Genomic DNA, 59,415 nt, shown 5'->3' with positions numbered 1-59,415 from the left:
ACAGACTAAAATTGGGAAATCAAACAGTCAGGGTTGGATGAAAACTGAAAGTCGAGAAACGTACTCTCGACTAAATTTACCTTGGGACTGTAACCTAGATAGAAGCGGGCTGACATGTGGAATTCTCAACGTTGGAACAGTGTCTGTTCTAATGCCTGTACTTCAGGCATTTTTGTTTTCTGAGGCAGCTCTCCAAATACTGTCCCGATTTCAGGTTTACTGATGACTGCAATAATTATGGAAATTTTAATATACCCACAATCTCTCGTACGGAGTGTTTTAGTGGGGAGGTTGTGCAAACACACATTTTCAAAAAAATTTTTCCCACCTGGCAGAAAAACAGCTGTTAGAATAATTGCCAATAACTATCAACAGAGAGAGCTCGTGCAGACCAGTATTCAAAAATCTTCAAAAACTGAGTTGACCGCTTCCCTGCCTTCTATACTTCTGGGAACAACACTCTTTTTTTCATATCTTACAAAATTTGCGAAGGGTTGATAAGACAAGGTACTGAAGTACACTCTTATGACACTAGAGGCAGGAATAACTACCGGTACTGGATGAACACTGGGACGGTGGCTTATTATGAAACGATTGCCTTTCGGCAGGCAGGAGTTCAGTTCGTACTCAACAAATTACCATAATTTTTCGATAAAAAATGCCACTATGCCTTAAGGCATTTATAAAACTCGTCTGAAAACCGCCGCTAATCCCTCTTAAAGCTTAATATAGTACAGAACGAGTTTATGGCAAACGATTGGGGGACCACCTAATATGGCTAGCCATTGTGTATTAGAGTGGGAAAATTGTGTTTAATGAATGAGAATTTGGTGTGAAGTGTAAAATCTGTAATGTCTGAATGTGAAGCCAGTCTGTAGTGATGAAGTGCAAAAAATTTTAGCTATTAAAATGATTATGACGTTTGCGGATGCAATTTTGTATTGTTTTGATGCATATAAAAACATTGTATTGAAATTTGGAATGATACTTATCTATAATGAATACAATGAACTGATCTAATTGAAAATGATTAGTTTTTTAAATTAACTGTTACATCTAGGTAACATTTACTGTACGTTCTCCACATTATTAACTCCGAATAAGTTTGAAGTCATTAACAAATGGGTCAGTGTCACTAAGTTACAATAAACCAAACCTTATAAGTCTCTTAACCAGTTCAGTTTGTTATTACGGTCAGCACTTGGTTTAAAACTCGGCAGAAGAAATACTGAACTTCGTTTCAGTTAAAGAGCTCCCACGGGTAATTAAGCTGAACCAGTATTGCCTCAGTTATGTAAAGATTTATCGGTTGTATTTATCAGGCCAAAAAGAAGGTCCCTGGTGGATCGTCGATAAACCATAACTGTTTTCAGTTTTATGATCGGTTGTCTTTTTTTATAGGGGGAGGCCTAAAACGCAGCAGATTGTTCCTCTTACCGCCATCTCGTTAGCGTTGGGTTTCAATCGTAGGATCTTGAATATACTATTGATGTTTGAAATTATTCATAAAACATCACTCCTGGAATTTTTCCCGGTCTTGAAGCACAAATAAACAGTTGTTTTTTTTTGTTGGCGGACCCATCAAATTTGGGCGCGTGTATCTGGACCACTGTTAAGGCGACCAGACTGATATGGAAGATTCGATCATCAAATTTTGGAAAATCAAAACAGATAAAGTGTGGCCCGGCCCTATCACCATCACATTATCAGGAGTATTAATCGGACAAAACCGGATCAGGGGTTGTTAATTTGCCTTTTCTGTCTGTCTTTGTCACAGGGGATATCTCAAGAACGAAGTAAGATATAAACTTGATATTTTACATGACCCTTCATTTCTAAATTGGCGATGATTTGAGTTGCAAATGGCGTTTTGGCAATTTCGCTAAAACGATAGTGAAGGCTTGTATCTCTCAGAGGTGGTATCTCTTAGAACGAATTGAGTTGTAGTCTTGAGACTTTACTCTGAAACCTTGTATCGACTGAAACCCTGTATTTTTCTACGGGACATGTGTACCTCATCGTACACATAAGTACGTAGTCCGTGAAACCTTTCTATACCCTGTTTACTCATTAAGGTTTTTCGCGTCCGTATTAGTTACAATAACTTATAGTTTGTTATTACTAGAAAGGTATTAAGTGGCCATATGCAGTGTAGTATTAAAACCCATTTTCCATTTATAGGTGTAGGACTTTACCTTAAAAAAATTTGTTATATTTAATAAATTGCATAGTGTGCAGAGGGCGGATTGGGCTAGTTGCTTGTGTATTGGATTTGGGAATTATAAAAGCAGGTCAATTTTCGATAATTTAATATAGTCATAAAAATGATTATGCTGTCGAGGTTTAATTTTTAATGAAGAAGGTTACTGGTTTTGAACTCTTTGCTGTTAAAATATTACAAAAGTAAGTATATGCCAAATGCATTGTGTGGCGTAAACAGAATTTCCTCCACAAGGTAACATACCATCATATCGACCTCGTCACTTAAACAGGTGTTGTAACAAAATGGTGTGGACTGGATATCCATGTTTCACATTCTATGTGGCTGAGTTGTAAACTGAGAAGTGAAGAATACATATTTTTATCTAATTTTCGGCCTTCGTTTTTTAACACAGCTGATAGGCAGTTTTTTTAATAAGAAAACTATTTTTGTATCTATACAATTTTTACAACACTTGGTAAAACGGGTGTTTGTATGTCAGTGAATTTATTTATATCATAAGAAAATTATTTTAAAATATATTATAAATATTTTCAAAATGGCGCCAATTTAAATTTTTTTGTTTTTATTAAATATCCGTACCTAATAATCAACTATTTTAATCTAAAAACTTTTATAAGACATAAAAAGTGTTTAATAATTTTTTGATTGTATTCCAAAACACCTCATTTATAATGTCGTCGATAGTCGAAGCCAATAAAAACATGACTCCGTCTGTTGATAACTTAGTTCTTCAAGTTATCCTGCGGACAAAAAATGTAAGAAGGGACATTTGCGAGCCTGAGCTCCGTCCTGCTCCTCTCGCTAGCTTCCCCCCCAAAGTGAATTCCGCTGATGTCTCAGCATTTAAGGATTAAACTTCAGCCCAAGGATGATTCAGACGTTTACCAAAATAAAACCTGCCTCGATAAAAAACAATGATTGGATCAGGGAAAATCTTCACAAAATTACTTTCTCGGTCGTGTCGACATTCATTAGGTAATTAAACTACACAGAGACATGTTAAAAAACTGCTCAGGTTTAACGCCTAGACCTAGTTTAAAATAGTCCGGTAAGCTGCCTACCGTATAAAACTCGGGTATCACGAGTTCGTTTTTTTTAACTGAAATAGTTCGGTCTAAAGTATAAGCTCGACCTAAAGATAGAAAACTCGGCCTAAAAAAAGAGGGTTTTTTAAATTTGGTTTCCGAGCCAACAGTCTACATAGAAACTCGAAGATAAATTCTGTGTGGCTTATTTTAGGACTATGGTTCTAGGAACGTGCCTGGAGACTACCCCAAAGGACGAGTTTATTAAAATGAAACTAGAAGAAGACTTTTTTGGGTTAGGCCCATATGGAAGTTATAAATTTATTTATTTATTTCTGATAGACTAATTATCATATTTTTATTTTAAGTCATCCTTAACTTACACATTGACATTGTAAACGTTTTTTTTTAATACATAACAGTATATTAAAGTGGAAAAATAGATATTTTAATTACTAAGTCAATTCCTAAACTGGGGTTGATCTCAGAAACGCATATTTTAGACGCGATTGATCTAAGATAGAGCAAGGCTAAACATAAGGTTTTTGTATAGTTAAATCTACCACCTCCATGGACTAGTCAACGTAAGTTATTTTCACCTAACATAAATTTTATAAAACATTTATCCAGATAATAAAGTCTTTGCAAGTTGTTATCAATAATTGCATCAAATTAAAATGGTTGGTACTCTTTCGTCCCTTTTTCCTTCTTCCATACTTTAATAAATAACCTTTAATCGTCTGGAGCCCAATAAGAAACGCTTGATTTTTTTATAACGCATTTGACGTAATTGTAATGACACTATTGCTGGGGACTAACCGGATTACTTACTTACCCTATTAAGGAAAAAAAATTGTTTTAATTTACCTATTCCTGATTCACTTGCTCTATTGACATCGAGAAAAATCCTCAATTAAATTCCAGCGCGCCCCTTTAGAACCACAAATGCTTGGCTCCACGAATTTGGCTACGAGATATTGCTGTCCACGCCTACGAATTTATATGAGCATCTAAAATATTCTTCTTACCTTACCACAAACTCCGTCTAAAAAGAACCTCAAAAGAAAGACGTCATCTTTAATAAAAATATTCTTCACAAGAAAGGTTAAACACTACTCCAACTGGCATATTTCTGGTTTAAAAAAACGTCAAGAAGGGTATGAACTATATAACTAATTTTATCATTTACTCATGTATTTATATTTTTAAGAAATTCTTGGCTTCATAAACTGTTAGGACTTTTCGGTTCTTAGTGCTGAAGAACGACAAAACTAAACGGATATCAACCATATCTAGGATGACAGCCGAAATGGTGGGACGTTTTAACTCAGTGTGATGTAAAATAATCGGGATAGTTTTCCAGAGTTATGATCCACTGTTATCAATTAATAAGCCTCTCTCTATTATGGATATTATTATAATTCGGTACCATTATTAAGACCTGTATTTTTACATTCAAAGGTTTTTTATATTTGGATAGGTTATAACTCATTTTCGTAGAATGAAGCCAAAAATTTTAAATATTTGGTTACCCACATTCACGACTTGTCAAGGTCAACCCTAGCTTGATGTGTCTTTTGTTTTCTGTTTCCTCATTTTTTCAAAAACGAATAATTTCTCAAAATATATTAATATATTTTGAGTTTTGAATTTTTCCTAATAACATTTGAGAAAAAACATATTACAATTTCAAGATCGTGTATTTAATTCTTACACCTCTACTGCCGTCCATTACACTAATCAAAAAAGGTTTTTAGTGGTTTAGATTAATATCATTCTAAGACTTTAAATATTCGGTATGTTAAATCTCGAAAACTTTGAAATTACATCGGATTACATGATCAAATTACCCCAGTATTAAATTTCAAGGATTTCACAATTTAAAAGCTGTCCTATAAACTCATGTCAAAGGTGGGTCAGCCTTTCACAGAATATAAATATTCATCATATTATCTTGGATGTGCGTAATTCAAGTCTGCTGGAAATCCAGAATAAGTTTACTTAATATTTGGATATTCACATTTCATGAGTTACATGGTTTATTTGTGGAAGAGTAAAAATTAGTTTGAAAATAACAAAAAATCTAAAAAAAAAAAATTATACTCTCATGGATTCTTACGGAAGTATGCGAATTAACTTCATAGAATATTTATAAGTGTATTATTTTAATTATTTATGCACAGGCCAATAGGACTGCGGCTTCAAGATCAGTGTTGTTTATTCTCAATTTGTAATAATTGAATGTAAAAATTAACAATTATTAGTCCCCCCCTAAAAAAAGCCAATAAAACAACATTAATCGGCCAGTACCCTGATAACGTTCATTGCTATTTTATTATTACGTAACAAAAGAGAGAGAAACGCCAAAACGAGTGTTGTGATTAAAACTACCTTAAAATATTAATCGAGAATACCGATCTTTTATTGAGTTTCGCTATATAAATTAAGTGATAATTGGATTGAATACTGAAAGTTTATTGAATGTAAAAACAAAGAAGTTTATTATAAGCAAAGAAAATTTCAATGATTCAAGTGCACAGAAAATAGCAATCTTCTCCTTTCGTACTTTTTATGTTGGGGTTCAATTTGGAATGTGTAGGATACCGTTAAGAAGCTTATATCTCTGTATTAATAAACTATTACATTAAAAATTTCCCCGAGGGTATTAAAATTACATCAATCGGAAGACTTGTATAATATTTTTAAATTTTTACCAATCTTTAAAATCCTTTAGTAAATGAAATATTTCCAATCAATTTCGTGTGGAGTGGGGATGTTAAATCAAGGTGAGGTGCCCTACGATATATATTTTTATCAAAAATTTGTCCTGAAAGAAAGAGTTTTTATTCGTGTACTATAAATAAGCCACTGACCTTGGAATGGATAAACCATAGTAATTAAAATGAAAAAACCTAACATATTACGACCATGTATGTACTTTAATATTCAATTCATCTTGAAACTTTAATGGTTATAAGTACAGAAATAGCGGTTTATATCTGAGTATTAATTACGTAAAAAATTTATAATCTCATGTTATTTCTTGTGGAAATTGATCACGATGAGCGAAAAGAATAGCTGGGCACACAGAAAACAATCAACAAATGGTCACCTTGGAAGAAGGGGGTGGAAGGCGCTCATCAATTCAGCTTTTTCCATTACTCCATCTTGGCCACAGGCTAGCACAACAGCCTATAATAATAATTATTTTTTTTGTCTTTTTAGGACAATATAAAGCTGATATATGTTGCATTTTAATCTTAAATTTCCCCCCCTTTCCCCCCCCCCCCATAGGGCCCCCCCCCCCCCCTGCATGCGAGAAGTGTCAAGGTTGGTGGTAGGAGGCCCGCCTACCTGTCAAGGATGCATGAGAAGGAAACAATTTTGGCCGTTAAACCTCAGTTCGTGCCATCTTCAAAAGCCAGCTCTGTCGACCAGCCCTCTCCAGTCAAATCTGGCTGGGGTAGTGGCACGCTCTTATCATTCATTGGAGTGATTACAATACGTCCAACAGTAATTCCTTCACAGGTAGACTAGATTCTAATCCTATCATGCCCTTCCACTCAAAATGAAAATTAAGTGGACAAATCTGTTTTTATGAATGTACCCATTGTAGGTTCATATCTAGAATGTATAAAAAAAAATACAAAAAATAAAATATCACCTAGATTGTAATACATTCTAATGGATAAATATAAGTTAGCGGATAAATATATATATATTATTATATATATATATAGTATATATATATATTATATATATAGTTTATAGATTACCAGCTCAGCATTTTTCACATAGCATCTGTTCATTGGCCGTTTTAGAACACTAAAAATAGTAACTCATTTTAAAGTATTCAGTAGGATAGTATCAAATGATAGAATGGAAGCACTCTAGACCACGATGCAGATAACAAAACAAGAAAGAAAAGGGGAAAAAAACACTTTTTTTTTTTTAGATCTGCAATTCTGATATATTTGCAGATGGATGGGACTATCACTTTTTATCTATTAGTATTGATTTACGCTTTGAGAAAAAGGTATGACCAAACCTATTTACAGGTTACCGAAAACTTATAAAGACTCTATTTTTTTTACCGGCATGAAGTGTCAAGTGTTCATAAATAGTATTAGTAAAACCTAGCAAACCCACCATTGGACAAACATTTTACGAAAATTAAACCAAAGTTTTTTTTTAAAAAATATTGGAACACAAAACCATAATTTCGCATAACGTTCACATTACTAAATTGAACGTGTATTTATGTGTCCTTTTAGTTTCGTTGTGTAATTGGAAATATTATAAAAAAATAACAAAAACTTGAAATCGGGAGTTATGGGGTTGTAACTCTATTCTGAGACCCAAATCTTCACCAATAACAATTAATGATGGTAAAATCTTTAGGGTTACGCGTTAATGGGAAGCTCAATTCATTACACTCTGTATCAAGTGCACAGTCAAATTTAGAAATTAAGTAAACTAGTCGAACTATGGTTTTAACGAAAATGAGGCAGAGGTTAATCTCTGAAAACATGAATACATCTTAAATAATTTAATTCAACACGAAATAATTGATTACTTAACCAGAGATCCAATTCATGCTTGAAATATATCTGCAGTTCCTTTTTGTTCTTATCTGTACCAAAAAATATGTTAATTTTCCACTACTGATCAGTAAACATTCAATTGACAAGCGGGACTTATTCTTTGAATGCTTCATTTTTAAATTGTGTTGATTAAACGCTTTTACATACAATTCTACCCTCATTCATTCGCAAAATCATGATAGAATTCCTGACAAAACAGTTTGAATATTCAACCATCCATGATCGATAATATTTGATTAATCATATTAGTACGCTGGATTATAGACTTTTTACAAACTGACAGACAAATATACGTTGCATTTAAATAATAAAGTGAATCTGTCTACGACAAACACTTGTACTTTTCCAACTGAAACCAAACTTAATTGATTACTACCAGATCCATTCATGCTGGAAATATATCTGCATTCTTTTTGTCTTTTTGTAACCATAAATAGGTAATTATCCACTACTGATCAGTATACATCAATGACCAGCGACTATTCATGAATCCTTCATTTTTTAATTTTTTTTTTTTTGATGTTAAATCGCTTTTTACATATAATTCTACCCATTCATTCACAATCATGATAGAATTTCCTGACAAACAGTTTTGACTTATTCACCATCCATGATTCAATAATCATTGATTAATCATAATAGTACGCTGGATTTATATTTTTTACAAACTGACAGACAAATACTTGCATTTAAATATAAAGTGAAATCTGTCCTACGATAACAACTTGTACACTTTCCAACTGAAACCAAACTTGTAAATAGTACTTATGCAAGCCTTGGGTGACTTTAATAAACAAACCTTATTGAATAGAAGTTTCAATAGATGACAGCCACCACATTTTTTTTTAAATAATTATTCTGTCTCAGCTTATGCACAAACCAAATTTTAAACTTGGAACCAGTTTCAGTTATTGAAAGCAAGTTTTATATTTAGAGATAGTGGCCACTCAAAGTTTGTAAAAGCACTACTGCTTCGTTTTTAAGAGTTAGGCTCCATAGAGCTTAAACGCATATAAATTTTATAAGTCTCGTGTAACTTACAGCTTTAGGCTACCATACATGTTTCTTTATCTCTTAGCATAAAACTTTAGCAATACTGAAAGTTTAAGCATATTTAAAAGTTAATTGTCTTATAGATTTTGATATCAACTAGAAACTGTTATATTGGAACGAAGGGGAAATTTCAGATTATTTATTACAAACTTAGTTTTCCATATGCTTTTATAAGTTTCAATACAATGGTTACAATAAAATGACGATAACGTGTGTGTGTGTGTGTGTGTCTCTGTGTGTGTGTGTGTGTGTGTGTGTGTGTGCGTGCGTGCGTGCGTGCGTGCGTTGGTTGTGTGTGTGTGTGTGTGTGTGTGTGTGTGTGTGTGTGTGGTGTTGTGTGTGTGTGGTGTGTGTGTGTGTGTGGGGTTTGTGTGTGTGTGTGTGTGTGTGTTGTGTGTGTGTTGTGTGTGTGTGTGTGTGTGTGTGATGTGTGGGGTGTGTGTGCTGTGTGTGTGTGTGTGTGTGTGTGTGGGTGTGTGTGTGTGTGTGTGTGTGTGTGTGGTGTGAAGAGAGAGAGAGAGAGAGAGAACTAACCAAGTTTTTTAAATTATATTTATTTGATTTAGTATTTTGATTAATTACTTATTGCCAGTTGCATTTATGGAACGTAACACCACGCAAGTCTTTACCAACAACACCCACAATTGTTTCTTACATTCACTGAACATGTAAATGTTACTCAATATAATGGATCAAGTATTGCAGCAACTTCATTGATTCAGTTTTTTTCTATCGCACATGATATGATGTTTTGTGACAACAGCTTTTGGTTACTCGAGTATTCACACGCCCTAAAATATTACTCAGTTAGCATACTCAAGGAGAGTCCACTTCTGCCTGTTTAACATCGGCACTGGAACCTTATTATGAGTACATAAAAAATCAGTTTTCTACTTACAATCTGGAAAAAACAACATCACAAACAGCAAATTTGAGATAATGGAGAATAGAAGAGGCTAGTCGATACATTTTAGTTTACTGTATAGGTTGATTGTTTAGACTTTGTAGTCTATCTTTAATGTTAAACTTATTTAAGCCTCAACACGAGGGAGTATGGCTTCCTCTGCACGCTTTGACTGGAAAAGGCTGGAACATTGCTAGCCTCCCCTTCTTCCGAGTGACATGACTGGGATAATCCTCCCTAATAGGATATCGTTAGGAGACGGGCCACTGCCCCCAAACTTTATCCATCCGGAATATTCTATCACTCCCGGAAACAGCAGTTCCTTTTAGTACAATTCAGGATTTCCAACTCTTTTCCCACATTTTCTTGTCTTTTAGTAAACAAAATCTGTTAGAGCGAAAGATAAGGCAGGTCAAATCTGTCATAATTCTTTGTTTTGGTATTGTAACATAAATCGTGAATTATTATCCCGCGTAGCAGGAAACGGTCATTAATTTATAAAAAACCTTCATTAATAAAAACTCGATCTATCAACTGCTCAATGTTTTACTAAACTTACATCAGCAGTGCTATTCATTACAAAAAATCTACAGGTCAGTACAAAGTAACAGTTGAGAAAACATCTGTTTAAAGAATATTCGTTTATATGGTTTAAATATTCGTAGGATCAGATTAGACTTTTTTGTGTACATTAAAATTATCCAATATTCACGTAATTTGCTTCATATTTTGTTCCAGACCAGTGTAAGGACATTAATTTCTCTCCAAAAATTGTGTATATTATTGCTTACATAGTTTTATCGTTCGTTCTTTGGACACAGTTTGTTGCTACTTAATGTATAAATTGCTAATCTAAAAAGAAACGAAAACTTAACTGTAGTATGCTTCTTTTTGATCTTCGAACATCTCGTGCTAACGAATTTTTCATATGAACATTGTTTATTATATTAAAATTGTTTATTAATACTTCACGGTTATTTTATTACGATTAATTGTACCAGATAGTAAACGGTTGCTTCATATCTATCCTAATAATGAGATTTAAACATTATTGGCGTTGTCAAAGGTTATCATGCCACCAAATTTTGCTCTTTTTATGTGTAATGTCAAGATTACTGCGCTGATACTAACGACATACTCTATTACATCTACTATTCGATCAACGTGTAGAAAACAACTAAGCACTTCAATCAGCTAATTAATTCATTAAATCTACTGTGGGTGGAGTAAATGTTCGTCCAATCTGTCAATTCACTATGGTTTTTTTTCAGTAAAAACTATGACCTTCATCCAAAAAACAAATGTTTCCTTTTCTTTTTTGTATTGAATTAAAGCAGTTTTAGCAATTCAACCCTTAACATGTTCCTCTAGAAGGAAATTGGTGTTAAAATGTGAATCAATTCGATTTCCTAATCTCAAAGATTCCTGTGCAAACTTTTGCAAGACCTTTCCTCCGAAGCCATTTTTTGTATTCTGATGCAAACTTTGACCAAAATAAAACCGGAATAACACGAATTTAGCTATTAGGACTGAGTGGGGTAAAACCTTTGCCTGGATGGTTTGAAAATTTGCTGAATTTTGATTAGATTGGAATTGTGAAATAAGTCTGGTTTTTTTCATCTCGCCTTGCTATATAAGGCTTATTTTTTCACATGCTCGCAACGTGGGAAATAAAATTAATTCCAATACGAGGCGTTTTTTTTTTTTAATTAAGTATCTGCCGGCAGCATCTCAAATACCACCATCAATTGAGAATCCCGCCGACTGGGAATTACGTGCTGCCATTTATTTTCTTGGTGCTGAAGGCCTGAAAACACTTGAAATTTCACCGTCAGAATGTGTGTGGTGTAAGGGCTAAACATTATGAGTGATGGAATGTCATTCAAATCAATTACAGATTTAAAAGATGAGCATGATGAAAAAATGAGTAGGTGACCATCAATTTTCACAATTCAAAAGACGTTTCTTCAAGTTTCAAGAAGTGTTCCTCTGTGACATTTTAAATGAGAAACATGTTTTGGCTGTTTGGGCAATGTCCGTCCACATGAGGTGAAACAAGTTCAAGATCTAATCACAGGAGTTTGCTAGGAACAGCTGGATAATCCCCTAAACAGCCCTAACTTAGTTGCCAAAGAAAACCGTTGGTTTTTTTTTCATCAGAAGAAGCATCTTTAAAGATAACGAGGAAACGACCGTAGTGTGTTGCAGTCTTTGTAATTCAAGTGGCAATATTCTATGAAGGCAGTTATAAACTACTAAATGTTTTCTTTATATATAATATACACCTTAATATATAAGGCAATTATGTTGAAAAGAAGATAAAAGTGTGAACTTCCAATACTTACAATTTATTGTTATAAAAAGTAGACAAATGTTTTATGTGTAAAAACGGTAAACTTACAACTTATAAAGCATGCTTCGATTTTTTTACTATACTTTCGTATTGGTGAATTTTTACTATACTTATTTGTTTGTGACTTTGAACGGTAGGGATTAGATGTATGTGTACAAGCATTACATTTCTTACAAAATTTTAGTACTCTTTAAATTATAGCAATCCACCTTGTTAAGTTTTTGCGACAAGTAAAAATTACGAGCTATGATTGATTCACACTCGCCATGTTCTAAGACGCCCATTTCAAAACTTGATTCTTCGACATTTCTAATGGCATTACCTTATATTCAAAGGGAGGATCGGAAAGAAGTGGAAAAACAATATAATTAAATTTCGTTACGAAAATATTGAACGTCTTATAATCATTAAACAAGGACATGCGGATATTCTGTGAGATAGTAAACGGGTTTTAGCTTCATTCAAGAGTAGTACAAGCACTTCAAGCGGGCAAATAAATGGGTTAATTATTCACATTAAACTGTTTATTTAAATTAAGGCCTGCTTTAATGAATAGAATGAGGGCTTTTTAATGCACACTTCCCTTTTGAACGTAGAATATATGTTCTTTATTTTTTGAGAAATATGAATATCGGGAGGCATTAGTATTTTGCTCATCCATTAATTTTGTGCTTTTGTAACAGCACTGAAATATAACACCCTTCCTGTTTCTTAAATGTAGTAGGTTCAGAGTAGGTTAACTATTCTAAAAACAGTGCTATGCTCAGAACTGAGCGGCACGATAGTACCGTTCCAGCTGACCTGGACGTTTTTAGTTATTGTGCTGCTTTCAATCCAGACTGTTACAAAACCTATGAAATAGGTATATAGTAACTTCTCTGTTATTATTATTGTTGTGGAATTACTTAATTTTATATTTTTATGTTATTGACATCATCGTTGTATTAGTTTTGTTATTATATTAACTTAAGTTTAAGGTTTATATATTATGTTTATTTATTTAGTATTAAGTTTATATTTATTGTATTTATGAATTTTGCGCACCTATCTGTAAAATCATCTATATTTACAAATTTGTATGTTACTCATTTATATAATGGCATTATTGTTTAAAAATTTTTTTAGTGCTTAGTTGATCAGGAGTGGTAATTAATAACAACTAATTAATTTAATAATGAAAAAGTTTTTTGTGTATGACTAATGAACGATCCTCTTTACATTATTTAAACCCTGTTATATACTTTTGCGATTTAAAGAAAACTACTTTATGGTATGCTTTTCAATAACGACCCATAACAATAGTAATTTTCACAAAGGTTTCATTATGAACGGATGAATTTAAATATTTTAATTTCAACGTTAAAGTTTTATTTTGTTTTCATTTTCATTCGTAAGTTTAATTTTTACCTTATTCCAATCCTTTTTTGTCCTGTGTTCATATTTAACTATTTATTTAATATTTGTTTGTAAGTTAATTATCTATACTTGAATACGATAACCTAGTGGCTACAATTGGACGTTATCGAAAATCCGCAAGGGCGTTTTAGTAGAGATAATATTGTAACCAATTAATTGGCCCGATTTCTTTATCTGTAAAACTAAAGTCTTGGAGACCGGCCTTCAAAACATCATCCTTAATGATGCTTTAATACAACAACAACATATGATCGCTCAGCCTTACGTTTATATCTATATAATAAACCCTCTATCCATCCTTTCTCCTTTCTCACTTCAATTAACTTGGACTGGTGATCATCCAGGACTCTGAGTAGGTCGAAAAACGTTTGCCATAACTTTACCAAAACGTTATCAGAACCTATTCTGTGAATCAGATAATTATATTTAGCTTACAATATTTTACCTGGCAGTTCAATTGTAAAATGTTTCAGTAAACCAATACTTACAAAATGTAGAAACTACCGTATTGCAGCTTCCTTATTATGAGATACACGCTACAAAAAACCGTCTCTAAACCCTAGCTGTACAATATCAGTAAAATCCTGTTTTGGAGTGAATAAGTAGCTCCAATTTGCATCTTAATCTCATCAACACACTCAATTATATTGCCAGGGGACAAAAAATACATTCACACCTGTTCCAAGAATGAAGGCCTCGCATAAACCAGTGTCACCTGTTGGTTGGTCTCAAGCCCAGTCATTCGGCATTCGACTGAATGGATCATATGTTATGTAACTTCATATTTACACTCCTCTCAGTCCACATCACCAAATACTAATGATAACCCTGTTCAAGTTCACATATATTAAACTTCATGGTCACAGTTACAAACAGTTTTGTTTGTGAATCACTTCACTCCAAATTTTAATATAAAACTTTAGGAAAAAGTAAAACTGTATTATAAGTACACTTTGTAACTTGCATGAAAATAAATATAATATAATATATATAAACTAATCTATATAAACATTTTTTTCTTAGACTATGTTATCAGTGTTACAAAACTTAAAACTGTACAATTTTTCCTTCAGAATATAGAATCAAAATTTTGCTTTTTCATGAATTTTTTCATCTCCCCTGAAGGACCTTAAATATACAGGGTGTTCACAAAATACTGTCACAAAGTTCTTCGGATGATATTACCCATCGTTTCAAACAAATCATTTCATATAAACATATGTCGAGAAATGTCTCGTTTAGCCGCTGGCCGCCATTTTGCTTTTATTAAAAATATTACCTCAAGAAATATTTAAACTAACGAAGCCAAATTGTTCAGATAGATTTGAATAGATAATTCGAAAATTTAAAAAAATAATTGTGTTAGTTTCTGTAAATATTAACAAAAATGGCGTCGGTTGAAATTGTTTTAAATAAAAAAACAAAACAGCATTATAGTTTAAACAACTTTTAGACGCCAACTATTTGAAAGATATCATTATAACTCCAACGGTACTTCCTCCAACAAAACCCGTCATGAAAATAAGCAAGCTAGACTACTTGCCTATCAAAAGCCAAAAATTTTTTATGCTCCAGGCTTGTGGCAAGCGTATCTTTAAAATGGTAGTGGTTGCTTATCCATGGTTAGAACTCGTTCAAAAAGGTACCGTTGGAATTACAATAACATTCTTCATATATTTGGCTTTTGATAAATCTCATGTCACTACAATGGTTTTTTGTTATTTGAGTTAAAAAATTTTCATTTTGTAAAACCTAAAGGAAATAGCATAATTGTTTCTTCTTATCTATTCAAACCTATAAAGCATATTTGGTTTCTTTAGCTTAAGCAGTTTCTTAATATTAATGTTTTTTACATAACAATATAAAAATGTGTGGGTAGTATTAAACAAGTTATTTATCGACCTAAGTTTATATAACATTTATAGTTAAAATTATGAGTACACTATGTGTATTGGCTATTTAAGGTATATATAATATATATATATATATATATATATATTATATATATATATATATATATATATTTGCCAGCAGATAAGGGTAACACAATAGTACTTCTAGATCTCGATGATTATATTTTTGAAATTAAGAAACAAATAAATGATACAAAATTTTACAAGCAAATCGATTTATGACCCAACTGAACGTTTAACAATGATATTAAGCAATTTCTCGCAGTTGAGGGACCAAAAGAAGATATCAGTCAAGAAACTTTAGCTCTCCTAACTCCTGATGTACCAAGAACACCCGTTTTATATATTTTACCTAAAATTGATAAGGAAACGAGGCCACCACCGGGGAGACCGATAGTTTCGGGTTTATGGTTCTCCAACAGAAATAATCTCCAGCTTTATCGACGACATTTTGCAGTCAATGGTGAAACATTTGAAGTCACACATCAAGAACACCGATCACTTCATCGCAAGACTGAATGAAATGAAGCAACCCATTCCCAGCGATGCAATTATGGTTAACATTGATGTCCAGTCTCTATACACAAACATTCCTCACAGTTTGGGCGAAGAAGCAATTCATAGTTTTTTAACCACTAGACCTAAGCAAGTCAGTCCCAGCACAAAATTTATAATGACATTACTTAATTTTATTTTAACTATGAACAACTTTAAATTTCAAGATAAAAATTACCTCCAAATGAATTGAACAGCTATGCGCACCAGGATGGCACCTGCGTATGCTAATCTATTTATGGCAAAATTAGAAGAAGATTTTTTGAATTCTCAATCCTACAAACCTCTTGTATGGTTGAGATTCATTGACGATATTTTTATGATTTGGAATAATAGCTTTAAAAATTTAAAAAGAATTTTTGGAAAATCTGAACAAATTCTCGATTTTGAAATTTACCAAGAAATTTTCTAAAGAAATCATAACATTCTTGGATGTATATGTTTTTATTAAATCTGGATTTCTCAAAACAAAAATTAATATTAAAGACAGTAACACAATGGATTATCTACATTTCAACAGCTGCCATCCTGTACATGTCAAAAATACCAAAGGGTTTGTCAGTTAGGACCAAATAATTATGTACTGATAGTGCAGATTTTCAAAATTATCTATAAAAACTTGGAAATGCATTTGTGAAAAGAAAATATCCTTCAAAATTTTATAAATAATCAAATTAAAACACTCTAATGTTCATAAAATCCAAAAGAATGATGATGTAAAATTTACAACAAAATATTTTCCTGGTTTATATAAAACAAACAATATTCTAAGATCCGTACACAAAATTCTTGAATCTGCACCAATTACTAAAAACTTATTTTCAAAACCACCCAGGCTAGTGTTTCGTAGAAATATTAACCAGAAAAAATCTTCTGGTACGGACCAAATTGCCACCTACTGACATTCAAAATTCAGAAAAGAAGAAAAGTTTAAAGTGTAAACTCTGTTTAAACTCTGTAAAGACAAACGATGCAATACTTGCAAAATTATAAAATCGTCAAATTTTTTACCATTAGTAAAACAAAGAAACCTTACCCTATTAGAGGAGAAATTAATTGTAAAAGTAAAAATTTAATTCATCAATTAACATGTAAAAATTGTGCAATGGATTATGTTGGATTGACAACAAATCCATTGCACATAAGAATGAATAATCATCGTTGTTCGTCTAAAAAACTGGATGAAAAATTGGTTTCACAAACACGCACTAGGCCACCAACAAAATTTTGAACAATGTTATTCACTGAAAAAGTATTTGCAAAGTACCCGAAGTTGGAAACAAAATTTACTTAGAAAATTTAGAACAGGCACATCAGTTAATATTAAAATCAAAAGTACCCTTTGGTCTGAATAAAAGATTAAATGATAAATTGTTTTTATTATGTATCATTATTTTTCTAAATTCTTTCTCTGTTGATGATATTATTTATTTCTCTTTGGTGTTAATCACATGTTCAAAAATTCCTGTTTATTTATTTATGTAAATTTTTATATATTTATTTTTGTAAATTTTGTTTCTGTGTTGCTATTTTTATTATACCTTTTTGAAAACGGCAAAGCCGAAATATTTAAGGAAATTTATATCAAGAAGTCTAATAATTGTTATAATAGAGCAATTCTACTTTTATACACCCGAAGTGAATGTATATATTCTCGTGTATTTAGGCATTCAAGCAAATTATTTTAAAGTTGCTGATGAAATAAAAAGCATGTGCAAAAAACCCAAAATTAATTTTATTGTTGAACCCATTAAACAAATATGGCTGTTTCATTATTTATTATATTGTTAAAAATCATCTAACATTTATTTCTAATAGATAACAGCTGAAAGCTTAGTTTCACATTTTACATAATTAAATCTTTATTTCATATTTTTTCGTTGTGTGCTAGTACATGAATCTGCGTTTTTAAGTATCCCATGTGTAATTAATTTATAGTTATTTTATCACCGATTTCTTTATTTCGTTTTTTGTATAGACGTATACAATCATAAATTATACAATTTATCACATAATTAACTACGATAAAATAGAGATAACTATAAGATTAAGGTCATATATTCGTATTTATTTTTTTGTAGAATTTCAAAACGTAGATCATTTCTTGCAGCACGATTACGCGAATTTATAATGGGCTTGGCATAATCTTATTGTATTTGAGGAACAATCTCGTATGGTCAACGTGATACTGTTTGGCTGAACTATAACACCAGAGGCTGAAGGATATCTACAGATGTTATTGAACTAGTCTAATTAATTATTTCATCAACTATACCCCTCCGATTTAACTAGACATTGAGGCAAATCAAATAGATGTACGAAAGTGTCGTGTACTCGTAGATCTACCGGTAGGCCCTCCTAAGGGTCCCGCTAATTTATCGGAAAGGCGTGTGACGATGTTCACACGTCATTACCTTGCGGTGCCGCCAAGACGGTCAAAGCTATCAGGTCAGTATGGTAGCACGAGAACCCTGTGGGTGCCGCGCTGGGCAGAGCGCTAGCGACCTGTAAGCTGAGCCCTGGCTCTGGAGTCTAGCAGTAATTGCAGGGCGGGGGGAATCATTGCAGTTACGTAACGTTACATAACGCGTGAAGATCGACTGCGGTGTGGGGTCAGTGTAAGAGACTATCCTACAGTATAGTGGTGGTGTAGCCATGGCCGTGAACAGGTAGGGAACTCAGTTATGTGATATAGTGTATAAACTGCAGGGTATTGAGTTTATTAGAGTGTAAGAGATATTTTTAGCTAGAAGTGTACTCTAGATAAATTATTTTAGTGTTTTAAAGAGTTATAAGAAATTTCAAAAAAATACAGACCTATGCCCGATTATGATAAAATAGAAATAGCCCTGCTCAAACTTCTTTAGGAGCTTATAACCTAACATAACCTGAAAATCAGCACCAATCATATAGTGTACATAAAAGGCTGGGCCTTTAACATTCCCTGTCTTTATAATATTGAAATTTTATGATCTTTTTTAAATATAATAATATATTAATAATATTGTGTATGATTTACAATTATCTAAATGTATATTAGAGAAAAAGCAAGTCATACTAATAATTCATGTCGTGTTTAATAAGTAACATAATCTATTTTTTTCCTACTTAATATCTAAAAAGTATGTTTTGCATTTACCACTAATGGCGGTTAACTATGCAAATAATTTCATATAAATGTCATTTCTCCAAAATATCCAAACGTAGTAATTCCCTGCATATCAAACATACTTACGTGGCATACCGATGGTACATTATTTGGCATCTCTTAAAAAGATAAGTATGTTTAAATTAATTTTTTAGTATATCGTTTCACATTGTTTATTAACTTCCAGCGTATATTACCAAATTATAATACAGTAAAGTATTAGTAGATCGAAGTAATAGTTAAGGATTATGTAACAGCTCAGCATGCACGTGTTTCGTAGTGTGATAGTTTAATTATTAAATCGTTTCTTTAAAAATTGGTCATTTGTTGTTATAACACTTTTGTAACCCTTCTACTTGAATAAAGAAAGAAATTTTCATTGTCGTGTGTCTGGCTGGTTATTGTGTTATATCATAGTTTTGAATGTCAAACATTCATAAGTAGATAAATATACAAATAGAATCACATGTGTGGTAACATTTTCCGTCTGATTGCTATGAAATTCTGTGAAATTTATTAATATAGAGAGATAATGAGGGAACTGGGCGCTTTCCTACAGTCCAGTAAGCAACTGATTCGTATTAATTTTTATTAATTTTATGTATTACATTATTTACAAAGTCTGGAAATAACGTGCTCATTACACTCACAGACTCTTCTTTTATTTTAATTATATTTTATTACACATTTTATATATATTCTAGTGCATAATTCTACTGCATGTTTTGGAGTAAATGCTTTGACACAGATATAATTTTATGTATCTTAGTTCAAAAACAAATAGATTTTATATGAAAAATCAAGATTATTTTTGTATATTTATAATATTGATTCTGGCTCTGTATAGAAACCGACTAAGTCATACAGATACAACACAGACTATACAGCGGGCTTAAATTTTAATATTAAGAGAGTATACGAGTAATCAATATATGCAGAGTGACGAAAAATCCCAAATGTAATTTTTCCATAGTAGTTTGAAAACATAATTTTGAGTCGTTTCTAGATCACTAGAACTTCTTTCTAAGTACGTTTAAGCAAGTTTGAAGGCTAAAAACACCCTACTATACATTTTCAAGCAGAAATACTCGATCACGATTTTTATTAAGAATGTTTATAGAAAACTGAGGTCTTGTATCTAAATTTGTTTTAGTTTTTAAGTATTAAACCTGAATTTTTAATTTTAAAATATGCTAAAAAATTTAAAAATACTTGAGTTAAGATATATTTCTGACCGATGACCGATGACCGATCACATAGAAAAGCAGTTGACCTCGAAAACTGCACCACGGCCAGTGACTCGGCAGCTACTCGCATATCGCCAGACCATACGTAACCTGGCGAGTGACGCTCCTTTGTTAAATTAAACGTATTCTTAATTCGTCTACCGTTTAAATGTTCGTAGTTGATTGATTTCGCGCTAATTTTCTTTACTTTTATGTTTTTCCTCAGAACTTTTATGACAATAATAAATATTCATAGTCAGAGATTGTTCCAGTACACTCGTACACTATCTTTTGCAACTATTCGTAATAGACCGTTGATTCAAAATGTTCTGCAATTAGTGAAAATTTCTAAAATATTATTTATTTTATTCAATTGGGTAGTAGGAAAAGGTACTCATAAACTAAGTTCTTGAAAGTCTTAAATATATACATGCTTATGTTGTAAAGCAGTGTATAGAGATTTTCACCCATATAATTGGCATCATTTTGTTCTAAAAAAGGTTTAAAACTTACGATGCCATGTTTTTCAACACCTTTCCGAGTTAGGATTCAATGTGACAGGATTGAACCTCAAACACTGCTTTGTATCCGTAGCAATATAAACATGGTGTTCGAAATTTGTTTCAGTACCTTATTAGCTTTTACTAAAGCTTTGATTTGAAGGTATAGATAATATATATATGCCCAACGGCATGTGCCCACAATAGCTTTTTACAAAGTTAAAATCAAATTTGAATTATTTTAAGACGTAGTTGATTTAAAAATTATATTCGTCATACAAAACGTGCTCCCTTTGAAAAGAATCCAAGGAATAAATTTACTCATTGACTAACAAGTTTGCAAAATATTATTTACTCAAAATACAAAGACTCTCCAGAAATAAATATTTTAAATCTAATCGAAAACTGACTATAAATTATTGATATACTCACAACCTCAGTAATGTTTATAACAATGGTAATCATACATTGGTCCTGATTACATAAAATACACCTTATCATAACATACCAAATTTTAATATTATGTGCACTGAAATGTTCTTAAACCAGTTGTGAAATCTTATTTTGATCCGTGTGGTCTTTATGCTCAGTAACTTATCTTTGCCAATAATAGATAAATAAATATCTATTCTAAGGTAGATCATCTGGTTAGTTTGGTTGGTTAGTTATTGCCTAAAAATTTTACATCATGCGAACTTGTAATCGTCAGAAACTACATACTGAGCATTTTCATGATATATTTACCTTTACACTGCCTGTACCGGGGGCATCTCATTTCACGTTTCGCTGATGTCGCATATACTCCCAGTCTTTGATACATGCTTGTTTAATTTTTTGGTTGTGGGCTATCTACATGCAAAGTTTTTGATGGACTACTGCTAATTTATAACCTTCATATGAGATGAAATTTTATAATATACTTATGTAATGTCCATGCTACGTTTATTAATGGCTGATTTTTTTGAAAATATTATAAACAAATGGAGAACACATTCTGTAAATAGAAATTGCATAACTGTAGTTAATGTCATTACTCTATAAATGCACAGTAAATACTATAACCTACCACGTTATCTCATTGTAAAACTATCAGTTTATATCAGGACCACCATGTATTATTCAAATTAAATCAGTTTTATTGCAACGACAATAGTACATTGTATAGCAAACGCCATGGATATTAATCTACAATTTCTTACATTCATATCAAAAAATTCACACACACACACACAATTTTACAATTACGCTCCTTTTTATTCTGCGCCAATATAACCTTGAACGTTGAACAGCAGAATCAGTCGTGTCCCAGTTAAATGCCAAAACTCCCCTGCATTATAAAATGCTTGTGACGCCAAAAGGCGTTTAAGTCGCATTTTGAACGCCTTGGGCGTTATGGAATTTGTTACTGAATTTGGCAATCCGTTAATAAAATTAACACCTGCCTGCGAGGGCAGATATTAAAAAACCACTCTTCTGTGTCTCACACGCAGTTCGTAGTAGTTCTCTACATCGTGTCTCATGCATATGCATGTCACGGCCTCTGGTTAAGGCACACTTATACATACAAAACAAAGTGGTTTCCAAAATGTAAATGGGAGAGTCAACAGCTGCAATTCCTTGAAAGCTTGCCTCAAGGATAGCCTAAGCTGATATATTGGAACTTATGAAATTGAACCACCTGGCTCCATAAAAGCCAAAAGAATATACATTAACTCTAAAACACTTTAAGCTCAAGCTTGTCTCTCTAGCAGGCTCCGGCTCCTAACAGACTCTGGCGTCTGGAAGCTCTTACCCTCTATGACATCCTGGAATTTAGCACCTCTAAGCCTCTATTCCCTAACGGTCTCTGGGAGTTCTCACCCTCTAGGACCCCCCCCCCCCGCCTGTAGCACCTCTAAGCCTCTATCCCCTATCGGTCTCTGGGACCTCTCACTCTAGGACCTCCCTGCCTCTAGCACCCTAAGCCTCTATCCCTTATCGGTCACTGGGATCTCTCACTCTCTAGGCCCTCTCGGCCTTTAGCACCTCTAAGCCTCTACCCCCTATCGGTCTCAGTGGCCACTCAGAACCTCCCTTCCTATGGCAATGTTCGGCCTTCAGAAACTCTCGGCATCTGGCAGGACCCGGCCTGTCTTTAGGATAATTTTATTTTTATATAATGGGTCATAGAGCTCTATCCCATTGTCTAAAAGGGAGCTGAGCAACTATTATTGGTCAATATTTATCATGCACGATGTTCGTGCCAATTATGGTTAAAATACATCTAACCGCAAACCGTCTATAGTACTTGAACAAGAATGCAGAATTGTAGACGATTGCTACAATAAACATAAACCCTATCAGATAAATGGCTACAACCTCAGCTAATTATCCCTGGGATCCGGGTTCGAATCCTGTTTCGGGAACGGCATTTTGACACGCCAACAAATAATTAGCTGAACGTTGCCTGGAGTAATGTGGTAACCGGTTCAGGAGTAAGCTTCGGATATCCAAAAAAATCATAAATGACAGTTTTTTGTCATAACAGAATTTTACGAGACCGGCAACATCGGGGACATAGTTAAAACCGGTCAAACACAGTGGGCTCGGGGGCATACTTACATAACGAGGGGTCTTTATTGACCAGACGTTGTATGTTTGTAGCTCTCTGCAAAATTACTAACAAGTAGCTTATCACAACGCAAATAAGAACTGTTCTAGTAATTACTCTGAGGAAGGATAATTCATTAACTAAGCCAAAAAGTTAATTTGTTCTACAGTGCAAGTATTTATATAATGGCATTATAATGTTTAAACTAGGGACAATAAAGTTAGTTTTATCAAATTTGTTGAGATTCATGTTATTCAAAGAGTTTGGTTATTTTAAAAGCAATGCAAAACCTGCTAAACAGAGTTCATAGATATTAATATTGATAATCTTCTTGCTCATTTTTATTTTTAAACTTTTACTATATAAGGTCCATTATAACAAACTGAGTTTAATGTAGCGTCAATATTTACAGGGATGTCTCTTTAGTGCTTACCTTCAGTAATAACCATTAGGGTTTGCAGTAAGGATATCGCCCGAAAACAGTTCATAATAATACGGAAATTAATGTGTATCAATCGCAAGACTGTCAAATCATTCACTTTTTAGGTTTTACACTGTCGCCGTAAGACGGTTACCTCAATCAACGTGTTAAGGAATTATACATGTGTTATAATGCCTACATATATCAATGCCATCAAACTCGAATGATATGCCAGACTATGTTTAAATTTAATCATTGTTAATTATGCAAAACTAATATTTACTCCAAAATTGGAATAAAACCATATATTTAAGATTTACAACAATTATATATTTTTTGTGGCTGAAAATGATATACAAATAAGAAGGTAATACTATATTTTAATATCATAATAGTTTATTAATGATACATTTCCTGGAAATGCCTGAAACATTTTGTAATGATCAAGTGAATTTCATTAATATTTGGGGATGTAAGACTTCACTATAAAACTTTTATATGAACGCTCTCACCAAACAATATTGCTACGCCGTTATCCTCCTTGAACATTAGTAGAATATCAATTTGTAATACACATTATTTTAAAAAAATTCTCTCTAGGATTTAGGTGTTTAAAAGTAACCCCAAAATAGTAAGAATTACATAATGGTATAAATTGCATCTCCCGTTTAAATGCCACAATTAACGAGTATTAGATTTTTTAAGTCTAAATTTTACTTATTTAAAATATTTAACATGATATTGTCAACTGATTGATCTGCATATTATCGGTGCTATCACGGTAATCCATAAGACAATGTCAAAATTGAATTATTTGTTATATTTAACCTTTTTATCCCAAAACCAAATGGGATATTCCTTGGACCTTCCTTGGACTACCAGTATATATAGTATGTGCCACCTTTCAAGTCCCCATGACCTTTCTATCAAGAGTAACTGTTTACAAACATATAATGACATGAATTTAAGAGAGTCTTTAAGTTCTTAAAAACAAAAATTATTTTGTTAATAATGAAGAGCAAGGATCGTCTGCACTTTTTCTTCTTAAATTGAATGTTTTATACGTTTATTCCGCGATTTAATACACTTTTAAATGCCTTTAACTCGTGAAAACTTTAGTTTACACAAACCATTGAGAATGTATAACGTTATTTTATCAAATAAAATTATTTATGATAATGAACAAGTATAAGGCTTATAAAAAAATTATCCTTCCATTATGGATAGTGACAGATAGGGCCTTCTTCGCCTTTCTAACCACTTCTGGTTGTTTTTAAAAACTATTTTTCTTTCACCAAAAACTTTCTTAAGATATTCCTGTATATTTTAGGTCTGGAAAAATAAAATAGCACCATTAAAAGCACCCTTGATTATTTCAACACAGCGTTCTATATTTACAAGCATTAATAGTTCACGTTAAATGTATTACTATTGATCGAATAATCAATGAAGAAATTCAAAACCCAAATGCCTATTTTCTTACTTAACGCTATGTGACCCAGCTGATGAATATCGGTAGGAATGCTGAAACCTGCGCTGCACAAGACAATGCAGAGTTGACAAAAGCAGTCTGCACTTCGCTGACACGGTGGTACAGAGGTTACCTCGGTGTTCAGGTCATCAAAATAATCCTAACAATTGCATTAAGAGGATTTTTTGTAAGAATTTAATATATTTTCAAATCCAGTTTCGTTTACTTCGAAAATAAAAAGCTCCAAGTGAGAATCGAAAACTATTATTTAGGTTTAGATTTAACACACGACTCTTAGCCAAATGAAGAATTGACAATACTCTATTCATTCAATTCTTTAATATGCATTCCCAAAATTAATGTATATTTTTTATACTTATGAAAACGGAAAGTCTGTCCCCGACATTTCCCGTAAGAACTGTAATAATAAACATACGACGGTACGTATTTATGTCTGCGTCCTCATAGAGATACAGTCGGCCCAACAATAATTCAACCTGCCATGGTATGAAATGAAATATTATATCCCAACAAAGACGCTCCCGCACGGCCCAGGATGAACTGCCGCTTGCAAAGATAGATCCCAACACGACGTAGGATGAAAGACTGCGTCACGACTAAAACGCACTCGGCACTGTGTAGGATGAACTATCGCCTACGAACTAAAATACAGCCTAACCTGACGTAGGATGAACTATCGTGTTCCAGAAAATACAATGCGATACAGCTTAGGACAAATTTAGTCCTATTTTCTAAGTAGATACAGTTCTAACAAACATTTAAATCAACATCGCATAGAATGAACTGTCACTTTGGAACTAAAATACATCCTAATACGTCCTAGGATGAAATATTGCGGCACAAAAAATACAATGTGGCACAGCGTAGAACAAATTATAGCGTTCTAACAAAAATTTTAATAACAAGGCTACGGCGTTGAATAAATTGTCGCGTTCTAATAAATGAACGGCCTTACACTACGTAGGATAAATGTTCTAACTAGGATGAACTATAGCGTTCTATAAAAATATAATAGGACAGTGCCTAAGATGAATTATCACTTTCTAACAAATATTTAGCTTAATACAGCTTCGGATGCACAATAAGATTACAACCTAACGTTCCTATAACGAGTTTTTACACTGTAATAGTTGTACAGTACAACCCAATATGACGTAGACGTCATAATAATTATAGAATTACCATAACAATACAGCCTTACCGACATAGGGCAAACTAATGCTTTTCTAAGCATAAAAATATCGTGACCAATCAAAAGAAAGCAGCAAACGGTATATGACGACTCTATACAAGGTGCAAACTGTCTGGCCCAACAAACTGCGAGCAACGAATCTTCGTGGCATGATCCATCAATTTTAAGAGAAATGGAATCGCCTCTAATGAATAACTAATTACTTTAATGAAGTGTTTTTACAGGATTTGTTCCGTTAACGAACTATAACGGCACAACTGTATGTTTAAGTCTGTAAAGATTGTGCCGTGTGTGGAGATCCTACTAATGGTTACCACATATTAATTTCCTAAAAAGACATACTACAAAAAATTACATACTAGGATTCACAGGAAAAATAATTAATGCAACATTAGAAGGGTCAATGATCTTAAAGTATATTATGTACGTGAACTGATTTTGTGTATAAATACATAACTAAAGTTCTAGCGAAGGTTTCGGTATTACGCTCTGTTAATCAGATGGTGCGTCAGATTTTTGAGCACAAATCAGCAGTTGGAACACTCATAAAAGTATCTTGGCAAGGAACTGGAATGAAATCATGGAAGGTCTCGTCTTTCTATCGTCATTGCGAGTGACAAGTACTACACCATCAAGTTCCTATCGGCCCTTGTCTCATTAGCAAGGTCTTTAGCATAGTTATTTATACGGGCATACTGTTGATCTTGTTCTGCTCCAGTGGATTGCAGGGCTGTCCGGACATCCTCCTCCTACTCTATAGATCTACCCACATGCATTCAAGCGATCACTTCACTGAGCAACATTCTTAGACCGGTCGAATTATACAGCCAACCGCATGTGGCAAAAAATACAACAAAGCATGCAACATGCACCTGCTTGCCCATCAAACTGTACTTCTTGTGGGACTGTTTAGAGATCAGTATTATTCTAATTCCAGCAGATCCCATTCTCTCCTTTTTATTGTTTTATTATTCATAAGTACACATACCTTAGCTATACCGTAGTTACATAACTCAACATTGACATTGACTCAACCAGTACATTACAGTTATTTTATGTGCAGAAAATCAGTTTATTCTACAGTTCCTTGGGATCATGTCTAAAACATCGTAGTGCGCTCAATTATGCACCTGTTTGAGACAACGAGAATTCCTCTTCACTTAGTTTACACTACATTTTGTATTCTACGTGTAACTAATTTTAAACTAAGCAAAGAACTTGTTTTGAGCTTCTTAATCACCTACATTTTTGGATCTCTTCAGACAAGCTTGCTCCAGAATCCAGGAGTTCCGTTCATACGTACGTTTTGAAACAATGAATAAATAAATAAACTCTTTATTCATATAGGTTACATTAGCACCAGTGGGTGCTATCTATTTTACCTGCGTTCGTTAATATAGTTAAATTACTTACTTCAGAAAATATAATAATAAAAATATATTTTACCAAATCTAAAAATAATACTCAAAGATGTATAACTAACGTTGTTGGCACATGACTATATAGGAATAATAAATACATGATTAAAACTGAAGCCTAAAATGTCTTCGTGTTTTCTGAACGGTGATTTTTATATTGTTTTTCCGTTTTAGACATTTTTATTACAATATCCTATATTTTATTAGAAGTAATTTTTTATAATGCTGTAATTTTTATACTAATGGTGACTTTGACAACTGTATCGTTATTCAACATTACTATCACGTTAATTTTATCACTCTTTGTCGTAATTTCATAGTAAAAATTTCCCTTCCTTGACCCATCTAGAATAAAAATTAGAAACCAGCACTGTAGTACCTAGTGAAATAGAAATGTATTTTTACACAACTGTGGTAAATTTTAATTTTGAATTGAAAACATTAATTATTCTTATCTATTGCAGTAGTACGGACTCCAGTTCCTGTGGTGATGGTCCGGGAACGCAGCGGGAATTGAAATCAGACTCTGACATTTGGCGAGTTAGCACGTTTCGGACAGCTCTTCCACAGGTAACCCATCTCTATCCTTTTCACTGATAAGTTAATCTATAAGGGGTTATTGTAAATTTAAAATATATAAACCATACTTTACAAAATGTACAAATAATCTTTAATTGAGCTATAACTTGTCTTTGGCTGCCTATACAGCATCGACTTATGGCAACCGACATCTGATCGTTGTTTTACAAAACACAGGAAGCTACGAACTATCAGAGGTTAAAAAATGACTTTTGAATAGAATATCTTTAATTGAGAAGATGAGGAAGACTTCCATTTCAATTACACATTTTCATATTCTTCCACAGAGCCAGGATATTCAGGATGGGTAATATAGTGGATAAACCCGCTTTCTGTTGAGATCCCCTGATACATCCACCATGAGTTATAGCAAAACACTATATGCTGTTATCTTGAAAGAATAGGGTGTTAACTCTGTTCCAGGTTCTTCCAGTCATGGTTGGACAGTACCTTGTCATGTCATTTGTAGTTAATTGTCACATTGATCTTTCTTTTTAATCCCATTATCTCGATATTTGAAGTCAATTACATGTTGGTCTTTTCTGCACATAATGTAGGTTCTCACCTGATACCAGGAACGAGTCAATCAAAGGTTGGCATAGAACAATACTAACTCATAAAAAAATACACATTCCTTCCCCTATTGGCGCACATGTTCTTCCTATCTACTGCAGATTATGAAATGCCTTATTAAAGTTAAAAAATTACCATTAGTGCAACTTTCTAAAATAATTTGTCCTAAAACAATGTTTTTAGAGTTGGATTGCTTTTGGGAGTCGTAAATCTGTAACGCAATCTTATCATAAATGAAAATGAAACGTAACACCATATTCTTATCTATAATTACGCTCTTCGCTCTTACAGAGTTTGTATTACGAAACTTAAAAACCCATTTAACAATCTCTCAATCAATCACTATTCTAAGTAACATCGCCCATAAAATGAATACTTAAAGTAAAGAAAATGTTAGAAATGACTACTACAATTAAGTATACAAGTTAGTAACTTATTTATTTCCTACAGTAAACATTTTTCCTGACCGTGTTTCCATTATTTGTCTGTAACTCGACCCAAACACCATTACATTCGCAGGACCTTATTCGCAGGGGGAGAGGGTAGGACCGAGTGGGTGACAGATTTCTAAATGTTTTTTTCTATAAAATTAAAATATAAACAATATTTCTATGGTTTTGTTCTGGCAACTACATTACATGCACACTGAAATGGTCCACAGTAATTTTTACTTACACTATCTTGTTTGTTATTTCAAAAATAATATACCTGTATTTTGTATTGTCTTGAATTGCAGTGAGTCAAGGAGAAAGAAGTGCAACGTGATCTAATTGTATGCCGTGCTCACCCAATTCTATCTTACTAAGCAAAATCCCAATTATATTGGTTTTTTAAGTCTGCCTCCTAAAGGAATCCGAACACATTTGGCATAGGGATAAAACTGGGAAGCTCATCTACTTCAATGTGATATGATATGCCCTGATATTATTTTCCCAATAAATGACAGGATGGATCTTACCCATCTTAATACATTCTGCAGATACTATCCTTTCTCAAAAAAAAACTTCTTGAAATATTCATTGATCTTTTGATTCCCTAAGGAAGTCAGTTAAAACTCTTAGCTTGTTCGACCTACCGCTTGCGATAAGCTTCTTTGCTCCTCCGATCTTAGATCTTGTGTAATTCCTTGGCCTTTTTTTATTGCTGTTATTTTTTTGTTATTATCCCCGAATTATTGCTTAAAATATATCTTTATGGTTGTTTTTGCTTTTCTTTAGTTCTAATTAGCCTGAATTTTCGCTAAGTTCCTAATGAGTTGCTCTCCAACGCTCTTTGATTGTATCTTGTGAGGTGTTGTAAAAGCAATTGTATCCAGAAAGGTGCACATTGCCGTTTCTTTACTTCCAATGATGTTAGTTGTTCCAATGAGCTCAAACAGTGTAGACTCGCTATCCCAAGCTAGACAGATTAAGTATTATTCTATATCCTATGTTTAGGAATGAAGGTTAATCTGGCTCTTCTCGACGGCTTTGGTATGTAACAAAGGCTAGACATCCTCACGTCAACTTAATCAGTTGAGTTAGCTTCACCATTTGCCACATCTATAGCCGGACAGAAGAAATGAAATAGTATATTTTCAAAAGCTTATATTAATAAGGTCGTCATACTTTTACCGATTTTAACGTGAAGAATATTCCCTATTGCTCACTTCAGTCTTTGTGGTGTCAAGATAGCAAAAGCTATCACCCAATATTCTTCTAATCATCAAAGATTCTTACTCTAGTCCCTCTCGCCAATACTTTAAATCCACTATAAAAAAGGAATTTCCAGGAGTAGAGCCCTCTCCTTACTCTTTTTATACCCCCCCCCCTCTGTGTTTCGAAGTAACTTGGGTCCTTATATCCTTCCTCTATTTATAGCTGTCATGTGCTAAGGTTGCCTGCAGCAGGCATGAAGGAGGGTTTCTCAAAGAATTGTATAAACTTTTCTCTCTTAGCTATTCTTTTCATTACAAAAGCCAGTGCGTGAGCGATTTGTTATCATCTCTTGAAAGAATACAAAATGGACACAAATCTTGATTTATTATCGACTAGTATCATGATTACTCATTGTTTATCTTTATACATAAAAATACTCCTTACTTTAACTTAGTGGTGCTACTTAACACGTTCAATAGACATATAGAAGACTGTACTTGATTAGAAAGAGTCAACTATGCTTTGTTAAGTTACTCATTTCCAAACCGTAAAAATTAATTTACTAAAGTATATTACTTTTGCAGTTTTTTAGAAATTAACTCGACCTAACCGCTTGCGATAAGCTTCTTTGCTCCTCCGATCTTAGATCTTGTGTAATTCCTTGGCCTTTTTTATTGCTGTTATTTTTTTGTTATTATCCCCGAATTATTGCTTAAAATATATCTTTATGGTTGTTTTTGCTTTTCTTTAGTTCTAATTAGCCTGAATTTTCGCTAAGTTTCCTAATGAGTTGCTCTCCAACGCTCTTTGATTGTATCTTGTGAGGTGTTGTAAAAGCAATTGTATCCAGAAAGGTGCACATTGCCGTTTCTTTACTTCCAATGATGTTAGTTGTTCCAATGAGCTCAAACAGTGTAGACTCGCTATCCCAAGCTAGACAGATTAAGTATTATTCTATATCCTATGTTTAGGAATGAAGGTTAATCTGGCTCTTCTCGACGGCTTTGGTATGTAACAAAGGCTAGACATCCTCACGTCAACTTAATCAGTTGAGTTAGCTTCACCATTTGCCACATCTATAGCCGGACAGAAGAAATGAAATAGTATATTTTCAAAAGCTTATATTAATAAGGTCGTCATACTTTACCGATTTTAACGTGAAGAATATTCCCTATTGCTCACTTCAGTCTTTGTGGTGTCAAGATAGCAAAAGCTATCACCCAATATTCTTCTAATCATCAAAGATTCTTACTCTAGTCCCTCTCGCCAATACTTTAAATCCACTATAAAAAAGGAATTTCCAGGAGTAGAGCCCTCTCCTTACTCTTTTTATACCCCCCCCCCCCCCTCTGTGTTTCGAAGTAACTTGGGTCCTTATATCCTTCCTCTATTTATAGCTGTCATGTGCTAAGGTTGCCTGCAGCAGGCATGAAGGAGGGTTTCTCAAAGAATTGTATAAACTTTTCTCTCTTAGCTATTCTTTTCATTACAAAAGCCAGTGCGTGAGCGATTTGTTATCATCTCTTGAAAGAATACAAAATGGACACAAATCTTGATTTATTATCGACTAGTATCATGATTACTCATTGTTTATCTTTATACATAAAAATACTCCTTACTTTAACTTAGTGGTGCTACTTAACACGTTCAATAGACATATAGAAGACTGTACTTGATTAGAAAGAGTCAACTATGCTTTGTTAAGTTACTCATTTCCAAACCGTAAAAATTAATTTACTAAAGTATATTACTTTTGCAGTTTTTTAGAAATTAACTCGACCTACCGCTTGCGATAAGCTTCTTTGCTCCTCCGATCTTAGATCTTGTGTAATTCCTTGGCCTTTTTTATTGCTGTTATTTTTTTGTTATTATCCCCGAATTATTGCTTAAAATATATCTTTATGGTTGTTTTTGCTTTTCTTTAGTTCTAATTAGCCTGAATTTTCGCTAAGTTCCTAATGAGTTGCTCTCCAACGCTCTTTGATTGTATCTTGTGAGGTGTTGTAAAAGCAATTGTATCCAGAAAGGTGCACATTGCCGTTTCTTTACTTCCAATGATGTTAGTTGTTCCAATGAGCTCAAACAGTGTAGACTCGCTATCCCAAGCTAGACAGATTAAGTATTATTCTATATCCTATGTTTAGGAATGAAGGTTAATCTGGCTCTTCTCGACGGCTTTGGTATGTAACAAAGGCTAGACATCCTCACGTCAACTTAATCAGTTGAGTTAGCTTCACCATTTGCCACATCTATAGCCGGACAGAAGAAATGAAATAGTATATTTTCAAAAGCTTATATTAATAAGGTCGTCATACTTTACCGATTTTAACGTGAAGAATATTCCCTATTGCTCACTTCAGTCTTTGTGGTGTCAAGATAGCAAAAGCTATCACCCAATATTCTTCTAATCATCAAAGATTCTTACTCTAGTCCCTCTCGCCAATACTTTAAATCCACTATAAAAAAGGAATTTCCAGGAGTAGAGCCCTCTCCTTACTCTTTTTATACCCCCCCCCCTCTGTGTTTCGAAGTAACTTGGGTCCTTATATCCTTCCTCTATTTATAGCTGTCATGTGCTAAGGTTGCCTGCAGCAGGCATGAAGGAGGGTTTCTCAAAGAATTGTATAAACTTTTCTCTCTTAGCTATTCTTTTCATTACAAAAGCCAGTGCGTGAGCGATTTGTTATCATCTCTTGAAAGAATACAAAATGGACACAAATCTTGATTTATTATCGACTAGTATCATAATTACTCATTGTTTATCTTTATACATAAAAATACTCCTTACTTTAACTTAGTGGTGCTACTTAACACGTTCAATAGACATATAGAAGACTGTACTTGATTAGAAAGAGTCAACTATGCTTTGTTAAGTTACTCATTTCCAAACCGTAAAAATTAATTTACTAAAGTATATTACTTTTGCAGTTTTTTAGAAATTAACTCGTTCATTCCTTCTTCACTTAACTACTTATATTTTTAACACACTTAAATAGACAAATTCACCGACAGTTAGACTTAATGTGTTAAGTGAAACATCTGTTTTGGAAAATCTTAGTAAACAAGCTTCAATATGGAATTCTACAGAAATAAAACATTCCGGACTTCATCACTCATTGATACAAGGAGGTTATCACACATTAATTAATTTCAGTCTCTAAACTTGGCCTGTTACCACAATGATTAATGAACCTTTTAACGATAACGAAATAATCTTAGACCTATTTTAGGCATATGAAAAATATTTTCATCTAGAAACACGAAACGTAACTGAGCCAAAGAAGTGCTACTTAATAGACGATTGTAAGGTTAAATAGGACTTCATTATGCCACTTTGCACTGTAGTAAATTACTGTAATCGCAACGCGAGCATCAAGCTAAACGGCTGCCGTATGATGCTTACTCTGCACGCTTGCCTAATGTGTGGCTCAAAATGGCTCTTCACAGTCATAATACGTCCATGGTACATTAGTCTTGTACTAAAGTGCTAATTGTGTTGATTTTCAATCTGCAACGCTAGGATTTATTGCCGAATATTGTAGGCGCAGTTGTATATTAAAACTTACGCACACGAGTGCTCTTCTCAGCAAGAAAACCAGAATAATGTAGGTGATAAATTCTAAAAAATAGTACTGTGAAATATTGTAACTGATTTTTAGCAAAAACAAACTAAAGCCCTGCCGAAATAAAGGGGATTTATGAATTATAAAACCTAAAAGTAGGTTAAGCGTTGAATTATTCAAAATATTTAGTAAATATCAATACAAATTATCAAACCGTAATTTAAGTTATGCGGCAAATCCTAAGCAATAGTGTTGTATAATCTTAGAAACTAATATTTATAAAAAAAGAAACTGCTACTATAAATAAAGGATATTTATAAATTCTAAACAGCTACGATGCTTAGGCAATTTTTTAATAAAATAATATGCTTTATGCTAAATAAAACTAAAATTCCTATAGGATAGCAGGGATTTATACATTCTAAAATATTAAAATATATTTGATAGAAGTTTTCAAATATTGAATAAATACTGGTAACTATTGTTTATAAAAACCCATAAGTCATGCAGATATAATGTATTATAAAACAGTAAAGTATTTCGGGCGGTAAATTCAACACAATAGTGTTGTATAAATATAGTACTTGATGTTTATAAAAATTTAATTACCCGTAAATAAATAGGTATAAATTCGATAAAATAGGTTCTAGGCATAAAGTTACTGATATTTTATAATAGCAAATATAAAGACATGCGGACATAATAGAAATGTATAATTTACAATATCTCTATTAGACTCTTTTTCATGCTTGACTATATCGTAGTTACAGTATAAAGTAGGTAATATTTCAAACCTTATTGTGCAACTATAATGCATATCAGCATTACAATCTCCCAACTCAATTTGAAATATGATACAACGGATGTTTGGCATCGTTGTAATACAAGATGTGTGTAAGTATTTATTGTAACGTGTAACGATGGAAAATTTCACAAATCCTATCCTCATTATGTATACAGTATATAAAATTAATAAAACTTCGTTACTTCGTAAGTACTTTAAACTACAAGAGAGCTAGTGTTTTGTTTACATTTACGCGTCTGGTGTCAAGAATATCATCTAGGTTTTCCAGTTTACAAAGGGTCTGAATGTTGGTAAAAATGGTAACATCTTGAGTTATTTCGATCTCACTATGAAAAGTTAACTGCAGCCAACAAATTATAATGCAATTCACACTTCCAATGTGGAATATGTAACCCGGGAATCTCATATTAATTATCTTGTTCGTTCGGTTTTCTTTCCTTATGGGTAAAAGATTTAATGGCTTAGTGGCCACTTTGGATCAGACTATATGGCCTCTACAATCTCCTAGGTGGGACAGAAAGGTTTACTTCCTATACAGATTTTACAAAAAACCGATCGCCCCTCTTTTAACATTACAAGGCATGGTCCAGGTTGGCATTCCCTAAAAAAGCACGAAGAAGGTGGAATTATATTACTCTTTTAAAAGTGCTTAGTATTTAACAAAGTGTCTACTGGTACAGTAACATCTTTAAAGCAGCATGCCTATATTATACTTGGTATTAGAACTACCATGACGTAAATTAACATTACGTAAGCTTCAGCTAGACCTTTGGAGAAAGGAATTCCCCAAGGCCAAAGTATAAGACAAGGTACATTATTAAGATGCAAACGATGAATGTGCATACGGTAATGCAACATATACAGATCTGCAATGTTACACAACTTTGGGTTATATAAATGTGCAATATTACTACATCCTGCCAGCCTCACTGGAATTTCACAAAATTAAATACATTTTCGGGTAATTATCAAGTTTTCTCCCACAAGTTTTTTTAAAATTCCGACCGACTTCTTCATTGTTTAGATGCACCAATTAAAATCCATACGAATCAGTCGACTCCTGGGGTTTCACTCCAAAACTACGCTGTCTTTCATATAATTTTCGTCTTCATTTCACTCTTTAAACCGTATTAATTTCACTAAATTCTTCGATTCCACTTAGATTACAGTCTAAAATGGGACTCTCACGTAAACTATCTCCTAAAGCAGCTTAATTCAGCAATTCTTGCGATGATATAACTATCTTCACTCGTCTCCTAGAAAACTCTCCGGCTGGGTTACAGTGGCTTATTCGATTCAGGAATTAGATACGGCATAATGTTCCTAAGTCTTTGTAATGCCAGTTTCTTCAATTTCTTTCTTGTGCCACCAAAATGGGTAAGAGAACAGTTTGGGGATTGAGCAAACGGGAATGATGTAGGGAGTTCCACTGACCAAATGGCATTCTACTATCGGTTATACCTTTATTTTACTATTCCATGGTATATATATTTTTCAAAACAGAAATAATTACAATGTTTTAGATTAATTGTACAACATAAGGCCCAAAAACCCCTAATAATTTCAAACTATCTTTATTAAAAAATGTAATCAGCAGATTTTTATTCATTTTCTTAGAAGGGATGATTTCATGATCTAATTGATCTATAAACTTTTAGTCTTTTTGTAAATATAACTATGTTATTTTTGTTGAATATACATATCAACTCAAAATGGAATCCACGAATTCCGAACCTATACACGTTGAATAGGTGAGATGTATTGTTAATTTAGTTACAGACACTCAACAAGACTTTCCATCGTGAATTAGTTGTGTTACCAAAGAGTCGAAGAGAAGTATTTAGGCGATGGGATACAGAATTAGGACAGGGAACACCAGGCCTGCAATATTTAGATTAAAAAGGCCCAAAAACCTGGATGCGATAGTAATTACCCAATAATACCTAATGAAGTACGTCATTGCACGGACATTATTGGAAAAACTAGTTGCGGAAGCGAGTAAGTGAAGAGACTCGGTTCAAGGTGAACCCTGAGAATGAGAGATCCTAAGCCCTTTACAGGGTAAGTTCTAGGCTAAATGGTAAATAGGAGCACAAACTCTAGGAAAATTGAAGGCCATAGAATCCATAGTATAGAGAAGATCTTGAAAATCAATAGTAGTAATTTTATCACCCTGAAATTTTCGAAATTTCAAGATAAATTTTTAAAAACTTCCTAATAAGGTAAGTTTTTCGAACTGATCTCTATCAAACTGTCGTTAAAAACCTTTTCATGAACTCAGTGAACTCACACCGAATACTATTGTAATAAATCCACTTTGTTCCAGGTGCTGGCTACATGTGCTCAGAGCACATTACTATTAGAGCTTGGCATGATGGTAGGAGTTCCTACCATCGTCATTGCTGCTCTACTCAACTCCGAAACAGGACTGTCCATGAACTCTACGCAGGCCTCTTGGTTTGGTAAGTGCTTTTCACTAAAAATATGCACTATCATGTTATCAGCGTTATCAGCTAAAAACCACACTAATTTTTTGCGAGTAATTCCGCAATTATTATTAAGAAAAGAGTTCGAAAAATATCAATCAACACTTAAACCACCCCAATGCCCCAATGTGTTTTTAGGGGTGGTTTAGTCAACACACTAAAATTATTGATAAATTGAAGCTAGCGACTCAGTTTAATAAACTCTGAAGAATTTATACCTGGATTGTGTATATCTGCCAGTAGACCTATACAGTACATAACGCAGCTATTGTGGGAAGGGTTGATTCAATGTCAATACTGTACATTAAATCAATTTGGAATTTTACGCTACCGGATACTTGACTCCTAGAATCTGTAGTCATAATCATCTGAAGAGATCCAAAATAAGTAGGTGATGAAGAAGCTCAAAGTTAAATCTTTATATCGTTTTGACATCAAATTCACCATGAATACAAAGTAAAGGGTAATCGAGGTGAAGAACTTTTTCTCATCAGGTGTACAATTGAGTGAACTACGATGTTTTAGACACAATCTCTAAACACGGTCGATCAACGCGGTACTAAGAGGTAGGTGAACTGGAGCTAACTCAATATTGACATTGAATTAACTTTTTCTGCCGCAGCTACGTTTATATGAGACACTAGTTTGCTCCAGAGATGCTTATCCAGAGGATCTCAAGAAAAGGTAACTTGAATTACTAACGCTTACCCATCTGAAATATCCTGTCACTTCTTAAGTCATGCAGATAACCATATACGTTTAAATGTATTCATACAGGACATTTCCTCAGCTACTTCCTTTTGAAAAACAAAATATTTGGTTGGAGACAAACAGGTATTTCACTACCCTAGAGTATATCATTTATGTGTAATTAATATATTTACTAAAAGTTCTTAGTATGCCAGACTACATGCCGCGTAGCCTCAACTGAGCTTTATGTGAAGCTAGAATAAAATGTATAGTTATGTTCATAAGCGTAGTTGAAGTTTACATATCTGCAGCTCAAATTCTGTTGGAGATATCACATGCGTGGAAGATTCTACTATTAGCCAAATTCCATAGAGAAAAAGCAACAACCATGATGTTACCTATGTAGAAATTAAGATCCTTGCAAAATTTCATGTCTATGTCTCAATTTCTGTGACACATAAACACATACTGGTATCCTTCCAAGGAATCGATATTGCTCAACTAATAATAGGTTAATTTCATATGAAAATGAAATATGACAGTAATTAAATGAACCATATTTAAATCTGAATCTTTGTATCATAATGCTTAGCCATCAATCTTTCGCGAAGGCAACGATAATTTTATAATTAAATCACAGTTTTCTTACAATATTACATAACCAGATGTTGTCTGAGGAAATTATAGCACATCTACTAAATTAACTGAGGACTAATATTTTGAGAAAATATTTGGACCTTATTATGTACCAATTTACTGCTTTGTATTTAAATAAAACACGTTTTTTCGCTATAAAACCCAATTTTTTGCGGTCGAGAACCTCAAATTAGAAACCAGTGGACCTTGGGACTAAGAGGCTCTCTTCCTCATCACAGAGTTGGAGCAGGTTCAGACTGCTAAGAGGATACTCCTGCGACCAGTGTTCGTCCTAAGGTGATAATCATTCAAGGGAACGGGTGGTGAGTATTAATTACTAGGACGTCAGTATTTAGGTATTCCTGTCACCTGTGCTGCACTGCATGGTGGGGACTCTTGGTTACAAGGTCGCGTCATGGAGTCATTCATAACATGGACGACGGGCGTAGCCGGCTGACTCATGTTGAGCGGATTATTTAAATTGGATTCTTTCATTCTCTCTCATTTCTTGAATACTCTGAATTTGCAATTGCGTATGGGTTAGCTGACTGATATTGGCATCAGATATCAATAGTATATCTATAAAAAGATTGTTGTTACGTCAGAATTATGCAGTGCACATTTTTATGATAAGTGATCATTGTCTTGTATAAATGGCAATTTCTTTCTCTTAGGATAAGAACCTTATAAATTGCACTTAGTCCTGTAAAAATCTTTGCGCTGCTTCCGGAGTGACAGGATATTCAGGATAGGTAAGATTAGGGAGTAGGGGCCGCCTACTATCGAGATCCACGAGGACACTACATCTCAAAGTCATGTCTGTCCGGAAAAAGGAGACTTCAGCTCTGAGCCAGCTTCTCCAGTTAAAGTAGGCAGTGACTTAACCTATCGAATTGCCCATGATTCCCAGAATCTCGAAATTTGCGGTTAGTGATGTGCCACTCCTGGAAATCCATAAGATTGTCCTGGTTGAAATGACACATCGGTTTTAGCTGTGCCCAGTATTGGGTTCAACTAGAATGTATAAACCAGCCAGAAGTGATCCCTGCTGGGTTTTATAAATGGTAATAGTCTAATTTAATTCGTTAATAAACGTTGAATCACAAAGAGTACTTGTTCCACCGGGACTCGAACTCGGATCTCTCACTTGCCGGGTGAGTATGCTACCAGTACGCCGCAGAGCCCTCACTTTTACGATTCAATTATTTTGTATTTGGCCTTATATGTCAGGTATGCGTTTAAATAACCCAACTAACATATGAACGGAAAACCAAATACCTGTCAACCGAAATAGCCGAATTTACTTTTTCAAAAAATATTGAAAGTTTTTCACAAAAAGTACTTGCTCCATCGAGAAAAAATAACTAAATCATAAAAAGTGAGGGCTCTCTGGTATAGAGGTAACACACTCACCCGGCCAGTGAGAGATCCAGGTTCGAGTCCCGGCGGGACAAGTACTTTTTGTGATTCAATGTTTATTGATTAATTACACACACACACACACACACACACACACACACACACACACACACACACACACACACACACACACACACACAAACACACACACACACACACATATATATATATATATATACAATATATATATATATATATATATATATATATATATATATATAAGTAGATATAAATATGGGGTTCCTAGCGCACTTTTGGAGCCGACCGAAAATCAATAGAAATTCCTGTTTAAACGACAATAAACGAATCTGTAAAATCAAACAGTAACTCACGAATGAAAAATTACCGAATCTATAGCTGTTTGCTTCTACTTTCTTAAGCAGTTTTAATGTCTATTACTAATGTTAAATCTCCTTAGAATCAATGTAAAATCTTCGAATTCTTAATCTTTATTCTACAAAGTTAATTGTAACACATTCTTTATCTTTTTATTGTCTTTTTCCCAGTAACAATCAAGTGTAATTTATCATTTTTATTCAATTCTTTAATCTTTTTTTCATCCAAAACAGTCAAAAATCTATTTGGCAAGTGTACTTTGAAATCTTCCAACTCGGCAATTATTGTAAGCCCGAATTTATCTTTCATTTTATCCAATTTCACAATTTTATACTTCTTATTTTCTTCTACATCAATTAATTTCTTATATTCTTTGAACTTTAAATCACCAACCTCATTTAATTCCTTTATTAGCTCCATTTATAAAGAACAAAAAATTTATTAGAGATTTTCTAAATTCCAAATTTATAGTGAATTTTCGAGAAATATCGTTCAAATTATCAACTTTTTAAGGTACATACAAACTGGTACTTTTGAAAAATCCTGAAAAATCTACCGAAATATCTCTAATTATTGCGAAGTTTTAGCTTAAAAGTTGATAATTTGAACGATATTTCTCGAAAATTCACTATAAAGTTGGAATTTAGAAAAAATTGGTAGTTAAAATTTTTCTTATATAAATGAAGGGTGAAAAAGTAACATGTCCGTTTTGTAAGAAAGAAATCCTAAAACATAACTATGATCGACATTATAGCTCAAAAATCCATTTAAAAAACAAACAACTTTACGAAAGTGAACTAAATTATTTGAGGAATTGGGCTAAAGAAAATCAAATTGTCGATCATGAAAAGATGTACAATATAGAAAAATTACGAGAATTAAAGAGAAATTTCAAAGTTGAAAAGAAAAATCTCGACCTATTTAATGATGAAAAAATTCATTCAATAGGTGAAAAGTTGGCTATCGAAACTAACGACAAAACTAAGTCTGAAATGATCGAAGAAATTGATAAAACTCTTAACGAAAAACCTGAAAATATCATAGATGTAGAAGTTTTATCCTCAATACACGGTCTTTTCAAGCAATACATTTTAACAAACTTGAACGACAATTCCATGTCAATTTACAAATATCTATCAATTATGAGGCCAGAAATTAAAAGTTTAATAGAAAAATTTCAAGAGAATGTTAAAAATATGAAAGGATATCTCTCTTTGGAATGTGAATATGAACGAACTTTAGTAAACGGTGAACCACAAACTTGCCCAATGTACTTTACTATAAAAGCAGACGAAATATTTGACATAAACGACTTTATTTCTAAACAATTTAATAAATTATCACATCGAGAACAGACAAATCATCCAAATAGGGGTTCAGGATGGACATTTAAAAGATGCAAACAACTAGTTTTGAGCATTAATAAACACGAAATGATGAACGCAGGATCATATATCGATTTACCAAAGAAAATCAAAGATAAAAAAGCTTGTATAAATATCAAAAATAAAGATGACTATTGCTTTATTTATTCTATCCGATGCGCTATTGAAAAACCTGAAAGAGACTGCGAAAGATCAAAACAATATGAAAAATTTGTAAATGACGAGATATTTTCAGGTTTCGAGTATCCAATGTCCTTAAAAGATATACAATCATTTGAAAAACGAAGTTACAATTCCAAGTATAAGTATCCTAAAATGTCTATCAATGTCCATACTTATGACGAAAAACTCAACATTGTTCCGTTACAAATTTCTGAAAAATATGATACCGAGTTAGAAATCGATTTATTGTATGTTAACAAGAAGACAAATCTCATTATGTTTTGATAACCGATTTAAATAAACTCGTGAGTTCTCAGTTATCCAAGCATAAGGAAAGAAAATTTCTTTGTAGAAGATGTTTAAGCCATTTCTACAAATCTGGAGATTTAACAGATCATTTAGAAATTTGCAAGCAACATGAAGTTTGTTAGCCAATTATGCCGTTTTCAGGTCAAACAACTAAATTTACTAATTATCAAAAGAAGTTTAGCCATCCGCACGTTATTTATATGGATTTTGAGAGCATATTAGAAAAAATTTCCGACATGCAAGAACAATCCACAAAGATCGACTACAACCAAGATTCAGAAGCACATTCCTTATGGTTTTACTCTATATTTAGTGTCTAATGTGACCAATCGCATGTATAAACCGATATGTTATCGAGCAAAAAATGAAGAAGATTTGCCAAATGTTCCTGCAAAATTGTTTGAAGAACTCAATAAATTATCGAAATATATAGCTAAAAAATATAATTCAAGGAACATGAAGCCTATGAAATTAACTGAAGATGAAGAAATTTCATATCAAAATTCAAACGTTTGTCATATCTGTGAAACAGAAGGTTTTGATGGTGAAAAAAGATTAAAAGTAAGAGATCATTGTCATTTAACAGGTAAATTTCGAGGCGCAGCTCATTCATGTTGTAATCTGAATTTGAAATTTCCACAAAATATTCCAGTTTTCTGTCATAATATGTCAAATTACGATACTCATTTGTACATAAAAGAGATGGCAAAACAGTATGGTAATGTTGATTTGATCGCAAACACAGATGAAAAATATATAAATTATTCAGTAAATTCTGGATATGGGTATGAGTTTGAAGATGATAAACCAAGAAAGTTCATCAAGTTTTCTTTCGTAGATACGTTCAGATTTATGGCATCGTCTATTGAAAAGTTAGCTAAAAACCTCAAAAAAAGATGATTTCAAGCATACAAATCATTTTATACAAGATGGACGAATATTGAACGCAATTCTAGATAGACAACCAAATGACGAAGAAGAAATCTTTAAAATTCTATCTGGAAAAGGCATATTTCCTTACGAATTTATCGATAGTATTGAAAAACTTGATTACACAGAAGACCTGAAAATTCAAGATTTCTATTCACTTTTGACAGACGAGAGCATATCTGAGAAAGATTATCAACACTATTTGAGCGTTTGGAACAAATTAAAAGAGAAAAAATCTTGGAAATTACTCTGATTTGTACAATATCCAAGATGTTTTATTGCTTGCTGATATATTTGAAAATTTCAGAAATATTTGCTTAAATTGCTATAAACTTGATCCAGCACATTATCTAACAGCTCCAAGCCTCGCATGGGATGCTATGTTAAAATTAACGAAAATAGAATTACAATTGATTAGTGATTATAATATGTATTTGATGATTGAAAAAGGCATTCGTGGAGGTATTTCTCAATGTATTAAGCGATATGTTAAAGCAAATAACAAATATTTGAAAGATTTCGATAAGACAAAACCTGAAAAACTATCTGTTTGTACGTCGATGCCAATAACCTTTATGGTTACGGGCTTATGCAAAATTTACCATATAACGAAATCAAGTGGATGAACCCGAAAACATATACAAAAGAAGAGTGGCAAGAAACAATTTTAGAACTCACTGGCGACGAAGATTATGGCTATATTCTCGAAGTTGATCTAGGATATCCAACAAATTTACATGAACATCACAAGGATTTACCTCTTGCTCCCGAACATTATAAAAACAAACTTTGCACAACTTTACTGGATAAAACTGAATACGTTGTTCATTCAAGAAATTTGAAATTTTACCTCGAACAAGGGATGGTGTTGAAACATGTGAATAGAGTTATAGCGTTCGATCAGAAGCCTTTTATGAAAAAGTACATTGATTTTAACACAAACATGAGAACCAAAGCTACAAGTGACTTTGAGAAAGATTTTTACAAGCTGATGAACAACTCTGTTTTTGGAAAATCTATGGAAAATGTGCGAAATAGATGTGATATCAAACTAGGAAATGAAGAATTTTCAATGAAACAGGCCAAGAAAACGAACTTCAAATGTTTCAATATCTTTGACGATAACTGTATAGCGAGTCACATGTTCAAACAAAAGGTTAAATTTAACAAACCGATCTACATAGGATTTTCAGTTCTTGACCTATCAAAATTGTTAATGTATGAGTTTTATTACGATAAATTAAAGAAGTTTGACCCAGATTTGAATCTGTGTTACATGGATACAGACAGTTATTTCTTAGAATTGAAACGAGATCCTTTTAAAATTATTAAAGAAAATATAGATGACTTTGATACAAGTGATTATCCAAAAGATCACGAATGTTTCACTACTAAAAATAAGAAGGTAATAGGGAAATTCAAAGATGAGTTAAATAGCGAAGTTTTAGAAGAATTTTGTGGATTGAGATCGAAAATGTACTCGTACAAATATCTAGACAAAAATCCAGTAAGATGCAAAGGGATTAAGAGAAGCGTTGTAAATAAAACAATAAATATCGAAAACTTGAAGAAATGTTTGTTCGAAGATAAAGAAGAATTTAGAGAGATGACAGTAATCAAAAGCTACAAACATGAGTTATACACCGTTACTATAAACAAGTTAGCACTGAACGCTAAAGATGATAAGAGAATTGTCCTAGAAAATAAGATCGATACAGTACCTTATGGCTATAAAAATGAAGCGAAATCTGATATATTAGACGAATTAAATAAACTTGGAAACTTTGAAAATTGAGAAATAACCGAAAGTGTTTACGAATATGAATTGAGAAAGTCAAAGCTGTAATTTTTTCTATATAAATGGAGGCCCAAAAGAAGTGTACAAAGTGTCAAGAATTTAAAGATTTTGAAGAATTTTATAAGAATAAGCAAAGAAAATATGGATTTGAATATAATTGTAAAGACTGTCATAATAAATATCATAAAGAATTATACGATAAAATGGAAAAATTAACTTTAGAAGAGAAAGAGTGCACACGGTGTAAAAAGGTTAAGAATATTTCAGAATTTTATAATCTCCATTATAGTAAAGACAACAAACAAGCATATTGTAAAGATTGTGCTAAACAAATCTTTTGCTAGACCAGTTCTTTGCGTATGCGGAAGAGAAATTCAACATTTCTATAGTCTTAAAAGACATTTACAAACAAAATATCATAATTCGAATGTTTAGTAAAATTTAGAAACATTTTCATCGTGTAATTTAGATATTCTATAAATCAGTCGAGATTCTGCCATATTTGTAGTAAAATGATTTCCGTTGTATAAAATATTCAAAGATTCTTTCATTTGGTTGTAGAGATTTATACTATTTGGATCTCCATGTCTTAATAAAATTTCCATTTCTGGGTAATCAATTTCAAGTTCTTTCAATCTTTTCGGTATTTCTCTCTTTTGAGCTCTGATAACGTAATAAGGATATTCCCACATGTGATTCTTCTTAATTAATACAAAAACATGGTGTTTTTTCTTAGCAAAATCTTTACAAACAAGGTGTGGTTTTCATTAAGTCAATTTTTACACTTTGTTTTGCGATTATTTCCGTTTTTATTTCATCTTTAATTTGCAAGTGTTTAACTTCGTCCTCTAAATATTTAATCTTGTTTTGTACTCACCAAATTTACGAATACTTGGCAAAAACTTCTTTTGTAACCCACTTTTTAAACAATTTCGCTTCTAATTTATGCGATCTCAAAATTAATGAATAAAGTCCAGATTCATTAACGAAAACAGTGTTGTTTTGAAAGTTTGAAGGTAAGCTATTCAATAGCCCCCCTTGATTCATGTCTTTAAATGTTAATTTATCATCTTCGTCAACGTTTAATCTGATCGTTTGCATAGTATTTTTCATATTCTAGAATTTTTTGCAACATCTTTAGCCTTAAACCAGATCATATTGTTTTCGTCTACAATCGTTAAGATATTTGTGTTATTGAATTTGAGTTGATTATTGAGTAGGCCTACAAGTGACTCCATTTAGATAGAAAAATTTTTAACTAGTAATTTTTATTTCAGTATAAAGACCAGATTCATTAATGAAAACAGTGTTTTTTTAATATTTTTCTCGGGGTCTATGGGATAGACTCCTGTAATTTATACATTCAAAAGTTGTATTATCGTCATTATCGACATTATTTATGATAGCTTGCCTCGTGTTTTCATATTCTAAAATTTCTGCAACATCTTTTTGCTTTGAACCAAATTTTGTTATTTACGTCAACAATCGTAAAAATTTCTGTATTATTGAATTTGAGTTGATTATTTATTAGATCTACAATTGTCTCCATTTAGATAGAAACATTTTTATTTTCGAGAATTAAAGGCCAGATTCATTGATAAAAACGGTGTTTTTTTGAAAGTTTGAAGGTAAGAACGATTCGTTCCCCCCTTGATTCATCATTCTTTCGGCAATCTTAAATATATTGTTGTTTTTACTCTCATTATTTAATAAATTTCCCTCAGAGTCTTGTATAGTTAGAACGATTTTTTGAATTCTTTTAATATTTTTTCTAATTGGAATATAATCGATTTCATTCGGTTTTTTCACTGATTTTTGATCCATAAGCAACATTTGGGAAAAAAGTGTACAAAATTTCAGATTCTTTGTGTTAAATGTTCGGTATGATTTTCAAAACTAGGTTCAACGAGATTGCAGTGCACTTCAATTACATCGAACGGTCTAAATTTTGGCGTTTTATTTCCTAAATATACCTGATTTGGCTCAATAGTTTCTTGAACAAACCCTAATAAATCTACTATAATTGCTTGAAAACATTATTCTTACTGGTGATTTTATTTGAATTTTATTAGAGAGATAATTTTTTTGCATTTCAAACTTGTTTTCGTCAAAGTTTAAAGATTTATCTGATTGTTTGAATGGTTTTCAGATAATTTTTAAGGGAATTTTTTATTTGATCGAAAGTATAATATCCTTTGTTTAAACCATAATATTTTGTTATGTTCTTCTCACTAAATCCTATACAATAAGGAGAACTTTCACTAATATTTATTACAAAATTGTCAGAATAAAAACCGCTTAAACCGATAAAATAATTTGATTCTTCCTCTAAGTGTATAGGATGTTCCAAGTTTAAAAATAATTGAGAGCTTTCTGAAGTCAACTTGAACAGCTTCATTTTCGCTATTTAAATGGAGAAATTTTTAAAGCAAAAAGATCAGATAAAACTTCAAACGTTTGAAGAAAGTAAGAAAGATCAACCAATCAGATTGTTAATTGTTGGTTCAAGTGATGTGGAAAAACAACTTTATTATTGAATTTAATCTACAATAGGTTGATTCCCTTATTCCAATTTGTATGTTTTTAGTAAATCTTTAGAACAAGACGCATACAAAAAATTACAACAAAGATTCAAAAATATTGAGAAGAACTTAAGCAAAGAAAATATCACATTTTTACAATGCTTCTGAGGACATAGTTCCGTTAAGCGAATGTAAATCCAATTCGTTAATCGTTTTAGATGATTGTATTTTGGAAAATCAGGACGTTATTAAGGAATATTTCGTAATGTCTCGTCACAAAAACATATCTTGTATCTATCTTTCCCAATGCTTTTCAAAGGTTGATAAACAAGTTATTAGAAATAATTTGAATATGTTGTGTGTTTTTAAGCAAGACGATCACTATTCGAGAAAGATTTACAACAATTATGTGGGATCTGATATGAGTTTTAACCACTTTAATGAATTATGTGATAAAATTTGGAAAGAAGACTATGGATTTTTAACTATTAATTTAACTTTGAAGCCTAAAAATGGTAAATATTTGAATAAATTTTCTAATATAAACGTGTAATAATCTCGTTCACGTTTTTTACGTTCCACGTTCACGTTTTTACGTTCCACGTTCACGTTTTACGTTCCACGTTCACGTTTTTACGTTCCACGTTCACGTTTTTACGTTCCACGTTCACGTTTTTACGTTCCACGTTCACGTTTTTACGTTCCACGTTTCAAAATTTTTCTAATTAAATGGTGAACGTAACTTCTGAAGAAGCGAAAAAACTTGATCAAATCGAAAAGAAATTAATCAAAGAATTTAAAGAACAGATTCGAATTGATGAAAAAGAACAAGAATTTATTCAAAAAATCAATCAACCTGTAACTTCTGCAATAAAAAACGTTGAGGGCAAAATTGAAAATGTTTTAAGTGATAATCAAAATTTGATGAATTTGGTTCCAGTTGTACGACAATTTGCCGATATTTCAATTCCAGAATCTGAAGAGTTTGAATTGCCAAAATTACCATCTTCAACACCATTTAGACCTCGAATCATTGAAGACTCTACCATAGTTGAATCAATAAGTCCTGGAACAACGGATATAATAATTGGTGAAATTGGTAAAAAATTCCTTCCTAGAGTAAAAGATGATAAATTTGGTTTGTATTGGGATAAAAAAAAGAAAAGTTTTATGATTGGAAATTTACCCGTTAATTTTGAGCATAATGATATCATTATTAATGAGAAAACATATGAAGGAACTCAAGGTTTATGGAGATTATTAACAGACTATGACGCTCCAAAAGATAATTTATATTCTGAAGAAGATTTGAAAAAGTATATAGAAATTTTATGGGAATCTGACTCAATTTACAAAAAATAATTGATCCATCTACTAAGAAGCCTAAGTCAAGTAGAGGTAAAAAATATATGAAATTAATTAAACCAATTTGGGAAAAACGAATCGAAGGATCAGGTATAAGAAAATACAGTGATAATAAGATTGAGTACAGATATATCGACGATTTCACAAAACTCGATGGAATTATAAATTATATTTATGCTCAAGAAAAGGCTGGAAACAACAATTTTTTTGAACGAAAAGAAAGCGATTAAGGATTTTATTTCGAACAAACTTGATGAAATGATTGAAAAACCTGATGGAATTAAATATTTAAAACGAGTTTTTGGCCGGCAATAAGTTCATCTATGATTGAAGGTAGCGGACTTTTGAATGATTTTATCAACAATTTACCTTTTGAATTACACGTACCAACTTATCAGTATCTGGGGCCTGGCACAAAACTCGAAAAAAGACTAAAAAGAGGAGATCCTGGTATAAAATAAATTAGATCAAGCTGCTATGGAACACGATATTTTTTATGCAAAACATAGAGACACAAATTCCCAGACATATAGCAGATAAAGTTTTGCAAGATAAAGCAATGGATAGATTTTTATCAAAAGATGCTAGTTTAGGTGAAAGATTTGTTGCGCTTCCAACAGCTGGAGCAATGTTTTTTGAAGAGAAAACTAGGAATGGGAATCGAAGAGAACTTGAAATTTTAACTATATAAATGGAGGTGAACGTAAACTTCAGCAAAAATCAGAAAGAAAAAATAAAAATCCGCTTTTAAGAAGAAAATACCCGTTAGTATTCAATTTAAAATAGATCAACTAAAAAATGGCGAAGATAAGATATTTTTAACAAATAGACAATACAATAAACTCGAAAAACATAAGAAAAACAATAAAGGAACCAGAATAGAATTTTCTTATAATCAGTTGAAAGAACTTAAAAATGGTGGACTTTTGAAAGATTTATTAGATTTTGGAGAAAATATTCCAGTTGTTAAAAATGTTGTTCCTTATGTTCGTAAAGCTGCTCCAATCGTTAAAAAGGATGTGATTCCTATTGTTCGAAACATTTTAAATTGGTTAGATAAAGAGTTGGAAGATGTTACAGGATCTGGATTAGATGAAAAAACTTTGAATTACGTGAAATCAAACATTGAAAAAAAAAATTTAAACCTTTAACATTCGGGGAATTGGAAGAAATCTGCAAAAATATTAAACATTTTAGAGGAATCTTCATGAGAGATACATTACCTGAAAAAGTTAAGAAATTTGAATGTGGAATTGTGAATTTAGACTCGATTATGGGAAGTGGAACGCATTGGATTTGTTATTATAAAAATGATAAGAATGCATGTTACTTTGATTCGTATGGAAGAATTGAGGACAAACCACCTATAGAATTGATTAAATATTTGAAAAAAATCAAGCGTCTACTACAATGATTCTCAGATTCAAGACTATAAAGATCCCCCAATTTGTGGTCATTTATGTGTTTTTGTGTTGAATGAACTGAGTGATGGTAAAGATTTTAAAGAAGTTGTTAACAAATTATTACTTAATAAATATGGATTCACAAAATATTTTTGACGTATTTGGAACACAAATTATTCAAAATGTAGATAATAGTTTGAATTTTGATAGTTTGAGAAATGAGTTTGATAACAAGTTTAGAAAATTTATTACAAAACCTTCCAGATTCAGATATGTTTGCTGTCGAGATTGAAGATTTTAAAGCAGAATATGATAACAAACTTGCAAATTTCATGAGTTCAAATGAACTTGCTGATAAAATAAAAACATTAGAACAAGAAGTCGATGATGGTGTAAAAAAATTATTTACCAATTTAATGTCTCATATTGAAAAAGCTGATAAAATTACTGAAGCGATCAAAGTTGAAAAGAATTATGTTAGTTTGGCTAATAAAAAAAGAATTGTCGGTGTTCGACCTGGTATTGACAAACATGATGTTGTTGTTAAAGAACAAATTTTAAAACCTCTAAAATTATCAGAAAAACATCGATATTGTTGATTTACATGATCCGAATGTTAAAAATGCCTTAGATTTTAAAGGAAAAAGAATTAGCAGTGTTAGTAAAGGAATTAATCCATTTGATGTTGTTGTAATGATTCAATTAGAAGATCCTATTAAAATGTTTAATGAACTAAAACAAAATTATGAGAATCATAAACAGCATGTTAAAGATTTTACAACAGAAGTCTATGAAAAACTTGATGAAAGAAGTAAAAGATCAGTAGACGATGTTGGTGAAATTAATGAAAAACTTACTAGATTTAAAGAGTCTTTTGATAAGTTTAGTTTAGATGCTACGAAAACTTTTGAGAATATTGGTCATAAATTTGTTGATAACAATGATTCTTATGCTGTCAAATTTCAAAAATTAGAAGAAAAAATTTATAAGTTCGAGGAAGATCTTACTGAAATAGGTATTCTCGCAGGGTTTTATGCATGATAAAATTTCCTTATATAAATGGCGCTCATATACTGTGTGAGATGTAAAGAAAAAACTGCAACAAGTGATATAAAATACTATGCAAAATATCAATGGAGTTAAAAGAGTTTCTGGAAAATGTGCTGAATGTAACGCTAAAAAGAGCCAATTTATAAAAACTTGAATTTTTTTCTTAATAAATAGAGATGGCGGGACATTACAGTGCTTTCGATCTTTTTATAATGCAACACGAAAGAGATTTGAAAAAAGAACATTGGGATGATATTTCTCAAAAATATGAATTATCCGAAGATATGATGAGATTATACGTAAACAAATTGAATTGGTATAACATTGCTAAATATCAAAATCTGTCCCCAGAGTTCATTCAAGAAAATATACATTATCAATTAAAAGATCATATGTCTGTTCTTTGTCTCTATCAACACTTGAGTATAAAATTTTTGGATGAAAATAAAGAATACAGTTGATTGGAACAATATTATAGATAGCGGTTACTATCCTGTGCAGATTTTATTGAAATATGTGGCCGAAATTGCAAAATTTAAGGAAGATAATCCTGAATATGACGAAGTAGATCATTAAAAATGACTAAAATTTATATCTTTTCTTATAAAAACGTACATTAGATCGATGAAAAATGATATCTTTCTTATACATGATGTTTAAAATTTCTAAATTTTCTCTTATTAAATGGCGGACTACAGAAAATATGCTAGTGATATTGAAAGGGCGGAGTTTAAAAATTTCTATCCAAGTAGTAAACAACATTTGAATGAACCGAATAAAAGAACTGAGTTTGATATTGATTTTGGAGATAACTTTTGCTCGTCTAACTTCCAGTTTTATATTTCTGGAACTTTAACAAAACAAGATGGTCAAGCATATCTTGGAACTGATAATGTTAGATTAATCGATAATTTTATACCGTTTTTATTTTCTAAGATTGAAGTAAGAAAACACAATAAATTGATAGAAGAAGTCGAAAACTGTGGCCAATTAAGCACGATTAAAGGAACTATTTCGTATTCAAAAAGTGATGTTATTTCTCAAACTTCTAATGGCTTTGAATCAGATTTTAAATTTGGTGTTTTTGAAGCAGCTGGAAATTTATCTCATTTTGGATTAGGATTTTTGAAAATGTTACTATTCCGATCTATAAAGGAGGATTTTATCTAAGTTTTATAAGAGCAGAAGACGATGATGTGATTCTGAAGACTGCAACTGGAAATGTTTATGCCTGTTGATGGAAAAATAACAATTACAGATTTTTTTATTAGAGTTCCAATGATTGATTATAAAAACCACGAGTAAAATTAGGTTGATTGATGAAATTACAAAAAGTCAAAACATTATGTTTAATTTTCTAGATTGGCAATGTATTGAACAAAAATGTATTTCCGGAACAACTTATTCGTTCGATATTACAAATATTTATAGAAATATCTTCAATCCCAAGTTCGTTATCATTGGTTTTCAAACAGGTAGACAGAATAATCAAGAAAAAAATCCTTCAAAGTTTGATAGTTTGGATGTAAAAAATATCAGAGTAAAATTGAACGGTTCTTATTATCCAGATGAATTACAAAATTTAAACATTTCAGGAGGTCTTTTCAGAATCATGTATCAGATGTATCAAGATTTTTAAGAAAGTTTACTGTAATAATAAGGAAATGTATTACAATCCTAAAGAATTTTTAGCGAATAGACCTATTTATGTCATTGATACAACAAAGAGTTTGACAAATATTTCTGGTTCAAAGAACGATATAATTATCAATATGGATTTTCAAAAAGCTGTTACAAACGCGATTTGTTATGTGGGTTGTGGTTTCTGAGAAATTTTTAGCCTATGATGTGATTAAGAACGATATTAGAGAAATTCAGTAAAATTTTTGAAAAAATCGTCTTATTGTCTATATTATTCATTGGATAATTCTACAACTTTACAGAATTGTTAAAGACATTGATATAAGTATTCATTTTTTAATTTCAAAAGAATATCTTAAAAAATGGGGATGATATTAACAAAAAACTATTCCAAGGTCATCTTAAGGGGTTGGACCGGAAGTTATGATTTTAAAAAAATACTTTTAATATTTACTGGTCCTATATACCAAATTTCAGCAAAAAAGCTCCAATAGTTTCTCGAGATATAAGAGTATTAAGATAAGGGATGATTGGGGTAGATTTTGAAAATTTTTGTTATTTTCATGAAATTTTAAGTTGAACTCGCTTGTTTTTGGAAGTTTCAGATTTTTCTGATTATTTTTTTTATTTTTTTTATGAATATTAAGAAATAGGGGATGATTTCACCCTTATGGATAAGTTAAGTCGAAAGAGTTAAGTATTTACTATATGTGTACCAAATTTCATTAAAAATCGGTTGAGTGGTTTTTGAAATATAAAATTATTAATAAATTTGTAAACTAGCACTCCTAATTGAACAACTTATATAGCAGAGATATAGCTTATAACTTTCGAGACTCTCCGTAGCTCAGTTGGTAAGGACGCTTGCCTTCAAAGCCTGAGGTTCTGGGTTCAAATCCCAGAGCTTCAGGCGCGCTTTTCATTGAGGAAGACATGGTTGTCGTTCAGTGGTTGGGGACAAGTCTTTACACGAGTGGCCATAGTGTAATGACTATAGAACAAGCCGAGTAATGACAACTGTGGTTGGCGCGCCATTTGCTTCCTCACCTTTCCACTTCATTCCTTAATTCCTTCTCTTCCTTAATTCGTTCATTGCATTCATCATTCACATCGTTCATTAATACAACATTACACTTACAAAAACACCCGACACAAATTCCCTAATTGAATCTCTCCATCAACTTCTACACAGTAGTTACCAAAGAAAAAATGAGACTTGGGAACAAAAAAATTCCAGAGTCTAAGACCCGAATTACAGCTCCTAGCCATTAACTTGGTTGGACAGTAGCAGTGGCAGGGCCAAGTCTCTAAACAATAGACACCGTAGATGTTGAATGTGATGTGATTCCCATAGCGCAAACACGCACACTAACAACAACACTACACCAGAGACACAATCATCATTCATTTTGTATGTCCTTTCATTATATCGTAATGAATTGCTGAATGGCAAACGTTTCTCTTTTCTTCGTCAGAACCACACACACACACAATATATCTGTTTCGTAAATGTTTTTTCCATATAATTTATCCCAATCTACAACAAAAGCGTGATCTCTTATAAATTCCTTTGATAAATCTTATTGTTTACAAAGACTTGTTAAAAAAACTAGCTGTATGCATATTTCTTGTCCAGTATGGATATTGTCTTCTCAACATTTCAACAAATAAGCAATGAAATTTAGCATAAAAGCGATGAAAAATGTCAGATTGTTGGTGTTTTAGTTTATTTTGTAAAAATCGGAATATTTTTCTTATTTTTCTATTATTTAACTTAAAATCTCCTACTACATTTAACATATTTATACTATCTAAGTTGTCTGTAATAAATTGCATTGAACACTTTTTAGTACTTAAAAGTTCTCTGAATTCGTTTTCATTTAAAGATTCGTTTTCACTTAAGGAAAATATCAACATTTGTTTAACATATTTAGGTAATTCAAAGAAGTCTTTATAACTATTTCCTGTGGTAAGTTCTTTAAAATGCTAGAAACTGAAGTGATTTTGGAGAGTTCATGTTGTTTGATGACTATTTAGTAGAATAGATTTTTTTATTTAAGAAAAAATAATTTGCTAAATTCATATTATTCTCTTTCATTCCTTCTAAAACTTCAAAAAATATACTCTTTCGCTGATGAAAAAATCTCGATTTCTTCCGGAATAATCTTTGTAATCATAGACAAAATATCCTAAATAGTTGAATAATAAAATTAAAATCATTTCTTTTTATCTCGGTAGTTGAAATATAAACATAAAACATTTGTGCTAAAAAAAATTTATATCTCGGCAGAGTTAGTTTCCATAATCTCCATTTATAAAAAAATCTTTTTGTTTAAATGGAAGAGTATAATGCCAACTGTTTACAAGTGTTATAATAGAGGAGAAATTATTGATAAAAAATATTTAATTTGTAGAGATTGCAATTTAATTTTGTACGAAAGACCTAAACCTAGGAAATTTCGAAATAAACTAACACATTTTGAATAATCTGCTTACAAAATTACAATACGGAGGTGAAAAACAAACAAAATTTGTTACAGGAATTTAGAAAAACAGAATAAACATTTTTACTTATCTCTTATAAAACCGTTGAAAAAATTATTTTCCTTTTTCAAAGAATACATTAGGTTTGTAGGTATCGATACACACGTTTTATTATGAGAAGATTTTACCTGTATTTTTTCATTATCCTGGATATTGAATTTGATTATGATTTTAAGCCAGAAATCCTCGATGATTTTATAGTACACTTGGAAAAGATAAATAATGAACCTCGTGAAAAGAATGTGGTTTTACTCACATTCTCCCCGACTTCTCGAGTGATTGTTTAGCAAATTCCATCATTTCCGTTTATAAGTTTTTAATTTATAGTTTATATTCGTAGCAGATTTGACAACATTTCCAATAGATTGATTCTAAGGAGATTTTACATTAAAACTGCTCAAGAAAGTGGAAGCAAACAGCTATAGATTCGGTAATTTTTTATTTCGTGAGTTACTGTTTTGATTTTACAGATTCGTTTATTGTCCTTTAAAACAGTATTTTCCCTTGATTTACTGTTGGCTCCGAAAGTGAGCTAGAACCGCCATATTCCTACCTACTTATATATATATATATATATATAATATATATATATATATATATTATTTATATACATAACACACATATGATTTGTGTAAAAATAATTGTGTAACTGTACTACTATTGCTGTACCTAACAGATCGTCTAAGAGTCTAACATTAATTATTTAAAATATTTTGTGAAATTAAAACCGATTTACCCACCATTCAAACGATAAAAGATGCTTATGATCTTAAAATTTACATTTTCACTATTAAGGGAATCCAAAAAATTATTATAAAGGAATCTAAAAATGATATTGCTAACACGTATCTTACTAGTAACCTCCTTTCATTCAGATGTGATCGGTTAACAAGAAAACATATTTCAAAAATAAGACTTTAAGTTAATAACAAAAAAAATTACCTATAACCTTTTATTAATTACTTGTATTATACATTTTACCTTAATTTACTAACAAGGTGGAAAACGTTCAGCGCCGATTTCGTATATTCTTCACCATCTATAAACATGATACAAGTAAATTATAGGATTTAGAAGTTTACTTTTAGTCGGAATTGGTAATAATTTCCCCCTGAAGTTAAACTGCCACGGAAAATACAGCGGGGAAAGTCGATACGTTTATAGTAATCATAAATACTGGTTGTTTCTAGTATCTACTGGAACACGGATATATAAATAATGTACTTTTTAGTTACGAAATGGATACAACTTTTTTATTCGTACATTTGATGAGCCACAATTATTTCCATTTATTCAGTATAAAACCTACTCTTGTAAATGTATGTTTAAGGCGAGAGAAAAAATATATTTTACAAATTTACGTTCAAAGAAAGTACTTTAAATATTACTAATAGTAGAATTTCCAAGAAATCCTATTTAACTATTTTAATTTTACCTCTTATTTTTCTCAGTAATTAGTTTTGCTCTTAATCTAACTAAAAAAAACTGAAATTTCATTTGAATATAACATATGAAAAAATATGTTTAACTGTTTTAAATTCACTATTAATTGCCAAAGGAAACGACCAATTAAAAGCACTAAGAAAACCCTTTGTATAAGAATAGGACTATTTTTAAATTTATAGGCATATGTATATTTCAAACCAAAGTAACGCAGCTCCATGTTTGAATCCAGCATATTTTAGCAGGTGGTCACAAAGATAAATAAGATGAATACATCTAAATACATGGAAAACATGCTTTCTGTGGAAAAAATTGAATTCCATATTAGCACCTATATCAGTAGCAAATCTTGTTGTGCGCCAAAAAATGCAAAATAAACATTCTCGCTTGCAAAAACTTCCCGAACTTGTTCATCTTGCGAATAATACGTCACTTCTGCAACATATTTATGAATCGAATCAAGGTATTCAATGCTAAAAAGGAAATCACCGCCGAACCGGTCCTTTTGATTTAATCCCCGCCGGGAACAGTAAAACAGGGCCTCAATCAAGCAAAAACTAGATCTACAGCATGTTCAAGACTTGCAGTATTTTATAATCTTGCCCCCATCGTATTCTTGGCAGCTATATGTAATCCATTTAAGCATTGCAGAATTTATGGGCAACAGGTCGTTTTACTTCAGCTGGTTTAATTACAAAGTTATTAATTTAAACTTTTAATTCCTACATATTTTCAGGCTTGCGTCATAACTGGACTTAACGGACAACATATGGAGTAAATTGGCTAACTGCAGTGATAAAATTCATCAGGTTACATCGTTGCTATAACGGAAATATATAACAGTATAACGTACACTATGAACCAAGTAATTCATTTTCTTTTCTTCTCCAATTTTTAAAATCCTGATGTACTAAACATTACGTAATATTCAACTTTCTGCATCAGAACATAAACACCAACCTTCCTTAAGTGGCAGCTTTTTGAATTACCAGTTGATTTATGGTATTGACAGGTAATGGTAGAAATAAAAGTGGTTATAAATAACACAGTAAAGTTGCTGCTGTCAAGTGAAGCCGTTCGTCTAAGGAACTTTCATGAAATATTCAGATTACGTAGGAGTTTAATTGATGACTGTTACTACACCGCTTTCAGTCACTTGCCAATGGTGCAGTGTAGTGGGTACAGCGGTTTCAGCGATATCAAGCAACACCGAGCATGGCTGCAGTTTGGATGGGTGACCCGCTGAGCGATACTGACCTTGCAATGTTCCACCTGCCCGGCCATCGGTATCCGGGTTACGTGTCAGGGGCTTCTTAACTCTAAATTCGCTTAGCAATTTAGCAATTAAAATATTCTACGCGTATACTTTTACTTTACATCTTGCACGACTGTGTAGACATGCCAAAATTATATTGAGGCCAATTGACAATTATCATAATCTTTTAAAGCCTAAAAATTAGAAATCAATGAAATCGTAGAAGGATTTTGGAAGTTTTTATATCTGTATATATATTTACGGCAAATGTGTTTTAAATAAAATAAGTGGTCCATGCAGTCCAAAAGTAGGTTCAAAAGGATCTCAAAAACTCTCCTGAAACCTTTACAATTCTTTAAAACACTCAATCCTACGATTTGATTTATGCTTTTAGTAATGTACATTCTTCTGGGTTTGAATAAGAGAAAAACATTTAAATAATTGCAGTGGGCACGCAAACAGTTTCCGAATTGATTTGTCCCGACCTTGCCGTGTAACAAGTCGGCTACGTTAGACGCATATTAAATTACCTACTGTACTCGCGGATTTTGATGAAACATAAATAAATGGTTGAAAATACTTCCATATAACTTAATGAAACTAATTTTACCTTGATTCTTTGTTGGAAAATAAGAACATGTGTGATAAACAATAACACGTTTTCAGAAGTCTACCGTACAATCATTTTTGCTGTATTGAGATAACCACATGCCTCACTCCTAAGGTTTCATAACTTATGTAGCCGCTCCTAATTACCTAATAACTTATGATACCTACGTTAACGTAACATATAATTATTACCACCTGTTTGGAACTACATCAAAGAATGATTTATTTGACATGATTGAGG

At 32.2% G+C, this 59,415-nt stretch overlaps 1 protein-coding gene across 1 annotated transcript; it reads left to right on the top strand.

Annotated features, from left to right (window-relative positions):
• The first annotated feature begins 18,513 nt into the window (after nucleotides 1-18,513).
• Nucleotides 18,514-38,274, top strand: LOC124372469. The gene is made up of 3 exons (XM_046830872.1): nucleotides 18,514-18,716; nucleotides 28,499-28,604; nucleotides 37,518-38,274. Exons 1-3 carry the CDS (start codon nucleotides 18,703-18,705, stop codon nucleotides 37,824-37,826), a joined length of 429 nt encoding a protein of 142 aa, XP_046686828.1. The 5' UTR covers nucleotides 18,514-18,702; the 3' UTR covers nucleotides 37,827-38,274.
• Nucleotides 38,275-59,415: the final 21,141 nt, after the last annotated feature.

This window comes from Homalodisca vitripennis, unplaced genomic scaffold, assembly GCF_021130785.1.
Source record: "Homalodisca vitripennis isolate AUS2020 unplaced genomic scaffold, UT_GWSS_2.1 ScUCBcl_3326;HRSCAF=8792, whole genome shotgun sequence".
Lineage (NCBI taxonomy): Eukaryota > Metazoa > Arthropoda > Insecta > Hemiptera > Cicadellidae > Homalodisca > Homalodisca vitripennis.
This window is presented reverse-complemented; position numbering and strand designations above follow the sequence as displayed.

Excerpts from the sequence above, each read along its gene's own strand:
- LOC124372469 (XM_046830872.1), top strand. Across the intron at positions 28,605-37,517 it reads TTCGGACAGCTCTTCCACAG|GTGCTGGCTACATGTGCTCA; the intron begins GTAACCCATCTC and ends ACTTTGTTCCAG.